This window comes from Pinus tabuliformis, chromosome 4_1 (genome assembly GCF_031772625.1).
Source record: "Pinus tabuliformis cultivar Carrire ecotype Pingquan chromosome 4_1, CPIR1, whole genome shotgun sequence".
Lineage (NCBI taxonomy): Eukaryota > Viridiplantae > Streptophyta > Pinopsida > Pinales > Pinaceae > Pinus > Pinus tabuliformis.
In genome coordinates this window covers 627,598,789-627,670,877 of record NC_142303.1, presented here as the reverse complement: position 1 = coordinate 627,670,877, position 72,089 = coordinate 627,598,789, and the positions used below count along the sequence as shown (strand labels likewise).

Sequence of the window (72,089 nt, the reverse complement as noted above, 5' to 3'; positions counted from 1 at the left end):
TTGGTTCCATGATTAATGAAAACCTCGTTTTTTTTTCCAAAATTCATCTCCATTTGGCGATAAACATATTTTGAAAATGATGATAAAAACATAGTCAAAAGCGCAACAACTCTTTTGTAGCAATTGTATTTTGGGAATATCTCCCAAACGGTAAATCCAAATGGACTGAATTTTTACAGAAATTTAATATCATCATAATGAAAGTCCAAAACATATTTTAGCCCAATTAGAGTCACAAATATCGATAAAATCCCAAAATTGTTGTAGATGACGATGGCTCATTTCTCGAAAACTATGCATCAGTTTGAGCTGAAATTGAGTGGATTTTTTCATTTAATTGCCATGAATCTCCTATAACAATTTCATGGAAAATGGGTGTGAGGTTAAGAGATATGACAAGAACATGGTGAGTAGGTAAAAGCGCAGCGCAAAAGAGTAACAACTTAGGGGAAGGGAATGAGAGGTAAGGTTGGTAGGAAAAGTTATAGGAAAAATATGGGGGATAGGTATGGGTGTTAAGAAAATACTAGAAGTGAAATTTATCAAAAATAGTGAGAAAAAGGGGGGAAAAGGGTCAAAACATAGACCTAGGGTAAAAGCACAACAAATTTCTAGGGTTTTTGGTAAAATAAGGGAATGAAAAGTTTGATGAGGGGAATGACAGAGAATGGTAAGTGAAGGACGATGAAGGAGATATAAGATTAAAACAAATGCCTTTGAATCCTTAATGAAGCTATGAACCATGGAAAATGGAAAGTGCAACAAAACCCCTAGTAGCAGAATTTTGACCCAATCTTTGAGGAACAAAGGTGCAAGTATGATTGGTAGGGTTTGACTGACCATGATTAATTAAAAGACTCATGAAATATGGAAATGACCTACCATGATGAAATGATATTCATTTTGGGAGTGGGAGTAGCAATGACACCTATACAATGACTCATAATTTTTGCTTTATAACTTGGCAAATTTTGCTAGTATAGACCAAAATTTGACTTTTGACCTTGATTGACTTGAAAGATAACAAATCTTGATTACTATGGAACATAGGACCCTAACAAAGACCATATCGGATGTTGATCAATATCACTAGGTTCTATGCACAACCGTCATGCTTTTATACATCGAGTACCCATATGGAAGAGTCCTTATTTCATCTAGTATTTAACCAAGACATACCATGCACATGATTCCAAATATATTTCGGCATCTAACTCTTCCTACCATATCTCTGAATACATGAATTATACTTTCTAAAGAAGAGCTCTTATCTAAATATGTGCATACCTCTTTCCTTCATTTTGGCTTCTAGTTAACTTCTTTCAAGAACTGCCTCTTCTTTGAAGAAAATTTCTATGATGAGGCTCCTTTCTCAAGATGATAAAATACTTCAATTACGCCTTCATGTTGCAACTAAACTAGCAAAATTATTTGATGCTTGCTTCCATAATATGCCAGACTGCATCCACAAACTTCTAGTGGAATATACTCTTTCCAAGATTCTTCCATATATTGAAGAACCTTCTCATTAAGGATCCTTGTGATCCTTTCTTGCTAGAAGACTATTTCTATAACATGCCATGCCTGCAAGAGGACATCTCTGAGGTAAAAAATATTTTTCAATGTATCATCAGTGAGCAATTCGGCTTGTTGCAAACAAGGCAACGTACTTGTCATTACTACAATATTCTTTTACGCCCAGTGTTAATGGTAGATATTTCTCAGTTGGAATTATGAGTTTTCAACATGGAGGACATAATGATGTTGTAGACATAATAGAGAGTTTTTGGAGATGGATAAACAAGGTACACCTTTTATTATATTGAATCAAAACCAAGACCACGTGGAAAGATGAATCACATCTTATATTTGGAGGAAGTCTAACATGTTGTGTGTAGATTATGTATATTTGCCATTGATGTTTTTGAGCTTTATGTTAGCTAGAGTTACAAGAGTGATGCCATGGTGATCAATGCCACACATGGAGTCTTTTTAATTCGGCCTTTCTTTTTCTAAAAATGTGTTTGGAGTGTCACCAAATTGGTGGAATTTTCAAATTCATGACATTGTAAATTATTTAGGAACTTTGTTTCTTTTGTTATAGAGGCTAAGGTTTGCAAGGATAATATAGGGTTTGTAGGGTCTTAGGGGAAAAGAAGCATCAATTTCGAGCTCTTTGATATACCAGAGAGTTTCTGATAATAATATTTGGTCAAATCTTCCATGGCACTAACTAAGGAGGACATATAGTACCCTCAGTTGTACTACTCAATTTCTTGGTATGCAATATTGATCTCCTCAGATGTTTTTCTTGATGTATTATAATAAGATGGTTGATAGGATTATGTTATGCGAGTTTCAAGTGTTCTTCAGGGTCTTCCACTATCCTTAAGGACATGTGGAAGACAACTCTATATACAAGTGTTGTTTGATGGAATACTACTTCAAGGCACACCAACAAAGGTTAAAAGGGTGTCCAACCAAGTGATGCCAACAAGATGGATGATATGATTATGTTATGTTGGTTTCAAGTGCTCCTAGGGGGCTTCCAATTTTCTTGAGGATATGTGGAATACAACTTCATATACAAGTGTTTTTCGATATGATACTATGCAAAGGGGTACTAATAGAGGTTAGAAAGGTGTCCAACCAAGTCATGTCACTTGTATTTTCTATGTGTATTTTTCCCCAACCACCGATTTACCTATTAAAAAACAACACCATGATATTTAGAGACATCAAAACACATCCTTGGTCTTTTTTTTTCTCTAAACTAAGAGTGCATGCTAGCAAAACAAAGTGTTATGATACCACTTGTGGTGTTCCTTGTTTGTTGAAATATAATAGTTAGAGCAAAATATACATAAATATAATTGCAAGAAGTAAGTAAACAAAACCAAAATTGGGAGATAAAAATAGTAAGCAAACCTTTATTAATATTCAAAATTGAGTGCAATGTTCAATTTCCTCCTAGAGGGGGAAACCCCAAACATAATTAGATCTCCAAATACAATAGCATTCACATGGAAATTGCTTACATAGCTTCTACTAATATATATACTTTCTAATTGACCAAAACCCTAACCACTTAGTGGAATTCTCTTAGTGAGGCCTCAACCACTAACTAGTGGACCTTCTTCAATGAGACCACTTACAATTATTGATTTGACACTCTATTACCTCATGGGAATTATTCAATAAATATTACCCTAATACATTAAGTGATAGTCTATTCTCCTAATTAGGGGAGTTAGCGTGGGACCCTAAACACATTCTAATGAACAAGTCAAAATTTCCCAATGCATAAACAATATATATTCTTTATCTATTCAACAACTATTGTACATATGCTTCATGCTATTTATTACTTTGGTTCATAATCAAAATACCAAGAAAACAATAGATAGCCAAACATAAGAACATCCACACACCACATTACACAATATAATAAGCTTTTCACTGGAGAGTGCTCATAGGTAGGAAACTCTAGGTCTTATTATGAGTTTGTCAATCCAATGATTGGAAATTAATAAGAACAATTTCATTGATCTTTAAATTGTTGTGGATATTCTATTGGAATAGTTTGTCACACTAGTTCTTACAATGTTTTGAAATATTTTATTATGTAGTTTATTATCTTAGATATTAGATTAAATATTACTAGTGTAGCACTCCAAATTATGGATATATTTGAAATAAAAATGGAAGAAATGAGAAAATAAACAAATCATCCACACAAATGAATAGAATATATTACTTGGGAAAACTAATACGAGAGAAAGCCTAGCTAGAAGGTGAGGCATATTCTCTAGTCTCTCTTTTTCAATTATGAAATATAAGTACAAAGAAAGGGGCACTCACTATGGAGTGGGCATGGACATTGGGGCATGAAAAGGTTACTACAAAAATATTCTACCTCCTATGTTATGCTCGATATCCCATTCTTTGATGCCATGCTCAACTATGGAATAATAATAATGCCAAAAGAATGGAGTCCCTTCCTTTCCTAGTAACCTAGTACAACACAACCTGTAGTCATTCAACATCAATGTTAGGGTTTTTGCATGCTTCAACCCTCAAATAGTGTCTATATTTTGGAACACCCCCACATGTGTGAGTAATGGGGGTTGACATGGCATCCACTCAGTTCCATGGTGGTCAATAAGGTAGGTCAACTTGCGAGAGGCGTAACTTTCACATACGAACTTCGTTTGGGGTGATTTTCACACAGTTGGAAAGATTCCAGTGTCTCGAGTAACATCAAAGGGATGGAGCTATGTAAGAAAAATGGGCTCCCAATTGAATCTACAAGACCCCAAATCACTAATGTGGAACCTGACTCTAAATTGGGCCCTATAAGCCAATTCCTCCATTTTTTCCACCTAGAAAGTATCAAGATATATAACAAAATATATCATGATCCATTTTGGATTATGAGTTCCATGGTACATAGGAAGAGTTTTCAATGTTTGACACTATCGACAATGGAGTTAGAAGGATTTTAAGCAACAACCCTCTTATTCTCCTTCTCCATAAATTACATTAATAATATCTATATCAACCAATTGCTTAATGTTTAACAACTCTACCTTATATCTTATTTGTCCAATAATAAGTGCTATAAATGTTAATGATGTTGTTCCTCATATAATTGGGGTTCCCAATCATTACTTGGATTATTCCTAAAACAATTTAATCCACTAGTTGTTAGATGTATGTCTTACACTAACATGCCAACTCAATTTCGTGCCTTACCCCTTCAATTAGACTCCAATAGTAAGCAAAGGATCATGTCTTGAGAGTCTTCAATGCCTAAAAAAATGCCTGACACAATACTCAAGAATTTGTTGTTATTCACTGAAGAAGGAGGGTAGTTATGTTTGTGTCCCCTCCTTTAACAAATATGTCCACTAACCATGTGACATGACCTATTATCACCACATTAAGAAAAGTTTGTCTAGGTGGTGAAAGGGCCAAGGGGCTCCTTACTCATGTTGCAAGGGGAAACACCCTATAATTATAGTAGTTTCCATAAATACCCCCCTTTTATCTAAATCCTTTGCACTTGCATTATAATATGCAAGAGTAGGTTCATACAAATCAATGTGCTATCATACCATGAGAAAGTTTATGAAGGCTCTTTATCATAAAATAATATTTCATTGCATTTCGTTCACAAAAAGAAAAACACTTTAACATGAACAACAATCCAGGAAGAATGAAACTCTGTGGCCTAAGGAAGATGTTTTCCTAACAAGATTGCATTCCATCTAATATCGGCAAGGGTAACTGGCAACACAAAGACTTTTCCCAAGCCCATGTAGATTTGGCCAAGGGACAAAACTAGAACACATGTTTTAGGGTTTTAACTCATCTACAATGGAAACACCATGAGTTCCAAACTCTCAAGTATATTAATATTCTATTTACAAGTATATCCCCATCATTAACGATCATACAAAAGGACTCTCTATGGCCTTACCATCGACTTTCATAGGGTTCACCAAAGGGAGACCTAGGTTTTTTCTTTGGACATAATAGTTTGTTCAAATAACCCTCAAGGATAAGGTTAAAATTAAGCCACATGCAATACATATTAGGTTCATGTTTCATGAACATTATAAAACTACCCCATTTTCAATCTCACCACCAATATTTAGGTGATTGAATTATTAACATAAAAATGAGATCAATTGAATCAATTTATGAACTTGTTCAAGATAATATTATTAGGGTTAGCTAACATGTATGTAAGCTTAAACCACTACTATGGAAGCCAAACACTTAGATGCTAATTTAGGTACACACTAACATTTATTTGAAAAGAAAAATAACCAATGATTGGTTTGTAAAATATTTTAGAGGAAATCAAATGATATTGGTTTATTCAAGATTAAGTGAAAGTCTTGGTGTGAATTGATTCCTTCAAAATTCTAGTGAAAGTCATAACATTGGATATAGTTTAGCTATTATCAAAATTCCAATAAGATTTTCACCAAAATTTCAATGAGGTTTTGAGTCTCTTAATTAAATAAAAAATTAACCTTAAACCATACTAAGTAAATGAAAAATATGTCATATACTAAGTAAATGAAAAGTATGTCGAGGATGAAATTTTTCAATTTGTATGAAATAATATTTATTTTGGATAAAAATTTAATAAAATGCATCATCTTCTTCCATATTTTTTAATTAAAACTTAATTAAATTCAGTTATACATTATTGGATGAATTTTGTCTTTGTAGGTTTTAATAGTGATTCATTATTTAGGCAACATGGTTTCAACTAACCCAACCTAAAAGGCCACATGAAAACCCAAGTGACCGAGGGCAAAGATAATTTCCTCAGCCAAAAACTTAAACCCTCATACTTAATTCAGTCATTCTAAAGTTCATCTCTGAACAAAATCTTGTCCTGGAAAAATGTCAACAAAGGTTCCTCCCAAAGCTTGGCATCATCAAGCGAAGACTTAGCATCATCATCTTCAATGATCTCTTGATTGTCATCTTAAGCTTCCTTACAGTGCTCTCAGAGTACCCCGCATGCCCCTGAACATGCCCTCCTTTTCCCTGCCCTCAGCCACGACTGTCTTCTCCTCATCTTGGCCACCTATTTCTTGTTGTTCTCTGGCTTCATCTATGATATCATCGTCGAGCTACCGGGCATCGGGAGCACACAAGATCCTGTCATAGGGAACATAAAAACGTGGTCTTTCTCTCCAGAAGAGTGAACAGGAAATATATTATCGTCGGGGTTTATGTTCTTGCTTGGTGATGTGGGGATAATTTTGCTGGACTTGGCCCTGGACAAACATAGAGCGAGGAATGTCAAGGTCTCTTTTGCGATGGTGAGGGTTTCTTCTTTTGCGATCATTTATATCATGAGTATGATATTCGTTCACATCAAAATTCTATTTTATTTGAGTTAATCGGGGTTTTGAATAGCAGATCTAGATGTTTTAGGTCCATTGTTGTTTTAGTAAAACATCTGTACTATTATTTTGATTTTATGTTCAAGACTATGAGACCTCTTCATCCCTCACCATGTTCTTATTCATTGGTTAACCTTCCTCTATTATGTAGGTTTTATTATGAGACTAGGGAATTATAATAATCGAGAAGTGTTGGGGAATGATAAGCTTAAATCGTTGATTAATTTATCATTTGATTCAACTTTCCTGTAGAGATCTGCCAACACCACCTTGACCTCGAGTGTCTGATTCTCCATTTTGTCGACTGTTTCTTGTCCCTTCCATATGTCATCACACTGTATGTTTTCACCCCCTATATGTTGTTGTTGTTGTTCTTCGCAATCTGCAGCACCGATCGTGCACTTATCTTCCTCCTCTGAATTTTTCATAACCTCTTCTTTCTTGGGTTCCATTTTTGATAATTCAGGAGTACCACTCTTTGGGTTAGCGTGGGAGTGAGAATCCCTTTCAGGGATATGCTCATGATTTTTCTACAATTATGGCATCGACTGTCTCTTGCAGCTGAAACACTATACAGTATACAACCTTCCTTGACTCCCGCACAAATGACTTCACACCCTACATAGAAAGAAGAGCATATATTATTTAGTTAAACATAATGGTAAATCTCATGTAATAATTAAGGTTTCATGCCCCATTATTAAAGGCAAAGGCAGTCAAAATAAATACCTGAATCGCATCGAGTCTGAGCAGCAGAGACATGATCTGGGAATTATAATGATCGAGATATTCTCTCAGTTTCTCTAATTGTGTTCAGAGTTTTCTTTTCTGGGCGAAGCCCCACCTACTAGATATATAAATGCGAATTTGAGTTTTATTAAATTCAACTAAACATTTATCCTCTAGATGAGTATGATTTTAAAATATTTACGAGATCTTGTCATCCCCAAAAGCCCATAAATTTCTCGCCAAGATGGCAGATAAAATTTGGAAGGTCCTTTTTAAAGTATCATGATATGGCCCTCGCCTACATGCTATAAAAATGGCATTGTAAATATGGATATTTCCTATAGCCCATGTCACTGCGTCCAATATCCAGAAAAAATACTACCCAAATAAAGCAAAACTAAGATGAAAAGGTTCCTTCATCCATCCTCAACGAACTGATAATTTATATGACAAAGAAGAGTAATATAGGATTGATAACTCTGGCAAAATGCCGACAAGCAGGTTGCATCAATATGATAACTAGGAAAGATAAACACAGATACTAAAAATATCATATATCTTTTCTAGGTCATGTTAGTTCCAGTCTTTGTAGCTTGTCACCAGGGATCAAAGTGGGCTCTTACTATGTCTGGTTTTCAGATATGTTTTGCACATGATCTTCAATGCAAAACACGTCATAAGTGTTTTCATCAGAAGCAACTCAGAAAAATATTTCCAACGGTATATCACATTCCCAAAACCGACTCCCGGATCATAAGATATGACTGAATGAATGATTGACTCAAAGATCTCCCAGCGCAACAGTTCATGTATTGAATGCTCCAGAGGAAGCTAGGAGATGTCAGTGGCTGGTTATGTGGCTAGATTGTGATAGAGAAGGAGAGAACATAACAGTTGAGGTCTATTGCTATGCTGCTAATCCTCATCTCAACATATGCCAAGCTCATTTTTCTGCTTTGATTGGATGAGATACCCATGAATCTGCCACTTCTTCACTCTGGAAGATGGTTTTGGCTATGTTTGCACACACTGTGGTCTTATTGGATGAAATATTGAAACAATATTTGAATCCCATTGGTAAAAGTCTCATAAAGCAGCAAAACATTCTAGGCATGCCCCTAACAAGGACTTGGAGACTATTTTAGGGATCAACAACACCGAATCAATTGATTACAAAATTGCAGAGTAGAGAACCCTTGTACTCAATATTGTATTGCATCCTTGTCAGGAAAAACACTTGAAATCAGACCAGATTGATGGTTTTAACTTCTTGCAAAATAACCTCATAGCTGAAGAGCTTGGTAGTTACAATTGCACAACACATCGATATAGGGGCTATTTTGATGCAAGGATTTGCAAATAGGGAAGCTATTTGTGGAACATTGACATCCTACAAAGATACATTCTACAGCTGATCAAACTCATCTCTGTGGGCAAACGGAGAAACTTCCTCAAATTTCATAAATGTATCAGATTTATTTATGGGTTGTGATCATGATTCTTTGTTATACCTTGGGAAACCTGATGACCCAACTTGTCACACAGATGTAGAGACTCTGTTCCTCATATTTTCTTGCTTGTTACCAACTGCTACTCATAAATGAATCCATTTTGATGCTGATAATTGTTCAGAGAACAAGATCATGGTTGATTGAAACCAAGATAGTGCAAAAGAGTATCAAGAAATTTTAGCAAGGCATGATATAAGAGGACTTGCTATCCAAATTACACTTCAAGTTTGATGATAATGTAATTGTAGTTGATAGGAGTCAATTCACTTACCATGCACATGGAGGGGATGATCACCGAACTATGAGTGACATTGTTTCATGCTGTCAAGTTTGCCAAGAGTCTGATATGGTGCTCAAGGAGAAGCCATATGGAAAGTTCATGGTTGGCTGTCAAAATTTTCTACATTGCAGAAATGTTGTGTGGTTGCCTGGATCAATATCTAAGGCAGTTGTAACCAATCAATTATGCAATACCTGTGGACCAGGTCTTGTTTTCAAAATCTAGTTAAAGTTTTGGCGAATGGAAATACCAGTTCAGTATAGCATGGACCATTTGAGCTGCATTGTTGGTTGTGATAGGATCCTCAGAGAGTTTATTGACATATGTGGGACAGGTTCTCACAATTCTTTCACTGGTTCAGCAAGAGGACAACGCCCCGCACAAGCTCCACAGAACAATTCAATTGAAACTACTAACATGAGCGCTGGAAAAACACCATGTTTTAACACTTCGTCTTCAAATGTATGGCTACCGAGTTACCCAGAAGGTTGTTGAGTTTGTTGATGTTGATCAGCAGTTGAAACTCATCCAGGAATTAGCTGGACATGTTATGCACTGTGTGCGAGATCAAAATGGGAACCATGTTATCTAGAAATGTGTTTACAATTTGGAGGTCCAGCTAAGGAATAGATTCTGATGAGTAAGATGCTAGGCTCAAGAGATGAAAGTGAACCTTTGCAGGTAATCTATGAAAGATCAGTGGAAAATTGTTTTTCAAATGCTAGATGTTGAGTGTAGTGAAATTAAATGACCTAACTTCAGGTTGGGTACTAAAATTGGATCTCTTTATAGCTCATGTTATGATATTTATTCAAATCGAATGGTTTTAAAGTTATCATGCTCAGCTTGATGTATGTGTTTATAAAATGGAAACTCCAGTGAAGATTAAGATAGAGAAGGAATCTGGATGTCTCATACAACAACAAATGATTCAAGTTTCAAAAATTTTGTTTGGGAAGACAAACTGGATAAGTTATGGCCTGGTTTTGAAGCAACCTTGCGTATTGGTTCCAAGGATTCTTGTTTTTCTGTCATGTTTTAGATGAGAGCTGAAGGCACAACTCAGCACCCCTGCATCCACATCACACACAAGTCAAAAAAATCAAATCCAAGCCAATCTGGCTATGGCACTGCGCTTTTAGTTGTGGCACTGCGCATCTGGAATGTGGCCCTACGTGCAGCGCTTACACCTGGGCAAAAAACATAAGCAACAGGTCGCACATGTGAAGGCCAGTTGTTTGATTAAATGTCTGAGTGAAAAGCGTGATTCTTAGAACGCAGTTATTGTTGTCATGTATGCATGGGTATGAGGAGGATTCCATTTATCTTTTTGTAGAATTGCAGCGAGAAGAAATGAAACTGATGGATATTATCTATGCGAATGTTTTACTGGATTCTCTAAATTAATGATTATTAAACAAGGTTTGTTGAACTGCGCTTGAAGGTTTGTTGAGTTTGTAAAATTTGTCTTCAGAGGTGATGCAAAATGCTTGTAGCATTTTAAATCTATGGAAATGGTCAGAAAATTGTAGCAAATTCGTGGTTATGGAAAGGATCTTGTTGCAGTGGACTTCTCTAGTGACCCTACACCTTTCTATTGCTTGTGATGGAGTCTTTGAGTCTTTGAGTCTTTGAGTTTATCTCTAGTCAAGCGGTGGTTGATGTTGCCAAATTCAATGATCCTTGCGACGCTTGTGCCAAAATTGTTAATGAATTATATCGGTTATGGCTGGAGTTTGACATTTGTATTGATGACATTACAGTTACTGTTGTCCAAATTAATAGCTCACAAAATTCTAGGCACACATGGCAGTCAAAGAACATCCAAAGAGCAACAAGATCAGCAGATTGACCAACCAACTCCAAGATTGGTGCAGGCAGGTGCAAGGTGGTAGTCAATCGAATTTTTGAAAGAGATGTGGCATTATTCGAATCTTTCTAGGAATTGGTGGCAGAGTTTGTAGGCTTGAAATCAATAGTTGTTAAAACATTCCAGATTTCCAGTGATGGTTCCAAACAAACTTTGGCAGGCATTTCAACTTGTGGCAGCGAATCTATTGTTATTTTTGATGAGATTTAATTAGATTATTTAGTTATAATTTAATTCATGTAATTTGACCGTAGCACATATTTGGTTTTCTTTTTAATTTTAATTATTTTGATTCCTATGTTTAGGAAATAATAATTAATATGTAATAGGGTATATATAGGATAATTTTTGAGATGTAAGGGTTTGATTTTGGTAGAAGAGAGAGGCTACTTGGGACTGTGTAAAGTTTTTCTTGAATATTATTTTAATAAATCAGTTTCTTCCCTTTAGACCCGGGATCCATCACAGTGTTTAATCTTCAGTATATTTTTCCTGTAGACTCACTTACATACTTTGTTTTTTCTACTATTTCTTGTTAGAGGATTATCTAAGAGATGTGTTAGGAATCCATCTACCAACGATGCTACTTTCATGATGATTTTATTGTTAAATGTAGTGGTTGTCTTTGCAGAATCCATCCTCTATTAGATGCTTTGCTGAGTAACCCTGTGTTTCTCTTTCGTCTAACGCTACTACTATAGATCCATCGCCTGTTTTATGCCTGCAAGGTAGCAGGCTTTCTCCCCTATTATTCTCACATTTACGATCTTTTATCTGGCTGAACATTGCACTTACGTTGCCCCAAGTTTTCCGGCAGAAACTGGCATCGACTCCATAGCCCAATGGTCCTTTCTCTTGTTGTTTTCGACCCAAAAATTCCCGCATTCCATAGCTAGCCTAAAATTCACTTATTGCAACCACATCTTGTTGGCAAAGAGAGAGCCCTCTCTGGTCTAGCAGGGCTAGATGCCAGATTGAAAGCTTAGTCTGTGGTTACCTCGGAATTGCCTCTTCTCAGCCTTGAGATTCATTCTGAGTGCTAACAGGTTAGAGCTAGTTCATTTGTTAAAACATGTCTTGCAATAAAAAAAGCTAGATAGAGACTAATTCTTTAGATCCATACAAGAATTGTTTATTCTGAACCCTGTAAGTTCTAACTCAACTAAGGAATCAAAGCATCATGGATTAACACTTGATAAGAGGAGCTAAAACATTTTTTCAAATGAAATGAACAAAATTCATATTCGTTTAGGCTTTTGACCACCAAAGAGATGCAATGTTGCTGAACTATTTTTCTTTCTTCTCCAGAGAAAGCCATGTCTTGATAATAAAGAAAAATCCATATAATACATCAACAAAGTAGGGTTTGGTTCATCCAAAAAAATTATAATCTTCTTTTTCACTGTGGATATATGACTTCCCCATCCAAAAAACTTCTCATCACAATCTCTAGGGTTTTGTACACGGAAGATGGTAGAACATCACAGCAATGTCTCCTCAGAGACTACAAACACAGATCCACATTTTCTTAATTAGTATAAAAAGGAGTAGAAATTTCCTAATTTACTCACTCAAGTCAGAAGTTAAGATAAATCATAAATACAAGGATGTAAAATTTCACATACTTTCTTCCAGTTCAGTTGTGACTTTCGTGATAGAACTCTGATTTGTTGCAGAGCCTACAACACACTTTTACCTAGTTGGCAACTAGCCCTAGTTTTTCTTGTATAGGTAGTGGTGATTCCCTTAGATCTACTGCCAACACTTTCCAAAAATAAGACAGCATGCCTCAAGAAAGGATTTCTAGAAACATTATGAGTGTTGAACATAAATGATGTGTCATCGTTTTCCTCCAATGCATGAAATTCTACTGAGGAGATTTGAGTTCATGCGGGAATTTTAGGCTATCAAAAACATGTACAGTGTATCCCTGGTGCAATCTATCATAACGAGATAGTCTGTTGAAGAATCATACTAGAATCAACCTTCACTGCCTCATAGAGATGTCCAAAGACCCGTGTTTGATTCATATTACGGAATATGGGTGCCATTTCATCTAAATGATGAAGTGATACCAAGGGTGTCAGTGGGTGAGCGGACAACCAACCTAACAAGTTTCTACGAAAATCGACCTATTGATTGCAGAAAAATATAACTCAAAATCCTTGACCATGTATTAAGTTTCTGATTGCAAGTGTTGAACATAAACTGCTCTGTCATAGTTTTCCTCCAATGCATGAAAGTTTTTGAGGAGATTTGAGTTCACGCGGGAATTGGAGGCTATCAAAAACATGTACACTGTAGCCCCATGACACATACAATGACCCCTGCCGCAATCTATCATAGCAGATAGTCTGTTGAAGAATCCTACTAGAATCAGCCTTCACTGCCTCAAAGTGATGTCCAAAAGCCTGTGTTTGATTCATATGAGGGAATATGGGTGCCATTGCATCTAAATGATGAAGTGATACCAAGGGTGTTAGTGGGTGAGCAGACAACCAGCCTAACAAGTTTCCACGAAAATCAACCTAATGATTGCAGACAAATATAAGTCAAAATCCTTGACCATGTATTAAGTTCTGATTGCATAAACTATCACATGGTTAATTTTTCTCACTTATAACTTCTCACTTATGTGCTCAGATGTGCCAGATGGGCTTTCCTCCTTCGGAAGGTTTCTTCATCTATGTCAACTCCAAACTCAAAGATAGATACTGTTATTTTGATTTTATGTTTTATTTTTTTCAACCTGAAGAAACTGAATATATTTTATTGATATGAAAAAGGTAGTTACATTCTATAGATAGGTGTAACTTAGGTGTTTAAGAGCTTGTTCAAGAAATGCATGATGCTTCTCCAACTGGCAGAGTTCGAATAAGGAGATGTTAGCCCTTGTTCTCTTCATGTCCTTAGCCAGATTATAATTGATACCCAATGGGAGCTCAGGACTAGAAGCTTTATTCTGCGTGATCATCTTTGGTGCAGGAGTGGGACTTGATGGGTTTGGCAAAAAGTGCATGTGATTTTGATTTCTTTAAAGGACCCATTTGCATAAGCTTGTACTGCTCCCTAGTTAGCACAACATCAAAATTCTCAAGGGATGGCATCTTATAAGCAGTTTTGAGTGCAATCTTGGTAGCGTGGAAGGTAGAAATGAAAACAAAGTAATCAGGTTCAAGTTTGGCAAGAATGGATAGAACCAATTGGTTGTCCTCCTTGTCAATCCCACATAGCTTAAACTGTAGCCTTAGATACTTTAACATGGTGAGAAAGTCCTATATAGTGTTAAAGATACTCGGGCTCAAGTTGATGAGCTCATTCTCTAGCTGGTGACCTCGGCTAATGATCGTATAAGTGCGTATGAGCCTTGACCTGTTCTTCATCGAACCAAGTGTGTGTGAGCCTTGTTCTTTGCCTTGATCGACCAACCAAAGTACGTATGAGCTTTCTTGTTCTTTTCCTTGATCGACCAACCAAATTATGTATGAGCTTTCCTGCCCATAATGAGAGGTCTTTTTTGTGTTTGCCTTGCTTCCATGCATGGGTCCTGCCTTCCTGCTTGTTATGATAGGCCATAGCCACCATATTATATGAATCATTACATTAATTTATGAATGTAATAATATGAAGATATTATATGAATCATTACATTCATTTATGAATGTATTAATATGAAGATATTATATGAATCATTACATTCATAGCCACGATATTATGTGAATCACTACATTCACAACCATAGCCATGATATTATATGAATCATTACATTCATTTATGAATGTAATAATATCAAGATCATTTGAATGATGGCAGATTCATTGGCCCCAGCCTTCAGAGCCAACCTCCCAGCTTATAAGAAATGAGTGACTGCATCCTTTACATAATTTTTTGCTACATAATTATTTGCTTGTTTCACTGTCATATGTTTCCCAAAATCAAAATAGTTTTTGAGCATGTCATCCCCAATCAACTGTGCAGCAAGTATAACAAGCTCCTCCTGAAACTCTGAACTCTCCTTGTCTTCATTTGTTACAGTAGGCCTCAATGACTATTGGATCCGGATCCGGAAGTGTTTCTGCACAAAGTGGTTGTTATTGTTAGCTCTTCTATGGTATATATTAGGGGAATCCAACAAATTTCTCCAAGAACCAAAGAAAGGAATCAATTTTGCCACCAACATTCTCAAATGAGGAAATGCTAAGGATGCAGAGACATTTTCTGATGCACAAAAATTATTGTCACAAGGGGAGAATAAGTGAAATCCAAATCATGATGGCCCCTAGAAGCCCTAGTTTCCAAATCACAGGCATCAAACATTTTCTGATGCACAAAAATTATTGTAACACGGGGAGAATAAGTGAAATCCAAAACATGATGGCCCCTAGAAGCCCTAGTTGCCAAATCACAGGCATCAGGTTCTACATGCACAAAGTCATTCAGACTAAACAATTAGCAGGTGATGGTCTCTGGAACCTGGTAAAATTGCCCATTATCTGCATGGTTAGAAGTTTCGAACTTCGAACACAATGCTTTCTTTGCCACTAAGACAAATTTTACATTATTCATGATGATCTTTGATGCGCAGATCAAATCATCACTATACATGTGCATATTATGCATGTTTCTGAGTGAATAAGTATGCAAAAAAATATTTCACAAACAAGTTTGTATTAAAGTTTGAGAAGCATGCAGAACTAAATGTACAACTTGCAGCCAATTACATCTACAATATGTAAACCATAAGAATAGTTGCAAAGAATTGAAAACGTATGTTATTGTGCATAGGCAAATGAGACAGGAATAAAAACAAATCTTAAATCCCAACTATAATCAAGTAGGATCAACGGAAAAGCATCCCTTCATGAAGAGTCTTTGGAAATACCCTTAACATATAGCTTGAGCATATGTCCAAACAGACCTTGTTTATAATGTGTTGTCTAGAAAGCAATTATAATCAAATAAGAACTATGAAAATTGTATTTTCACTGACACTTTCTTTGGAAAGACCTCTAACATATAGCTTGACTGTATGCCCAACCAGATGTTATCCAAAGTTGATTAACTAGGAAAGCATTGAAAAATTTAAAATATTACATGAGCCAATAAATGGAAGCATGCCATATAATAATTTCCATAAAAGAAAGGTTGTGAAAATCAATTTGACAACATGAAATGGAAGGAACATTTATTCAGGCATAAGAAATTTAATTGACACATCCTTGGCTTAGCAGTATTAACAGTACCAGTCAAGAAGCTATGAAGATTTACGTATGAGCTTTCCTGCCCATAATGAGAGGTCTTTTTTGTGTTTTCCTTGCTTCCATGCATGGGTTAGGTACCAGTCAATTGTGGAAGTAGGTGGGACAATGGATGAATGACAAACAATGGTTTTTTGAGATTATTCTTATAACATTCATTGTACATTATAATGTGTCTATTGTGAAGTATTGTTCTTTTGGATCCAGATGTCTTATTCACTATAGATCAATTTTGCTAAAAAAAAAACAAAAAACAAAACTCCCAACAGCTTCTAAAACTTTATTCCCTTATCTGATTGCCAACATGAAAATAGAGTGTCGACAGACAATCGTTGTGACTGAGCTACTTTGACCAAAAATAAACAAAAATGTTATTGTCCGACTTTATTCATTCTATCCTTTAGAATAATGTGTATTTTGTTCATCCAAAAGAGCCATGATGATAGCAAGGAAAAATCCCTCAAATTTTGTAGCAGTTTGAGTAGCTCAGTTCAGAGCCTTAGCCCTATCCCAAAAGGTAAAAACACTAACCTGAGATAGCTCTCTGTCTATTTTAACTGATTGATTAAACATTCTATCTCCAACAGTGTTTAGATTCCTCCTAATGTCTTTGTACTTCTTTCATGAAAAACCAATGAAATCCTTGCCTTCTTCTGTTAAACTCGGAAGATTCCAATAATTTGTTTTCTATTTGAAAAATATCATTCTTTGTTTTGTTATTAATGTCTAGGCCATTTTAGAGCACAAGTAAAGATTACCATACCTCTGTCATCTTTAGCCACTGCTACTCCACTAGTTACCTGGATTTCCTTTGGAGATCCATAATTCTTTATTCAATGCACATGTCCAGGAAAAACCCAGTATGTATTTTGTGAAGTTACAATCGTGATGTCAGATTTTGTAAGTTTAGGTAAATGGTTGGAGACCCATAATTTCAAAATTAGCTACAAATTCACTGTAATTTTGAAGTTTAAACTTCATATAATCATATCTACAGGTTATAATTTTTGAGGTCCTTCAAGTGTATCACTTCATCAATTGATGACATTTCTCAGCTGAACTAGGTTTATATGTAATTTTTTTTCTAAATTGTGTTCTAATTTAAAGCATGCACCAATAACATATTGATTGTGCATATCTTATTCAAATTCAATGATGATGACATTGGGAGTTTTTACTCATAGTGATGTCATCTAGATCAAATGGATATTTTGTTCGAGGCCTAGAGTTTCCACCTATTAATCCTTTCTTCCAAATCCATGTAATTACTATTATGTGAAATTTCATTTATTACTTTATTTTTTTTTGGCAAGTTTGAAGTCTAAAAACTATTTTTTTGGGTAGATCTTACCCAACATTTTGGTAATCCTAAAAAGTTAATCATATAATCAATAATTTCTCACTTGATTTCAACATAGAACATTCACAACTAATATACCGAGCCTACTGTTGTCAACTATTCATCTTGGAATCACCATCATATTCCGTGGTGATTTCCCTCTCTCTGCAACAATCATTTTTTTTTGTTTGAAATAAAGAATGCCATTCTCCTTTAGGATTGAGGTTTATTGGTTGGAGATTGTTTTTCTAACTAACTTATATAGGAAATTTTGGTGATTTTCACCATGTATTATGATTGTTGTCTAATATAATAATCAATTCATCTTGTGAATTGAGTCTATCTCAAGTGGTTAAGAAGAAATTGTTATTCACCTCAACCATTTTCAATCTTTGTGATGTGTTCACTCTTCGTGAGCCAGTGGTTGATTGAGACTCTTTATGATCTGTGAGGATTATCCCTTTCTTGTTCATTGGCTAGAGGATGGGTGGCTTGAAGGTGGGGTTGTAAGTTACATGTGAAAAAAAATAAACATCTCATTTTGCATAGCTTACTACTAGAACATGTCTTGTGCTAATCTTCGATGAGATGCAGTTTCAAAGTAATATGCTATTCTCTTGTTTTTTCATGTAGGTAGAATTTCTTTCTCCTAGGAAAAAAGATCCAATAATTTTATATTGATAATAAGATTACATCCATATATGCCAGTAGGCATTCCTAAAGGCCAAGTAGCCTAAAAAACTATTTGTCAAGAAGAGTCCAAATCTACAAAACCTTAAAATCATTTGTAGCCATGTGATTTGTCAAGTGACCACCCTCTCAAAAGGATACATCTATACTCCTATTATCTATACAGACCGTTTGTCCATAATCCAAAATTTAATCATTTACCTGCCCCTATTTATATAATTTACATCCCTGTTATAGTCAAAATGACCATATAGAACTACTGAAAACACTGATAAGATCATTTGTCATATTTGAGAAAAAAACATAGAGAGAGTAACAAGATTATTTAGTGCCAAGTGTCATGAAGAAATTCTGTTTGCTGGCCTTCCTTCAAATTTGTGACTTTCAATGAGGCTGGGTCCATTTCCAAGCTGACTTTGGACAATCTACCTGCTTCTTGATTCCTGTTCCTGGTAAGTTGTATGTTTTGAAGAAGAGGCTGCAAGTGGTAGCTCAAAAGTTTAGAGGCTCTTTTCAGCCAATTTATGACTAGATTTGAGTCCCCATACACATGAAGGTAGGAAATCATGTATTCTCGAGCTAAGCTGAAACAAAATTTTTAGAGACATTAAGTTTGCATAGTTGTTTGAGGCATGATTGATACAAGCTGAAAAGGATATGGGTCCCTAATACTCTTTTTGTCTTAGTCTGTAAATTTTTTTGCATAAATTCTATTTTGTTTTATGAATAGGTTTGCATGTGTAAAAGTATACAAGTAAAGAACAACCTTTTAAGTGGTGCACTTATGCATTTGGATTGATCCCAACAATGTTATAGTTGGAGATGAACTTTTTCATTAGTGGGATTTTAGTTCAGAACATTTTGCAGAAGGTGGAGGCAAGAGAGGTGGGAAATAGATGGTTCAGCAAGATGAGGATTTGCGCTCATCCATTAAGAATATTTGTGGTTATAATGAAACTTCATGCATTGATCAACTTGTTTTCTATTGTTCATTGTGCACCCTTTTGCATGGCCACTGCCTTCTTCATCAACAATACAACACCAACTCCATCACTTACTTGGATTGATTTTCTTTTGTGAGATTGAAACAGAACATAGACATAACTGACACAGACTGAATACTCAACATCCAGTGCTTTACAATGGCAGAAAATCTAGCATGTTGTAACTTTTTTGATAAAATCAACAACATAGAAAACATGCTTAGCATGCAATTGGGAAAGAAACTCTATACCAGCAGTGGTGCTTCCCCTCTTCTTAAATGCACATTTGAGTTTCCCTAAATCATAAAGAGAAGCATTAGGATGAAAGCCATCGTCCACATATATCATCATGGGCTTCTCATCTCCAGTTTTAGGATCAATAATCTTCAACACAAAAACAAGAAACACATTAAGTACCATTGTGACAACTCTCCAGTGACTCCAACTTTGGAAATTATAGAACATGGGTGTTTTGTACCTTTGCTTCAACTGGGATGATCTCATATTTGAACTTCCCTGCAACTATTGCTACTACTGTGCGCCTATGAGATTCAACCTAAAAAACAATTCTAGTAGTTAATATTCAACTCCCATTCCTTACCTTCGCTGATTAATTCATATGAACTGCACCAACATTGACTTCACTCAAATCAAAATCTTAAAATATCATCCATATACCACTGCTTGATCTTGGTCTTGACGTGAAACTCCATAGTGGTCAACTACATTTTCTGAGATGATACCCATGGGAAAAAGACAATCTTGTGCTTTTCTGAAAAAATCAACCTATTGCAAGTGGCAGCAAAAGCCATCAGTGCCTTTCACACAAATATTTAATGAAGTACTTATATATCTATCCTTGTGCAACTGTATATCTATATATCTATATATATATATATATATATATATATATGCATAAATATGAAGGCTATATTAAAGACATAGAAGAGTATGGACAAAAACATCAAATTGAAACTATTGACAAAATTAAAAGCCTTATGTTTACAACATCATTAAATTTTATTGATGCCTACCTTTGAATTGACAGAACCTTCCCACACCATAGGATTGATAGTCATTAACTCCACTCCTACACTGATGCCTGAAGAAAACAAATTGAAATCATAAACTTATCTAAACTCAAACCTGCTATGATAATCCAGTGGTAGCAAACATATATTGACATACCAATGTCATAAAACCTAGCTTTAATTGTAGCTGCAACATCTACAATTTCTTGTAGGTCTGAAGATCATTGTCTATTGATAGTGTTTACATGTATAGTCTCCGGAGAGATGACGTGGTAAGCAACATGAAATTGTCACAAAAAATCAGGCATCCAACAAGAAAATAATTCATTTGACACATGAAATGGTAGGATATACACTTGGGAATCCATCATAAAAAGCAGCCATCCTGAACTCATTGGCATGTTGAGAGCCAGGTGCAAGAACAATACCCACTACAATATCACCAACTTCAACTGGATTAAGTCCAGTCTTTTCAATCAATGTCTGTAGGAAGCTAGAGAACATTCAAAGACAAATTTGTGCACTCATGCTTCATGGACCATAATGGTTAGGGGGAGAATTTTCAAACTGCATAAAAAAATCATGAATCAATTTATCGGTGTAACCACTAATCCATACCTTAAAAACAGGAGCAAGAAAGTCATCGGTAAGAGTATCCTTAAATCCTCCACATTTAACCTTGCAAATAGGGGTATGATAAGCCTTGCAAAAGTGACAATCAGATAGAGAAAAACTAGGTGTTGATCAACTAATCAACAAGAATTAGGAAAACTCTGAACTCAATCAACCACATATGATAAAATGCAAAGCGTTGGAAGAGATTTCCTGAAAAACCATCAATTAAGCTGGAAAAAAATGGAAACTTATGCAACAATGACAACATCATCACCAAACTCAACAACTCTTTCATAGGAAGCACTGTCTCTAGCAGCATAAACTGAAGCCTAGTAAAAAAAAAATGATCGATACTTATATTCTCACTAGAAGATCCATGTGTTAAATATACTCAACACAATCTTGACTCTCTTCTAATGTAAAGAAGATAAAATACATTTTTAATAATATATTTATGGCAAAACCAAATTAACAATGGCCTAAAACAAGGGTACAACAAATCTAGTTAAGGGGATTCAATTGTTAGGATTCACCTTGACTCGGGAATGATAGTCTATAGCTAGTGGTTTTGGGCCCATGGTATTATGCTAGTTATATTTGGATGGAAATAAGCTTATAAATAGGCTTATTAGTCTCCATTGTAATGTGCCAAAGGTTGAGAAAGTGTGGGCTCCCTGCCCATTGTAAGGGGCCAAGGGTTTACCAACTTGGCCAAGCTTTCATGGAATTCCGTTAGTTGGGTTATCCCCATAGTTGGGGTTTTCCTAGGGTATTTATGGGATTGTTAGTGTGCGTGATTGATTCTATATTGTGTTGATGATTATGTTTATTTACCTTGACTTTTATACATGACACCAATTAAGTTGAATTTAACACAAGCATCCATTAACCCCCATACAATAGTACCTCAAGCATTCTGAATCCATCAACACATTCGAACATATAACATCGAATTTATCATTTCAACATAGTATCAACTACCATACCCATTGCACAGAAAGTTATGAACAATAGTTTTCACCCAAAAACTCCACAAAACACAACACTCACAGCCCCTGCCCAACCCCCACCCAGACTAAATTCAAAAAAGAAAACAAAAATAGGAAGGTTGATATGTAAGCATAGAGTAGATTTCACCATATTTTTTTTATTTCAAAGAATTCTTAGTGAGTATCCATTTGTATGGATTACTTTAACTTTATTTCTGGTGTTACAATTCCCTTTAGGCTTTGACACAAGACCAACATGTGGGTTGGGGCTGCCCATTCTTCAGGGCACATAGAGAGTCAAGTTTTTTCCTTTCACTCCCCTCCATTCTAGTAATTTTGTGGAATTATTTTGGGTAGTGCCAAACATGGTCCATTAGACCAAAATCATAGATAATCCTAAAAGTTAACTGTAACACTTAATAATTCCCAAAAAACTATAGCCTCAAATTGCACCCAATAACCAAAATAAAAAGGAAATGGAGCAGAAGGATCTAGGTCCATTTTGAAAAAAAAAACATCTTGTATGAAGTTAAGTTCTACTGTAATTTTTAAAACCTATGTGGGAAAACTCATTAAAGTTCAAAGAACAATAATCTTGTAATTAAATTTAAAAATAAAGAAACCTCTTCATATTTTGGTTGCGAATACAATGACTTGCAACCTTGGCTCTCATCCATCATCACTGAAGAGTCTGGCCCTGATGTTTGCTACATCCCCCCAACTCTCTTAGATAGTTGAACTGCCAATACCTTGGTCCACATTTAAATGGTTCCGTCTATTATTATTATTCAGGTTGTCATCTATGATGTTGTCCTCCAGGTCTGTGATTTTCCATCTGTGAATTTTGCATCATTATCCTATAGGAGCTTCAGTAGAATTTTCCATTTAAACTCAATGTTCTTAAAAACCTTAACTTCATGATGCCAATCCTCTTTGTTCAACTCCATTTGTTGTCAATCCCCTACATTCTCTGACTGTTTTCTCCACCTTTTATAACATTAAGTCACGTCACATGATACAGTCTCTTCCTAGTGGTTGTATCATGGAAGTGATGCCACCATGGCTTGGTGAGCTAACAAGTTTGAAGGAATTGTACATTTAACATGACTAGAGGTGCCAGTATTCCCATACATCCACATGTGTTGCACGTTCTCTTAATTTCTTCCAACAAGGAGGGGTCTGAATTCTCACTTAAATTTTCTTTAGTCCCAAATGATCTCCTTAGTTACCTATCTGGTTCCTCATTTTTTGAACCATCTTGTTACATAGGAAAACCTTATTACATGAATCTTCACAACAAGACACCTAATTTCCTACAAGATATCCTGAATACTCCTATATTTGATACCCGATTTATTTGAAACCTGATTACTGGAGAGTAGAGCCTCTTTCAATATTGAGCGTATCATTGCCTTATTTAGTACATAAGTTAGTCCCTAAATTGGAGCCTCAAATTCAGCCTTTGTTTTATATGCCAATGGAGAAAGAAAAAATGATACTATCTTTGTGATTCATTATTACCCCATCATTCCCAGATTTGCCTGCTTGGACCCTAGTTGCCCCATCAAGATTTAATATGAACCAACTCTCAAGTGGTACTTCTCTAGGCAAGGGGTTTAGTTTGGTGGAAAATTGTATCAAGTTGTGGATGTATGTCTATATGTGCTCTTGTTTTGACTATTTTGAATTTTCTTTTCTTTGTTGATAGACCTTGTTGTTTTTCTTTGTGTACCTTGTTTTTACTTTATTTATACTATGTCTAATTTTCACATGATTGGGAAGATTTGTGACACTACAAAAGATGATTGAATGGTAAGATAATATTCTTCACATTCTATGGATTATTACTTTTCTTTTGGTATGCCTATTATAGCATTTGGTGAGAATTTTTTGGTTGTCCCTTTGAAGAGGCAAAGTTCTGATCTGCATATGCTAAGTCTCTAAACTTATGGAATTGATAATCTGTGTACTTGAAGAGGAAAATAAAAGTGTAGCCATTATGTGTGTACTTATATCATTGTTTCATAGTTCCATGCATTACACAAAATCTACAAATAGCTAGTTGCTCTTCAGACAAGAAATCTCGTGATTTTGCCTTCTTGAGTAGTCCATCATGAACAACTTTGTAAAATAATACTACATTGTGTCACATGTTTATTTTTCAGTTTAACTCTTAGTTTCATTGTGAGTAGACATTCTTGGGCCCCTCGCCAAGTTTTCCAGTCACTGTCTTTGACAATATCTTCTCAAAATATATAAAAATTGTTTAGAAACTACATCAGAATCTAGATCATATTAGATTGGTTGCTTGTAGAATATTCATAATTATGCTTGTATTTGTATCAAACAGAGTGCTTTGTTCTTCATTCATTTTAGCTATTTGACAGATAGCTGAAGCAAAGTAAAATTTTGAATGTTGAATGGTTAACAAATTTCATTTGGATATATTTGTGTGCATCAACAATTTGATTGCAAATTTACTGATAAAATTGTGATTATTGAAGCACTGAATTTTTGAGATATGCAGATCCCTTGTAATTCTAACACTTGTTTCAAGGAATAGTTGCTGCATGATTTTGATAACTGTTCAACTATATTAACTTGGACTGGATTGTGTCCTGCATGAGTTACACTGCTCTTCTTCCATATGCTATCCACTTATGACATTTCCTTTGCAATATTTGGTGCATTTGCTAGTTATAAGTCATTTATAAGTTATAAATATCTTCAGAGTTTCACTTCTAATTAAGTATTCAAATGAGCATATTGATTCTCTTATACATAACTATTTTTCCATCCACCCACTTTTCATAACATCCGTAACCATTAGGTAGGGACCTACAGCTTCGATGTTGGTTTGCTTGTTTAGTAAAATATTGCCGAGACTTTAATTTATTGGAAGTTGTAGAATTTACAATTTATGAAGTTTCAAGGTCTAATTTTTAAAAGTCTAATTCTTTAAAGGGTGCTAGCTCAATGGAAGAGCACCTACTTTAAAAGTAGGAGGTTGGTGGTTCGATTCCATTTTGCCCTAACATCCATATGGAATGGTGACGATCAATTTTTGGTGACGGAGGCTCTTTGACCATCACCAATGAGCTTTGGTGACATTTTTCGACTATCACCAAAATATGAAATGGTGACGGTCAACGAACGCCACCATATATAAGCATCAATAGTGACGACCCTCAAAGGTCCATAACCATAAATCGTTGTTGTTGATATGAAATGGTGATGGTCACTGTCCGTCATTATAGTCATTATTTGTGACAGACCTTGAATGTCACCATAACACCTATACTTCTGGTAATGTGGCTTTTGGTGACGGTCAACGAACATCACCATATATATGCACCAATAGTGATGACCATTAAAGATCCATCACAATAAATCGTTCTTGTTCATAGGAAATGGTGATGGTCATTATCCATCATTATAATCAATATTCATGACGGACCTTGAATGTCACCATAACACCTATATTTTTGGTGACGCCACCTTTGGTGACGTTCAGTTTTTGGTGACCAAGACTATGGTTCGTCACCATTTCTCATATAAAATGGTGACATTCACTATCCATCATTATAAATCATTATTGGTGACAGACTCTGAATGTCACTACAACACCTATACTTTTGGTGACGCCACCTTTGGTGACATTCAATTTTTGGTGACGGAGGCTATGGTCTGTCACTATTGCTCATATGAAATGGTGATGGTTGCTATCCATCATTATAAATCATTATTGGTGACGGACTTTGAATGTCACCACAACACCTATACTTTTGGTGAAGCCACCTTTGGTCGCGTTCAATTTTTGGTGACGAAGACTCTTTTGACCATCACCAATGATCTTATGGTCACCTTTTTCGCCCCTCACCAATGTCCTTTTTTCTTGTAGTGTATGGTAAAAGACGGATGATACTAAGTTATTTTTGTGTAAAAAAATAAGAAGAGTGAAATGATTGGTAGGTTCCTATGTGTTCTTGGAAAACCCAGAATTAAAATATTGAATCCCGCTATTAACTAGTTTATAGATTCTTTTAAATGTGTAACCTAACTGGCATAAAAATAGTAAATCTTGAATTTAGACATACAACACAATGGCAGTTACTTCGGCAAAAATCATAGTAACATTGGAAGTAGGTTAGTTCTTACCAAGGAACCAGAAATTTCCCCATAAGAACAGTCCTTATTCCACCTGAATTTCTAAATACCCAAAATAGAAGGGATGGACTTCGACAGGTCATATTCCATTTCCCTTTGGGGGCATGGAGTATCATCGTATATAATAATCTTAAACACTTTGGTATTACTGCATATGATACAAATGAAGTAATCTTGAATGCATAAAACAAGTAATAAATCATTAGAGTGAAAATTAACGGTAAGTTTTGGCACAAAGTGCTTGATATAAATTTCATATACACATCGGAGAGTAACAAGTGTTCAATCTACAAACTCATTTAACATACTCAATATATCAATAAAAATAAACAAAGTGTATTTAATCATGCATATTGTAGTGAATAACCTACAAAAAATAGAATAATTAAAGAAAGAAAAGCACATTGTTAAATAACCAAGACACGATGGTAATGGCCTCTAAAAAAAATTACATACTGAAACCCAAACTAGAATTTTTCGTAAAAGGTTTATAGTAGACCAAGAAGGAGGTTCCTTCACTCCAACTAGATAAATCTTGGAGAGAAATAACGTAAAAATTAACTACAAAAATAGTTCTTGAGTCACTTGTTAAAGAAAATATTTACATAGCCCGTCGAAGGGAAAACATAATGGTTCATTACCTTAAAAGGTTACTCTAGACAATCAGATTTAACAAAATAATATTTGAGCCCTGGTCTTAACCCAAACCATTTGAATGTTCTAAGAAAAAAGGGGTAGAAACCAAAAACCTGATACAAGGAAAGTCCCTGAGAATGTCAGTTTCCATGTACCTTAAAAACCAGACTGCCGTAAAAGAAAAAGTTGAAGCTGGAACAAAGCCTCTCACCTATAGGATAAAACATGAGAGTTAATGGATTAGTTTTTGTTTTATAGTCAAGTGAAACTATAAGCAGTCGCACCAAGAATTAAGTGTATATAATTCAATAAACAAAAAACCCTCCAAAGGAAGTCAAACCTTAACAAGGATGAAGGATTTTTACCTGATAAAATGGGTTGAAGGAGTAACAAAATATAGGAGGAATTCTTGTTACCAAAGTAAGGGTTAGAAAAAAAAAAAAAACCTACTTGCAAGGGTTTGTACGCAGCGAAAAAAAAAAAATAGCGAGACTGTGGAAGGGCATTAAGGAAAATCAAAGAAAAATTAAGTTATCTGGAGGGGTGAAAATTCGTCGCATTCTTGTGCAAGAATGCCCAAGCAATGAAGTGCTCCATGCTACCTAGGCACTGCGACAACTAGAATCAATCTGTTGTAAGGATTCTAAAAGTAGTATATGATAAACATGTGAAGGAAACCATAAAATTATTACTCACTGAGGTGAAAACCAACAGGAATTGAGCCAAAACCCTAGGCATATTGAATTGCAGAGTTGCTCCAGCGGAAAGAAAAAATGACAGTGTCTGTGGGAGACTAGAGGTAGGAATGGTTACCATCAACAGTCTAATCAAAACCTCCACCATACGATTGAAACTCTAGAGCTTTGACGATGGAGATGAGATAAATTTATCCCATCGCAATCAATCATAATTATGATAGGTGATGAGACTACCAGTCTCTAGAGGATTCTCTAGAGTGGGGGTTACAAGCCTAACCCTTGAATTTATGTAATAATTTAAATAGGTGCAGGAAACTTAGAACTCATTTTAATAATAAAGTATACACCTAAAGTTATAGATCAATGCAAACAAATTACAACCATATGTTTACACATGGTATTAGAGAGCACATTAAATAATAACAATTTTTATACCTTGGATCCCATGCTCTTGTATGCCTCCTCGATATATATATATATATATATATATATATATATATATATATATATATATATATATATATATATATATATATATATATATATATATATATATATATATAGTAGTAATTTGTGAAACTGTTAGTAAATTGTTTTATTACCATATTGATGGTGGATGGGTGTTACAAGTGGTATCAGAGCACCCAAGTTGCAATATCGTGGCCTATTTGGGAAATTGATTAAAAAATACATATATGTTGTGATCAGAGAGGAACCACAATGACGAGAGGAGTTAAAAGTACACTGCTAATAAGGTTATCTACCGAATCTGGTTCCATACCTACTTCAGGGGCTAATCCATAGATATGAGTTCAATTGGAAGGAGGCCAAAAAATCACCATTTCCATGCTGTTGGAAACTGTTCAGTAGTTAAGGACCAAAACGGATAATCTGCGGGCAAACAATGAAAGGCTAATGCGAGACTAAGAACGAATATTGAAAAGAAATTCTGATTGCCAAAACCATAAGAATTATATGCCCAAGCTTGGTAATGAAGATAAGGATGAAGAAAAAGGGTAGAGAGGTGAAAATATGTCAGTAGGGAGTCAAACTACAAGACCAGAAGGGAACAAAGGTGAAAATGAAGAGGAATCCAATAATGCCTTAGCTCCTAGGAAAAGAAAGAAATAGAAAATTGAACTAAAAGGGGAGTTCAAGAAGATTAAACCCTTGCTTTTGATAGGGAAGTGGAAGAAGTTGTCGAGGTTTGGTTGATTAATATGAACAAATATTTTTAAATCTATGAATATGATGATAACCTAAAGGTGAGATTAGCCATCTACTAGCTTCAAGGGAAGGATACATTGTGGTTGGAAGAGGTCAAGGCTACTCATGCAATGGATGTGTAGGGGGTGAATTGGTGATATTTTCATAAACACTTTAAAGAAATGTACTTGACTAAGCGATTTTATGACGATAAGGTGAAGGAATTCCATGAACTCCAATTGGGACAAATTTTTATGGACACTTTTTTGACCAAGTTCACATACCGTTGAGGTATGTCCCTTATATACGAGAGGAGCAGGCCAAGGTATAACGTTTTATGAGAAGCCTACCAACATTCATGAAAGAATGTTTGGAGTTTGATAATCCTAAAACCATGGACGAGGGCATTAGGAAGGCATCAATCCGTTATCAACAGATGAAACAGAAAGGGGAAGGAAGCAAGAGTTGGGTTAGTAAAAAAGGACAAAAAAAATTCCAGAACATTAAAAATATGAAAAGTGGAAATGCAAAAAAATTACATAAGAACCAACACAATAAAATTCCTGGAAGGAATCAATAGAAATTTAGATCAAAAAATGAATCTAAACAAGTGGAGGTCTCTAGTAAAACAGAGGTCACCCAATTACAAAGACCTCCATTAGAGTGTTGTGGCTGTGGGGAGCCTCATTATTAGAAAAATTTTCCTTATCACACCATAATAGAGCAAACTTCCAACATTCAAGAGGCTTCTATAGTTGGTGAGGTGGCTAGAAGCATACCCAAGATTAATGTTTCCTTAGACGATCATCAAGCTAAATACCAACCTACTATGATCGAATTCGAAGGTAAGATGCATAACCATGTTGTGTCAATTTTGATAGACCTAGGAGCTAGTTTAAGTTATGTCAGTCCTAAAATCATGGAAATGTGTCACCTACAAAATTGTAAATTTAAAAACCCCTTGTTGGTGCAGCTAGCCACCGGGGAAAAAAGAAGGGTGACAACCAAAGTAATGACTGCCCTATTGAAATAGTAGGCCAACTAATCAATGTAAATTTGAATGTGTTACCTTTAGGGTCTTATGATGTCATAATTGGGATGGACTGGTTGGAAGGACATTGGTCCTTAGTGAACTACAAAGATAAAACTATCAGTTACCTCACTAAGGAGGGTGTCAAACAGGAAATTGAAGGGGTAAGAAGACCTATAAAATTGTGTCCAATTACCTCCTCCCATTTAGGTAAATGCATTATGAAAGGATATCAGATATATGCAGTTCAAGTGGGTTTTACTAACTCTAAAGATAAGTCAGCCTCCTTAGAAATTTTGACATCTATTCAGGACTTCACTGATGTGTTTTCGTAAGAAATTCCAAGGATACCCACAAGTGAGATATCGATTTCACCGTAGAACTAATTCTGAGGGCTGCAACTGTGTTAGAAAATCCTTATTGAATGAGTTTTCCTAAATTAATTGAGCTAAAGATGTAACTACAAGAATTACTTGAAAAAGAATCTATTCGTCCAAGTGTGTCCCCATGGGGAGCACCTTTATTGTTTGTCAGGATGAAATATGGTACTATGAGACTATGTATTGACTATAGACATCTTAATAAGATGACTATTAAGAACAAATATCCTTTGCCAAGAATTGATGATTTATTCAATCAAGTTAAAGGTGATACAATGTTTTCCAAGATAGATTTACAATCCGGGTATCATTAGATAAGGTTTAGGGAGGAGGGAATTCCAAAAACAACCTTCAGAGCCCATTATGGTCATTGTGAGTTTGTGGTTCTTCCCTTTGGCCTTACCAATTCCTTGAAAACATTCATGAGTCTTATGAATAGTGTGTTTCATCCCTATCTTGATAAATTTGTCCTGATTTTTATTGATGACATCCTTATATACTCAAAGAATTTGGAGGAACATAAGAAGCATTTGCAAATAGTTTTGCAAACATTACAGGAACACCAATTGTATGCTAAATACAGTAAGTATGATATTTATAAGGAGAAAATACAATATTTAGGACATATAATTTTTATAGAAGGGATAGTTGTTGATGTAGAGAAGATTAAAACTATTATGGAGTGACCTGTACCTACTAATGTTGTTGACATCTGATATTTCACGGGTTTAGCATCTAAAAGGGAAAAAAAATAATGTATCGGATGCATTAAGTAGAAAATCACATCCCATATACGAAATTTAATTTTTCATATATGATTAAAGAGGTCGCAAATAAGGATCCAAAATATCTATTTTTATGGTAGAAAACAATACAAGTAAACAGTTCTGAACAACAAACTGATTATGGAATAATCAAAGACAATTTATTGACCTTTAAGGGAATAATATATGTTCGCAATCAGATAAATGTTAGATAGTTAATATTGAATGAATTTCACAAGAGACCTTATGCTGCCCATCCTAGATATCAAAAGTTGTTCTCTGTTATAAAGAAAAAATATTTATGGCCCAAAATGAGAAGATATATCACTAAGTATTTGGCCAAATGTCTCGAGTGTTAGCAAGTCAAGGTTGAATATCAACATCTAGGTGGGTTGCTCCACTCGCTACCCATTATAGAATGGAAATGGGAAGTAGTTACTCTAGATTTTATAATAGACTTGCCCAAAACTAGGAAACAAAATGATTCAATCATGATGGTAGTAGATAAGTTGAGTAAAGTAGCTCATTTCATCCATGTTCAATCTACACTACAAATCGCAGATATGTTTCTGCGGGACATCTTCAGACTACACAGGATGCCAAAGGTTATGATCTCTAACAAAGTGTTGGCATTATGAGACAAGTGTTGTCCTTGATGGCAACTCACACAGATGGTAGATCATAGTGCAGCAGATCAGTAGCAAAGAATTGATGATCATACTACAAAGAATGAACAAAGAAGAGTATATACGCAGGTTCACTATATACCAAGTAGGGTATACACGCAGGTTCACTATATACCAAGTCACATATACGCAGGTTCAATATATACAAAGTAGGGTATACACACAGGTTCACTATATACCAAGTCGCGTATACGCAGGTTCACTATATACCAAGTAGAGTATACACGCAGTTTCATGCACAGAAAAGCGCGTACATGTCGGAAAGCTTATTTTTGGGTCCGTGGTATTTAGACCTATGGTTTTGGCCCGTGGTATTGCACCCATAAGTGTTGATCCCAAGTATTGGGTCGATGGTACTGCTTTATTATGGTTTTGGTTTGTGGTATTAAGCAAGGGCTAAGACTATAAAAGGAGAGGAAGATCATTTGGCAAATGCATCCGAAAAGTCTTGAATATCTGATGAAGGATGAGATCCAGTATGCAGGTTATGGGTTGATGATGCATTGCTTGATTTGAGCTAAGGAGGGATCTCACCGGTTGATGGAGAACTAGATCTAAGGAGAGATTGGGATCAAATGGTTTGAAATGAACTATCTTTATATGGTTGATTATGCTTATTCTAGATCTGCATACTGACGCATTTAATATAAATGTTATGAGTACGACTGATGTCTGGTACAGCCGCAAAGTTATAAGAAAATATTTTTAGATCTGTACGTGGGTTGGCCTTGGAAAAAGCGCGTATGTACGCGGGTTTGATTCATCATAGTAGTGTATACCTTTTGAGCTATGATATTTGAAGTTACAGGTGGTTCTGGTTGTTGAAGGGTTCTGATGACAGTTTAAAGGTGTCAATATTCTGCATATCTTGTTTGTTTGATTGTGTCTAGCTTCAGTATTGATGGATGAGAACTAATATTGGATCAGGATCATAATAACTCATATTTATGAGATCTGATGGACTAGATTTGGGTGCTAACACATATATTATCCTTGTATATGTAATGATCTGGTTATGTCTGAAGTCAGGAAGTGCAGCGAAGTTATGAAGAAGTAATTAATGACATATACGCTGGCTCACCTTGGTGAAGTTGCGTATACACGCTGGTTCGGCACTTCCAAGTAGCGTATGCACTCTGATGCATGATTTTGATGGTACAGTTGGTTTTGATTGTTATTGCAGAGTTCTGCTCTGTGTTCTAGTGATGGTGTTGATTGACAGGGTTTCAGTGTTTCAGTGATTCAGAGATTGATGATGCTAGTAGTGATTGTTTTGAGCTTCAATGATAGTTATGGGTCCAGTATGAAAATTTGATGAAACATGGCCTTCAAATTATAGTGTTGTGCTTCAGGAGTATCCAGTCTGAAAATGTATGAAACGTGGTACCTGGAGGAGAGAAGATTGTAGGCCGGTGCCTACATACTAGTATCTTAGCTAGTACAAGAGCAAAGGGGGTTGGAGCTCCCTTCCAGGAGAGTTTGGAGAACGAGAGAAGGTTGTAGCCTTCTGCAGGTTGTAGCCTGCGTGCTAGTAAAGGACTGCACCAGTACATTGTAAAAGAAGTTTCTTAATAAAGGAAGATAGAAACGAATTGCAGCAGGTGGTTTTCACCCACATTGGGTTTCCACCTTATATCATGGTGTTCATGTGTGTTGCTTATGTGTGTTGATCTATCTGTTTTACTGCTACTGTTGATTGTTAATATGGCTAATAATGTTCTGATGCATCCATTGAAGATCACATAACTGAATCATGAGTTTAATGGTTATACGCTAGTTGCAATAGACACAGTCGCGTATATACGCGGGTATACTTAACTGAAGTAGCGTATATGATTCTGAAGTATGAAAATGAAAAAGTTTTATTGATCTGATAATACTGATTCACCCCCCCCCCTCCCCCTCTCAGTATTATTTCCAACAATTGGTATCAGAGCAGGTCCTTTGGTAAAGGCTTGATCACTTAAAGGAGATCCGTGGAACAATGGGAAAGAAGCTTAATAAGAAAGCACATAAGCGGAAGAAGACATCTCATAAGAACTATGACAGTGGGAGAATCGATTGGGGATTAGGTATAAGAATCTCTTCAGATTCAGAATCAGATTCAGAATCATTTCAGAATGAAGATGAACTATCAGGTATGAATTTGCTATCCTCTGATGTTCCAGCTATCTATCCATTTGGAAAAGATGAAAGTGATAGCGAAACAACTGAATTTGCTCTTATGGGTGAACAAGAAAGATATCAAATAGAGGCAGAAGTTAAAAGTCTGACAAACAAAATTAGAACTCAAGAAGAACTTTTGAACATAAAGGATGGTGCCTTCAAAGAAGCTGCTACTAGACTAAAGACTCAACTAGAGTTATTCAAGGACAAATATCAAAAGTTGCAGGATGAAGTAACATCTCTAAGAAATGAAGTCATTGAAAAGAACACAACAATCAAGGAGCTTAGAGATCGATCCAGTTATTATGGAAGTTTGAAGCTACAACCCTCTCGCTCAAGGAAGAACTTAAAGAAACAAAGAAGCAGAATAAAGATCTACTCCAAGCTATTGAAAAACAGGAAAACGAAGTTATCAACTTAAAATCTCAGCTGGAATGTGCCTTCAGAATTCGTCAAATGCAGCACGATGTGAATGAAGAACAAGAAAAGGAGATTCTCAAACTAAGGCAACAAATGGAAGAGGAAAGAAATGCTGAAGAAAACATGAAGAAACAATGTTTGGAAAAGGAAGAACAACTTCAAGTTGAGGTAAATATCTTGAGAGGTAAATTAGAAGAAAAGGATAAACTATTACGATTTCAAGATAGTACTAAAGCCTTGGATGATATTCTTAGTAGTCAAAGGTCTCCTGCTATCAAGACTGGTCTTGGTTTTCATGAATCTGTTGAAGGTGAATCTAGTTCACAAGGTGAGGCAAGGAACTCTAAAGAGAAATCCAAAATGATCAACAAGGAGATGAGAGGTCAACCTCATCAACAATCAAGGAAAGAGATTCTTCAAAGAAAATATCTTACTCCTAACTATGGTCGACCATTTACTCAGATGAATAATATTGAATGTTATGAATTTCATAATCTTGGACATGTTGCAGCTAGATGTAGAATGGTTCAAGATCATCACATAAAAACATCATCACATTCCAGGTACTTTAATGTATATTGCTTTGCTTGCAATATGTTTGGTCACAAAGCTGCTGATTGCTACAGGAGGAATATGAAACATGTAAGATGTTATGCATGTAACAAGCTTGGACATATAGCAAAGGAATGTAGGAACAAAGGACGAACATCACACCAAAAGGAGAAAACATCATCACACTTGAAGATATGGAAGAAGAAGGAAGTATAGTAAAAAAGATGTGGCACAACACAATGTACTCAGATACAGCATAGCACAGACATAACAGACTCAGAGGGAGCTGAAAGTATAAAACTTCAGTATCCTGAATCTCATACGCAAGTTCCATAAAGGGAAGTCGCATATATACACGAGTTAGACACTACAACGTCACGTAAATGTCAGTATGAGGAAAAGCAGTGGGGATAGGCTCAGAAAAAGGATTTGATATGATTCAGTCCATTATTTGCTCTATTGGTTAATAGTTACAGTCTGCTAAGGATGTGTGGAAATGTTTTGATACTTGTAAGATATCTAGAAGTGTTTTGATCCTAACTTGATGATGATGATGTCTTAATGCTTATTGCTAATATATGCATGATCAGATCTAACAGATGGCACAGGTTGAGGGGGAGCATATGCCTTTAATAATTCATTGTTGGCATTATGGTTAATAGTCCTTGGTGATGATGCTTATATGGCTAAATGATATATCTTGCTATGATGTGGTTATGAGTTGTCCATGATAAAATTTCATATGATTCTTGGGGTACATAGTTGATGTTCAGATCAGATTTATGGTTGACTCTTTGATGATGTATGGTGCTTACATGGTGATCTTCATAAGGATAAGGAGAAGTACAAAGCTTGAATACACATCTTCCTCACTTGATGATGAGTCACTCATATGCTGCTGTCGTCATAAGCATGATGCAGGCACTCTTGTGGATAAGGATTGTTGCTGTTGATGATATCAAGAAGTTTTGTCAAATGAGCTTGAGCTCAAGATACATAGTGCTGATACATGGATGACTACTCAAAGTTGCTTTGTTGGAGACATGATGATGAGTTCTTATCTATATGATGATAGGTTGATACTTACATATGTTGATTGATGCAGATGTTCCCAAGTAATGATACTTGGATCATGTAGATCTTGACGTTGATGTAATGGCTATGGTGGTTTCACATATAATGTGAATGATTTCATGATGAAAAGGAGGAGTTGACATCTATGTTCAGACATACCTTGTTATAGGACATTTACAGGTTGCTGATATGGAAATGGTTGTACGCGAGTTTCATAAGGACTATCTATGTATATATGCTTGTTTATGTGGATACAGTCGCATATATGATAATTTGAAGGAAATCAGTGGGTCAAACTCAGAATGAGAAGATTCTGATATGGGTCTGACAGAGACCATCTGGCACAGGTTCAGGGGGAGCAGATAAACTTCCAATGATGCATTGTTGGCATTATCTTAGAAGCTTTTGGTTCTAGTTCACAGTTGTTGTTGGTTTCAGGTGGAACAAAGGCAAAAGGAGAATAGAAGGATCTCTTGGTTGCTGATCTGAATGGTGATTGACAGATGCTGCCGATATCAGTTATTGGTGACTTTCATAAGTCTTGCTCTAGATATTTCGTCTCTATGTCATGTATCTCTTTTATGATGTCAAGTTCATGTAACGGCCTATATTTGTTTCCCCACTATGCCTGGGATGAAGATGTAATGTTCTTGCTTTATCATGTGTAAACTTTTGATGTATCCCCACTTGGTTGGGTGGATGAGTCAATTCTAGTATATCCCCACTTGGTTGGGAAATGGATGTATGTATTGAGTCTTTTGGTGATAGGAAGGTCTTTTATGATGTATAAGTCATGGTTCTTCTTGAAGAACATCTTTTGCAGATCTTGCCTATAGTCACTAGGAGCATGAACAACACAATTCAGCAAGAGCAGAGATTTAGCATGTACTCAGAGGGTGCATGGACAGATTGGTATGCCTTGGCATATATAAAGGGGGAGCATATTCAAAGATTTCAGCAGGTACTCAGGGGGAGTATGGACAACAGAATGTTTATCAAGGAAAGAGAATATTGTGGTTCGCCCTTTGCCCTTGATGTCAAAGGGGGAGAGTGATTTGGTGTTGTTGCCATCAAGTCCAAAGGGGGAGATTGTTGGCATTATGATGCATATGTTGTACTTCATGGCAACCCTCTCATAGAAGAACATCTCACTTACATATAACTAGATCAATCTACAGATGTGACTAAATGCATGGGATGCAGGACAACTCAAAGGAATAAGAAGATCAAGTTCTAAGTATGACAAGTTAGTTTTGCCATCAAGTCCAAAGGGGGAGATTGTTGGCATTATGAGACAAGTGTTGTCCTTGATGGCAACTCACACAGATGGTAGATCATAGTGCAGCAGATCAGTAGCAAAGAATTGATGATCAAAGAATTGATGATCAGACTACAAAGAATGAAGAAAGAAGAGTATATATGCAGGTTCACTATATACCAAGTAGGGTATACACGCAGGTTCACTATATACCAAGTCGCGTATACGCAGGTTCACGATATACAAAGTAGGGTATACACGCAGGTTCACTATATACCAAGTCGCGTATACGCAGGTTCACTATATACCAAGTAGAGTATACACGCAGTTTCATGCACGGAAAAGCGCGTACATGTCGGAAAGCTTATTTTTGGGTCCGTGGTATTTAGACCTATGGTTTTGGCCCGTGGTATTGCACCCATAAGTGTTGATCCCAAGTATTGGGTCGATGGTACTGTTTTATTATGGTTTTGGTCCGTGGTATTAAGCAAGGCCTAAGACTATAAAAGGAGAGGAAGATCATTTGGCTAATGCATCCAAAAAGTCTTGAATATCTGATGAAGGATGAGATCCAGTATGCAGGTTATGGGTTGATGATGCATTGCTTGATCTGAGCTAAGGAGGGATCTCACCGGTTGATGGAGAACTAGATCTAAGGAGAGATCGGGATCAAATGGTTTGAAATGAACTATCTTTATATGGTTGATTATGCTTATTCTAGATCTGCATACTGATGCATGTAATATAAATGTTATGAGTATGACTGATGTCTGGTACAGCTGCAAAGTTATAAGAAAATATTTTTAGATCTGTACGCGGGTTGGCCTTGGAAAAAGCACGTATGTACGCGGGTTTGATTCATCATAGTAGCGTATACCTTTTGAGCTATGATATTTGAAGTTACAGGTGGTTCTGGTTGTTGAAGGGTTCTGATGACAGTTTAAAGGTGTCAATATTCTGCATATCTTGTTTGGTTGATTGTGTTTAGCTTCAATATTGATGGATGAGAACTACTATTGGATCAGGATCATAATGACTCATATTTATGAGATCTGATGGACTAGATCTGGGTGCTAACACATATATTATCCTTGTATATGTAATGATCTGGTTATGTCTAAAGTCAGGAAGTGCAGCGAAGTTATGAAGAAGTAATTAATGACATATACGCTGGTTCACCTTGGTGAAGTTGCGTATACACGCTGGTTCGGCACTTCCAAGTAGCGTATGCACTCTGATGCATGATTTTGATGGTACAGTTGGTTTTGATTGTTATTGCAGAGTTCTGCTCTGTGTTCTGGTGATGGTGTTGATTAACAGGGTTTCAGTGTTTCAGTGATTCAGAGATTGATGATGCTAGTAGTGATTGTTTTGAGCTTCAAAGATAGTTATGGGTCCAGTATGAAAATTTGATGAAACATGGCCTTCAGATTATAGTGTATGCTTCAGGAGTATCCAGTTTGAAAATGTATGAAACGTGGTACCTGGAGGAGAGAAGATTGTAGGTCGGCGCCTATGTACTAGTATCTTAGCTAGTACAAGAACAAAGGGGGTTGGAGCTCCCTTCCAGGAGAGTCTGGAGAACGAGAGAAGGTTGTAGCCTTCTGCAGGTTGTAGCCTGCGTGCTAGTAAAGGACTGCACCAGTACATTGTAAAAGAAGTTTCTTAATAAAGGAAGATAGAAACGAATTGCAGTAGGTGGTTTTCACCCACATTGGGTTTCCACCTTATATCATGGTGTTCATGTGTGTTGCTTATGTGTGTTGATCTATCTGTTTTACTACTACTGTTGACTGTTAATATGGCTAATAATGTTCTGATGCATCCATTGAAGATCACATAACTGAATCATGAGTTTAATGGTTATACGCTAGTTGCAATAGACACAGTCGCGTATATACGCGGGTATACTTAACTGAAGTAGCGTATATGATTCTGAAGTATGAAAATGAAAAAGTTTTATTGATCTGATAATAATGATTCCCCCCCCCCCCCTCTCAGTATTATTTCCAACACAGAGATGTGAAATTCACATCAACATTATGGAAAAATCTCTTTACAGGGTTACGAACTTGGTTTCAATTTAGCACTTCTTATCACCCAGAGACTGATGGGTAGATAAAGTGAGTGAATCAAGTGCTAGAATATATGTTAAGAATGTATGTAATGCAACAACCAAGTAAATGGGAGGAATACCTGCACTTAGAGGAATTCACATATAATAAAAATTATCATGAATCGTTGAATATGAGCCCTTTCGAAGTCTTATACAGAAGGAGATGCATAACACCTATTAATTGGAATAATCCATAAGATAAGTTAATGCTAGGACCTGATATGTTAGCAGAGATGGAGCTCACCATGAAAAAGGTCCAACAAAATTTAAAATCCACCCAAGACATACAAAAATCATATGTTGATAAGAAAATGACTTATAGGGAAACCCATGAAAAACACCCTATAATGGAAAGGATGTCCAAAATTAGCCCCTCGATATTGTGGACCCTTCCAAATTCTAGAAAGAATTGGACCTGTTGCATACCGACTTGCATTACCTAGCTACATGTGAGTCCATAATGTGTTTCATGTCTCTTTATCGTAGAAATATGTATATGACTCTAAACATATTATTAATTGGCAAGAAGTGCATGTAAATAATTAATAAATAAATTTTCCTTTATATTTAATGATGTTTACCAAGTACCCATAAGATAATGATAATTTTTTATATGGATAAGGTAGAACTGAACAGAGAGTTCCTAGTAGAGCCTCTATGTATTCTCGATCGGAGAGAAACAATGCCATAGAAGTGAGTTATCACCCAAGTTAAAGTGCAGTGGAGACACCTCGGAAGATGTCACCTGGGAGGATGAAATATTGATGTGGGAATCATACCCTGACGTATTCCAAGGGAAAAAGTAAACACCAAGGATGATGTTTTGCTCAATGAGGGGGAGATGTGACACCCCTGGTCATGTAAATAATCATTTTTTTTTTTTTTATTGTACAAGAATTAGTAATTTGTATTTGGTAGAGGTTAGTAAAAGATATTGAACATAAAAGTTTAATTATTGCTTTTAATTATTTTAGAAAAAGTTATGCTGAGTCAGAGAAATGATGGGGAAATACTTCAAAAGAAAATATTAAGTTTCCAAGTAGTTAGACCGTTACTCACTTCCCCTAGTGAGATTAATAGAAAAAATCTCAGTTGGGAAAAGTCAAGAGTGGCTAGAGAGGTAAGTAAGAGGAAGGAAAAGAGAAATGCTGTGACTTGACACTTTCAAGGGAGTAAGTGTATTTCTAAAGGGTGTGCTTGAGCTGGCCACAACCAGTGGAACCCATGGAATAAAAAAAATTCTAGACTAGACTAGAGGCCTTGAGGTCCCAAAATAATTGCCATCTTAGAACTGCTATGGAAACTAAAGTGGCTCACAAGGAGATATAGACGTAATTTCCAATCTCATAGGTTGGGTGGATAAATAAGTCTTGAGCTAGTTCACTTCTCTGGCTGAGCTAACTAAGACAAATAAGTATCATTTCATTCAAACATGTCTGATATGTTTCCTTAGAGGTACCGTTTCTGGAAATATTTGGAAATAAAAGTTTATTGGTTAATTATTCTTTCAAATAATAGGAAAAATAGCCTTCTTTCTAGATTTATTTTGTGATTTTGTATGCAGGGAGTATATTGGAAAATTCTAGACTAGATAAAATACTGCTAAGGAAAGATAATGGGTAAAAATTTCCTTAGGCGATATAAAATATTTATTTCTCCCTGTGCTAAAACATATGTTGATATTCATTCTCTTGTGGTAAAGGAAGGATGATGCTAAGTTATTTTTGTGTAGAAAAAAAGAAAAAAAAATAGTGAAATGATTGGTAGGTTCCTGTGTGTTCTTGGAAAACTTGGAACAAGTGTTTCTTTTTCTTTCTCTTTGCTTTAACATGTGTCACTTTCACTTGTTTTAGCTTTTGCAAGTCTAATTTTCACTTTTTATTATTATCACAAGTGTCACTTTTAACTATTTATACTCCTGCATGTGTTTCAAATTAGCACATTACTGGAAGAAACTCTAGCACATCCTTCTACATTATATATAGACACTCCCCCATAACTTAGCACACTTTCTAGTTGTATTTGACACTTGTGTCATAATGTGTATTCTAAGTGTTGCAAGCTACATTTAAATTGTCACACATAGAAATATGTGTTGCTTTATTTCCGTTTTAAGGTATGCATGTGGATTTTGAGTATAATTCATTCTATTGGGTTTTGTTTGATGGTATACATGTGTGTGATTCTTTTTTGGAACTTGTTTACATCATATTTTCCCCTTGTTCTATTGATCTAACACTTAGCTAATTTTGGAGTCCTTCCCTATCCTTGCATCTTACACAAATCATGAGCATACTTGATCTTCCAAGCAAGTGATAAGTATGCTGCACTCTCCTAAGTCTCAATACTAAAATCCTCATTTCTCGGACCTGTGCACTCTACTCATCTTGAGGATAGTCTCCTCAACTAACACATTGAGCAACCTTGGAGCCTAGGTCATCTATCTAGTTGCATAACCCTGCCAATTGTGTGATCTATATTGACTTGGATTGTTCATTACATCATTACAGTGGTTAGTGGTGCCTCCTTGTGTCACTAACTTTCCCAAACGCACAATCTCAAAAGCATACTCCTAATCCACCATGTATTGCATAATTACAATTTGCAAACCTACTTCTTTGGCTTCCTATCTTGTGCAACTGCTCAATCCCTTCATTTGGTGGGCCTCATACTATGCATTGCACATTTATAATGAGAAATAGGTCACCTTTGTGTCACTGAATTTCCCAACTATGCAGTCCCATGAGCTTGTCCCTAAATCATCGCAAATTGCGTAGCTATAATGACTAGGATTACTCCTGCTACTAACTGGAACCCCTCATTGCGCAATCCTTCATCCTGGCTTTTTCTCTACTATACATTACTCATTTCCAGTGGATAATGAGGTCTTCCCCACTCCCTGTGATTCCCAACTACACAATCTCTGCCTCTTCCTTTTTGAGGACTCCCCATTGCACATCATTATTCAACAATATTATTATCTTACCTCCTGAATCCCCTAACTACACAGAAGACCTACCATACTCTCCCTTTACTATGCATTGTGCAATTATAATCAGCAGTAAGTCATCTTTGGACCATTGCAACAAAAAACTATACAATACCTTATCTCTCTCTCTCTCACTTGGGAAGCTTCAAGCCTCAAGCCTCTAGTCACTATTACTAGTACTTCATGCACATGCTTATCTCTTCCTCTTACCATTGTGCAGTATGAATTTCTAGTGCACATTATGTTGAAGAATCTAGGGCAATCAAAATTTAATGAGAATCTTCTCAGCATGATAACAATTTGTGTAGAATTTTTCAATTTTATCTTAGTTTGATCTTCTTCTTATTATTAGTGTGTATGTTTTCTTCATCAAACTGCTACCAAAACAGAGAGACAAGAACACAAGATATTTGTCTTTCTGACAGGGCCAAGACCTCTCCCTCTTGGAGAGGAAAACCTACACAAAATTCTTCTTATATAGATTCCAATTGACTAATACCAAGACCATGACCCTTGACCTACTAGGCCACTCCAAGACCAAGACACAAATCCTCTTCTCTATCACTACTGAGATCATCATCATCACTGCTGCTACTGATGTCATCACAGTTGCACTAATGCTGCACCCTTACTAATATCGTCCTTATTTCTCCTTCAATGAGATCAACATGATTACTGTAACACCATTATTGCACCTTCATTGAGGAATTTACCATGACAAAGAGATCATTGTTGCTGCACCATATCTGCTTCTTTACTTAGGTTATTGTTGCTACACCATAGCTTCTTCTTTACTTAGGTTATTGCTGCACTTTCACTTGAGATCTTCCCCATGTCAACAAGGTTTCTATACTGTGTGAGAGTTGCATCGAAATCATAATCTTGTCTTCATTATGACTAAGACCATGATTACTAATTTACCAAAATCATGACTGTATTTGGTATGTCGAGATTGCTTCACTGTGGGGTTACCGAGTTTCTTCTTATCCAACCATACGAAGAATGTAACTATCTATAAAGCATGCCAATATTGATCATAATACTCTCCATGCTCCTATAGGATCTGTCAGGTCATCCAATTATGCAGAGGTTGATCATGATATTCTTCATGCTCCCTCGAGAAGGAGACATAGTATCATCGAGACAGAGCATCGAGATCATGTTTGCATGGAGACTGTTATACCCATCGTAGACTCCTTTCTCTTCATCATAGCACTGTGATTGACCGAGATTGTGAGGAGGCTAGAATGTTATATCTATGGTTCCCATCCAAAACAAAGAGATACTTGTCTAAAGTTATGCACCTTATACCCATTTGAGGACGCAGACAAATCCGAGATTACCTCTTGTCTGAGATTGTGCCATCCAAAGTGCAGGGATATGTCTGAAATTACTTTGTCTACTCCTCATGGCCATCCGAAATCTCAAAAACAAAATGAGTTCTATGCTTTTCTTTTTTATATACCCTAGCCACATATTTATAGTGGTTTGTCCTCCCAAAAATAAGCCAACTTCACAAATGAATCGTTGTGTCTATATCCTTGAGCCGACATGATTTCCATTTAGATATTTAATTCAATTTTTGAGGCCGACATGATGTTCTACTTATTGTTTTACTTGCAGACTACTTTAGTGCTTGTAGCTGGAGGATTGTGCTTGGTCTTGGAGTGTTGCTCTAGGTTATAATACATTTTACATAGGCTCATGAAGAGATCCTTCATACATGACTTGACTCTTTGACATATTAATAAATCCTAAAGACATCAAGAAGAAGTCTTTTGACCTATGACACTTCTTTCTCATGAAACTTGTGTAGCAAGACATACAAAAGAAATTTATTCTCTTTTATTACATCATTTACATCAGTCATAATTACAAGTAATTATGAAGATCAAACCTAGTTACATTTTTCTTCAACACATTCTACCACTTATTACCTCCTATAACTATGTAATGTATCCAAGGAAGCCTCTCCCTCTTAATTCTTTCACAAATCCATTACAATAGACATATTCCATGATTAATAAAGGGTAGAATAGTTGGCTTTCAGACTTATGTTGGCTTGTCATGAGCGAACTTCATTTGCAGGTGTTACACCTTAACATGACAAGGTGATGTTTAGGGAAGTCACCAAGGAGAGGCTACAAAAGAGCACTTGTGAAGAAGGATCCAAAGAAGAACCATCATAAAGGACATGGAGGAATCTTAGATCAAGACAAAGAGGTGGAAATTCATGCTGATCTGGAAGATTCTGACACTCACCTAGACCCTTTTGAGGATGAAGATTAAGACATTCAAAACTATCATGAAGAATTCAAAGTGAGAGAAACAAGGAGAAAGTCTTGGCCTGTTCACATCACAATAAAGTTCCATCTCATCAATGCCAAGTCATGGCTTGTCCAACTATCATAAAAAAATCATATATGTCAATGCCACATCATTCGTGGAATGTAATTATTGTATTTTCAAAAATAAGAAAATGTAAAATTTTTGGAAGATCAATGGTACAACATGCGAGGTGAAGAGTCACCTCATTGTTTTATAAATACAACCTCATAGCTCAAGAGAAGGGGGCTTTGGACTTTGGACTTTTCACCTTAGCTTCTCTAGCTTGGCATAGGAGAGGAGATCTTTCTTTGGAGGACAAATATTGGGGCTAGTGTGGCTACATAGTTATTGTGTATCTTAGGACTTTCACTTAATATATGAAGCTCTTAGAGCCGACATACTCTCATGCATATGTCTTGAATGATTGTAAAACTATTCTTTCATTATTTGTGGTGTATGTTTATGTTAACACATACTAATGAAAATGAACTATTTCATTGGTTTTGATTTGAATCTTGTTGAATGTGTGTTGTTACTTGCTTTTACAATATTTTTTATCTTGTGAACTACTTTGTAGTTTAACTAACTATCTTTTCCATGCCCTTGTGTGTCTCTTTTAGGATAATACTATTACATTTCTTCTAGAGGTTCACTCTCTCTTTTCCAACCATGAAAATACCTCATATACATTGCAATTGTATGCCTCACAATGTCAACTTACTTGCTTGTTTCAAAGATTGTTTGCATAATGTTTTTGTTGATAATTGTAGCCAAGGAAAATTCTTAAGAATAGTGGCAAACAACATTGTTTTCCTATCGGGGCTCCTACTCCAAATGGTGTGAGGTCTATTTGGGACTTCATACTAGGGAGACCCCCTTGGTTTATGGATTTAAAACACTAACAACAATTTCATAGCAATGCTACCATTCCTAATTCCAAACCTTGTAGCATGGTTTTGGTCTGCCAATTTAAATTCTCCCTTAGCTTAGTGTCACCCAAATTTTCCTCCATTTTGAAAACTTGATATTCAACTATCATCACCTGAACTAGATTTTGCCACCCCTATTAAAACAAGTGCCAAACATAGTAAAATGACCCTCTAGAAGATAAGTCCTTAACCCATGGAGACTACCTAGTTCTAGCTTCTATTTTGGTAGAGCAGACTGACCCTCTAGAAGATAACTCCTTAACCCATAGAGACTGCCCAATTTTGACTTCTATTTTGGTAGACCATATTGACCCTCTAGAAGATAAGTACCTGACCCATAGAGAATACCCAGGTCTGACTTCTATATATATCAAAGTAGAGACATTGGGATCCAAAATTTGGACTCAGAATATCATTCTTTGATATTCAATCACCTTATCATTATATGCACAAAAATATGAATGTTTAAAACTGAAAAAAAAAAAAAAAAAAAAAAAAAAAAAAACAGCATTATTGAGATGGACATAGAACATAGAAGTGCTTCAGATCAGAAATGAACATGCAAGTTATGAAACAAAGAAATGGATGAGAGCAAAGTGCCAAAAATACTACAATTCCATGCCTATAATCATAAACATGCATTCAATGACAATAACACTCATTAACATCTGCAATTTTCTATGATTTTAACCAAGAATGAACATGCAAGTTGTTGTCCCTTAAGAAACCAATTCCTTGGCTGTGTAGAAATTGTGCTTAAGACATTAATTTTATTATTCATGTCACTTATTTATATGATGTATTCTCATATGAAGGGCCTGAAGGATCTAACTTTTAACCCTTAATATTTAGGTGATATGAAAGTCTCAGAATGCCATAGGATGCTGAATATAAATGTTGAGTGAAGAATGCTTTGAGAAGTTAGAGACAATATGTTGTTTTTCATAGAAACTATTATTTGTAACTTAGAAGAAATGTAGAAGTAGGAACTTTAAATATAGGAGCACTCTTTTAAGGAATTTTAACTTCATTCACATAGTAAACAAATACCTGCAGCTTCACTACCATACTTAAATAAAGGAAGACACATGATGACACATAACGGAGAAATTACAAAATCATACCCAACAATGTGTGGAAAACTCCTAATTCTTTCATTAATCACTAGTTTATCAAGAATACAATAGCATAGTCCCCAGGTTCATCAAAATTCGGCCCCTTTTTCTATAATTTTGCCTCTTTTTATACATCATGGGACAGTTGGTAACTACCAAAACTGTCAAACTGCTTAACTACCTTCTAACTATCTAAAGTAAAAGTCATTACAGAATATTACATTGGAGGGAAAAAGACACCACATTCTTCTCAAGAAAATAAGATAACCAGAAGTAACAGAAATTAGAGTATGATTGGTGATTGTTGCTCACTGTTTGAATCTGTGGCTTGGGTAGATGGTCCTGCTGATGCATCTTTGGTCTGCTCTATCATCCATTCCTTGCACCTTCTCCATAATGGTACATTTGACTTTGGTGCTTCCTCTAACTTGTCAAGTGCTATTCTGCAAGCTATAATCCTACCATAAGTAGGCTTGTCAGTGAATAGAGTCTTCACCATCCAGAGAAGCTTAAAATATTTGTTCAGGTAGTTCACAATGGTGGCTCCTTTTAATACTGTTGTCTTTTCATGAGTGTTATCAACTTTGCTTTTTGCCTCAACCAACAAAGTCTCATATGTTTTCCATGGCAACAAGTTTCCCTGTAGATCCCAGTAAGAAGGAAGTCCAACCCTAACCCTTTTATCAAACAAGATGTTAAACTTTGAAACTGCTTCCTTCATCTCATTTATCCTCTTCTAAGCAGTAATCCTGTAGATGTTTCTAACAATCATTTTATTAAAATCTATTGCACATGATGTTCTGTCTGGCATGTCATGTTCCTTCAACTCTGCAATAGATTTAGAGTTAATGAAATCTATCATCCTCTTTGCAAACTTTGATATATCTAGATCTTTTTGCTTATTTTTAATGACCACCTCTTCCATATCCCGAACTAGTGTTTTTTCTTCAGATATAATCATAAGAAACTCCCAAATGCCCCTGATAACCTCAATGACTTCATCCCATAGGATTTCTCTGGCTTGAATCAAGGACATATTGCCCTTCATTTTCTCCTATAGCCTTTTGATTCCATCTTCAGCCCTCAGGAGATCTTCCCTGTACTTCTTTGCAGTACCTTTCTCCCCTCTTGCTTCTTCTTCACTTAAGTTTAGTAGATTGCAAGCTGTTTCCAATTCCCTTTGGGCTTTCTTTACATCATGTTTAGCCATTTTAAGCTCTGTTCCCAACTATAATACCGGCCCTTCTAGATCATCTATGTTGGCTAGCATTACTATTGTACAAACATGAGTGTCCACCTGTCGTTGCAACTTGTCCAAAGATTCTTTAAGTAAAGAAAATTCTTTAGTATTCTGCAACACATCCTATAGGATATTTTCCTTTTCATTTTCTACTTCAGCTATCCCTGCAGCTATGGATGCTCACCTGCAAGTAGATTCAACTTCTTTTTCAAAGCCCCAATCTTTGACTTGGAAGATTAAAATAATTTCTGAACAGCAGGTTGGTCATCAGGATTGACACCTACTTTAATGATAATCTTCTTTAGCTCAACCACCTAAGCATTCAAAGCTCTAGAGTTGGCTTTCTCCAACTTTAACTGCTTAATCACCTTATTTAGCATTTTTTCTACCTTGACAGCTGCTGCATTTGTCTTATGTAGATCATTCATGATCAATTGCCTAGTTTGCATATGCAAATTGATCTTGTCAAGCATTGGAAGCTTGTGAGTGTCAACAATTAAGTTCACAATCTTGAAATTTCTAGTAGACCCCACTGATATTTCAGTAGGATGAGAAAAAGCAATTTTAAGTTGGCTCTTCTCTAAATCCATGGCAGATAGCAATCTAGTTTGTTCAGGAGTTACCTGAGACTCAACTTGAGCCTCCATATTTAACTTCATCTTCTGATTTCTCTCAACTATCTGAGCAAACATACTTTGAATTAAAGGAACCTAATCATGAACATGTTCTCTGGAAGATGGGAAGTTGGGGCACCTTCTGCCTCTCCTAACTGAATCACCAAACTGGGTTGTGCTGAAGACATTGCATCTTGGAGCTTGGTCCTTTTTGCTACTTCAGATTCTTCCTCATCCAGATCAATAACTTCCTCTCTAACCCTCTTGACCCCTTTTCTATAATGCTAGGGGTTTCAATGTCTGTCCCCTGAGTGTTTTGCAAACCTCCATTTGCCAATTTCTCTGTTTCAGGTCTACTTTCATGTACAAAGGCTGAATGGCCATTCTCCAGTATTCTCTTTGAAATAATTTGATGAGGGTCATAAACCCACTCAACCACCTATAAAAGACACATTTGATTCAACAATCTTTCAACCTCCTGGGCAGTCTGTCTAGTGTTTACAGTGAAGGGTCCCACTGCTTTAGGCAACTTGAAGAAGAAGCTTTTCTTCACGGGAACAAAATGAACTTGATCAACATTTAAGCTCTGCCTAATAAGTCTCACTAGCACAAATTTAGGTAACCTGTAAGGCTTGAAAGAGGCTCCATAAAGCCTAATCTATGCATGCTCTTCAAAGATGAACCAATCTCCACATCTCACATCCTTTCTCAATTGCAGATACTCTTGAGCTTTAGGAAGGAAGGTTGGGGGTAGGCTTCCATTCAAAATTTTATAAACTGCTAGAAGGAATAAAGAAGTAAACTCAAATAAACCACTATCTCTTGGATCACCCCTTATCAGGTATGTCCAGATTACCACTGACTATTTCTTTTTATTGATATCAACAACATTTATCCCCAAATTGGAAAAATGTTCAACATTCTAGTACAAAAATAAATAAGTAATGACTGAAGGAAATTTGAAGGAACCAATGAGAGGCAAAGTCATAAATTGAGTATTGATAGCATCTACCCAAAATGCTGGAATGTCTAGTACTATCTCAAGCTTCATCAGTAAGCAGAAAAATGCCAACACAACTTTATCTACCTACTTGGAGTCTTCTTTCCCTAGAATCTTGGCAATTACTTGCAACACAGGTCTTATGTCAACTGCAAATATTTCTAAAGAGAAGAGATTTCCATCTAGGGAGAATTGACCAGATTTAGGGGCCAAGAAAGAGGTGATATGAGAAAGCTCCTGAGGAGACATGTTATCATAATAAGAAATTATGGATTCTTCAGTAAAGGTGGTGTAAGTCCCAGACACAAGGTAATTCAAAGCTTGGTGTATTAACTATGAGGTTACTTGAAAAACACTCTCCCCTGACTGATTCATTACAAAACATTTCTTGGGATACATTGCTGAGGCTAGCCATTGAATAAATTTAGGAAATAAATGAGTTTTGGGGACAAAAGAAGCTAGAACACCTGACCTAACCATTTCCATGAATATAGGAGACTTCTTATGGTTAAAAATGACCTCTTGATAAAGTGAATGTTGTTTAATTGTACAGAGGGTATCGGAAATATCTCGTTCAACATCCATTAATGGTGTATGGATAACTAATGAGGAACTTACTTGTTTGGCTATGGTGATTGTAGGTGACAGTTGCTGATGACAGTTACAGAGACGGTTGCTAAATCAGACTACTGAACTGGATGCAAGGTTGCTTAGTACTAACCAAAAGACTAATGTGACGGGTTTTTCTTGTCCTTTATACATATAATATTCAAACAGGGGGGAAAACCTATAATTAATGTAACTAATCAATGGAGTGGCAGATGAGGTGACAGGGTACAGTGGATGAGGTGGACGATAATGAATGAGGGTGGGGGATGATGTGGAGGAGATGAGATGGAGTGAAGTGATGGGGGCGACCCACTACGGGGGTAGGGAGTGTATGGGATGTTCATCGGGCTTGAACCCCCGCAACAATCTTAGGTCGTAGATATCAGTCAATCACCTTGACGTCATGGTCAAATGCGGGGGTTGAGCTTGAGTTATAACTCGTGCTCATTGCTCCCCCGCAAAGCACTTTACCTGCTTCTTGAACCCATGCTTTCTTAAATCTTGTAATACCGTTCAAAATTTAATATGGGTTGGGGCCCCACCTTTCATCGGATTTGAATGCCATCAAAATAAATCACTGTTTTCGGACTTTCACATTCACTTTTGATTTTTGTTTTTTAGAACATAATATTTTTTTTTTCAATAATATTAAAAATAAAATTTAAACGACAATGGATGCTACAACATCTGGCTCCACCTAGGGATAGTTCTTTTGCCACAGAAGCACTAAGAACCACAGATCAATGCCTTCACCTCGGGCATGGAGTCATATATTGCTTAGTCAATTTTAATTCTTTAGAATTTGTACAATGAATTCACTATGGTATCTGTAATGACAGGATGCTTGTGCTTCAGAATTGGAAATAATGTTTGAGGTATTGCCCATTGACAGGCAGCTGTAAAGTTTCACCATCAAGATTCTCCAAGAAGAATGTATTATTTGCCCTTGCTTCTATAATCCTGAATGGGCCATACCAGAGAGGATCAAACTTCCCATGTTTTCCCTTATCTTCTCTTCTAGTATCCCACCTTAATACCAGGTCTCCAACTTTAAAATCAATTTCTTTGGTTTTTCTATCAAAAATACCCTTCATCTTTGATTGATACATAATCAAATTATCTCTTACCTTATCTATGCTCTCACTCAACTCCACTACCTTATGCATCCTTCTTGTTAGAGCATTGAGCTCTTCTTTTGCCTCCTGAATCATTGCAATCACATGCTTCACAAGCTGACTAGGGAACAAAGCTTGAGTTCCATACACTAACTCAAAACGTGATTTTCCTGTAGAACTTTTTTGTAGTCACTCAGAAAACCCAAAGAGAAAACTTTAATTTCAAATCCTAGTCTTTTTTATTCTCTGCAATAGTTTTCTTAAGAATTTTCATCAATATTTTGTTAGTGGATTTAGCCAATCCATTTCCCTATGGATGATAAGTTGTTGAATGAGATAAAATGACATTATACTTCTGAGAAAAGGCAACAAACTTAATTGAACTGAAGACTTGAGCATTGTCAGTTATGATTTTGATAAGGCATCCAAATCTGCTGAAAATGTTTTCCTCTAAAAACTTCATTACCACCTGCTCATTTTCCTTTTTAGTAGGTATAGCTTCTACCCACTTAGTGAAATAATCAGTAGCTATGAGAACCCACTTGTGTTGGCCACTCAAAGGTGGTTTAATTTCCCCAACGAAGTCTAGTCCCCATTGTTTGAATGGTTCTTCTATGAAGACTGGGATCAATGGCAAAGGAGCTAACCTCTTCTTCTCAACAAAAAGCTGACACTTCTGACAGCTTCTGACAAACTTATATATATCACCAAATAGGGTGGGCCAATAAAATTATGCCTAGAGGATTTTGTGTACAGTATCTTTCTAACTATAATTTCCACGAAAGAACTTCTCATGATAATCTTTAATGGTCTCTGTAGATTCATCTTTTGTTAAACATAACAATAAAATTCCCACAGGATCCTTCCAATACAATCTTCCCTCTACAATCACATATGGTTGTGCCTTGATTTTTAATGCTCTATATCTTGTTCTATCCAATGACTGAGGAGAAGAGAGAAAACATAAATAATGAACTATGTGCTTGTACCATTTTGAACACAAAAATTTATATCATATCTTCATACTTGGGTTTCATTTTTCTTCACCTTCTTCAATTATTTCCTCATTTAGAGGTGTTAGCAAGTTGATTCCCAATGCTTGGAAATTTGACTCTGTCAACATCCTTGCCAATCCCTGCCCTTTCACCAGTTTTGTGGGCTTTATGTCCAGGTCATACTCTTGGATCTTAGCTATCCATTTTCCTCTTTTTCCTTCCACATCACTCTGGACTAAGACATCCTTTACTATAGCATTTGGCACATAAGCAATGATCTGTGACTGCAACACATAAGTCCTGAAGGCCTTTAGGGCTTTTACCAAAGCATATACCTGTTTTTCAAGGATATTGTATTTGAGTTCAACATCTTTGAGAATCTTTCTAAAGAAAGCAACTAGCTGCTCTTTTCCTTCATCATTTTTCTGTAACAAAACAATAGCTATTGAATTAAGTGATGCAAATGAAAAAAATTGAAAGGGCTTTTGATAATCAGGGCTAATTAAAACTGGAGCTGCTTGTAATGCTTCTTTGATCCTGGAGAATGACTCTCTGGCTTCCTTGGTCCAATGTACTTCATTTTCCTTCTTCAACATATTGGTAATCTCTTTTACAATTTCAGCATAATTGGACACAAACCTCCTTAAAAAATTTATTTTTCCCAGAAATTTTTGAATGTCTTTCTTACTCCTGGGCAGGGGTATTTTCTGCACAACTTGCACCCTTGCTGGATCTATCTTTACTCCATCTCTAGAAACAATGTGCCCCAATAGTTTTCCTTCTTCTAGAGCAAAAATAGACTTCTTAGGATTCAAAGAAAGCCCAAATTTTCTACATTTCTCAAAAGTCTTTTTAAGATGGTCCAGATGCTCCTCATCTGACTTAGAGAAAACAATGATATCATCCAAGTATATCACTACAAACTTATCACCCACAAATGCAATGTCCATAGCCCTCTGAAATGTTTCACCTGCATTCATCAACCCAAAAGGCATTCGAGCATACATGAAGGTTCCCCAAGGAGTTGTGAATGCAATCTTTTTTTTATCTTCTTTATCAACAGCCACCTGGTTATACCCAGAGAACCCATCCAGCATTGACATTCTGAATGATCTAGTTACCTTCTGCAACACATGATCCATTTTAGGTAATGGATAGTTATCTTTTAAGGAAGCCCTATTTAGATTTCTAAAATCCACACATAACCTTATTTCTCCATTTTTCTTCCTTACAAGTACTAAATTGGCCACCTAGTCAGAGTATCGGAGTGGAACTATTATCTTGGCATCAAGAAGCTTTTTGACTTCTTTCTCAATCAATGGTAAAAGCAAAGGATTGATCTGCCTGAGTTTCTGCTTAAATGGTTTAATCCCTTCTTTCAAGGGAATCTTGTGCTGAATAATGCTTACATCATATGTCTTAAGATCCTCATAGGGCCAAGTGAAAACATTAGTGTACTCTCTGAAAAGCTCCATATATCTTTCCTTATAATTAAGTGGAACTCCCTTAAACAATTTGACTAAATTGGGCTCCTTTCGGGTTCCAATATTATGATCTTGAATCTGCTCATCCTATGGAATTTTCTCTGAACTAACAACTACATCATTGGAGTTAAAAAGTCTTTCAAGAGGGACAAATCCTCTTGGCAGAATATTATCTTTCAATTGAATAATTTTTTGATTAACTATGGAATTTTTAAAACCACTTACTTCTGCACCTTCTGTTGTTTCATCTTCATCTTTATCAATCTCGGTGCCTTGAAAATCTTCAATCATAGTCAAGAATTCCTTAATCTGCTAATCATCCTAAAAAACTTGCCAATGTTTTATGTTATCTGGAATAGAAGGCATGTGCCTCATTTCAACCTCATTTCTCAGCCTTGGATTTATAGGAGGCCTAAAGGTACTGGTAGCCATAGCCAAGGAGTCTACTAATCTGTTCCCATCTCTTGGAATGAACTGTATGTTGAAAGCCTTAAAGAAATTCTCAACTAGATACCACACTTCATTTCTATATGCCCTGAGCCGAGGGTGTTTTGTTTGATAATGGTTCTTAATTTGCTTTATAATCATCTCCGAATCTCCAAAAACGAAAATTGAATGGACTACCATTTGTTTTGCTATTTGAGGAGCAATGATCAAGGATTCATATTCTGCCACATTATTAGTTGCTTCGAACTCCAATTTAAAAGAAAATGGGATCATATTACCTCCAGGTGTCTTTAAAATGAAACCATCACCTGTTCCTTCTTTAGAATAGGCTCCATCAAAGAAACACTTCCACACCCCTTCTGTTTGTAGCTCTATATTTACACAGGCTGAAGTAAGCTGCCTCTGATTATCTTCAGCCAACTCTACATTCTCATGTAGCACGAAACAAGAAAATTCATATTTTTCTTGGTTGTACATAGGTGAATTACTTGCTCCGTTCTTTGTGATTGTTTTAACAAATCTTGTTTCTCTGTACAAACTTCTCTCTTCTCCACCAAAAATTGGTATGATAGCATAAGTAAAATCCAATTTTAGAACTCCCCCCAATTTAGCCCCCCATGACCTAGATAGCAACATTCCAAACCTAGCAGGGATATCTACTACCACTACATCCATTACCAAGCTTCTAGCTGGGATCTAAGCAAATGACACCACCATATCTTTAATGACCCGAGACACATGACTTTATTTGAATCAAAAGAATACAGGTCTCTATAAGTTTTAGTAACTTGTAGGTTTAATCATTTCATTATTGATAGTGGCATAAGGTTGTGTGAAGCTCCTAAATCAAACATACAATTATGCAAGAGGAAATCATGAATCAATAAAGAAATGTAGAAAGGAGGTGTTGAAGAATCTACCTCCTCCACATGTGGACCAAAAACCACTATTGGTTTATCTTCTTGTAGATTCACAGTGTCATTTATATTCACATTCTGAGACATGTTGATAAACTCAACAATCTCTCTTTGATAAACTAGTGTTTTGACCAACTCTATGAGGGGCACCTGAATTCTGATTTTTTCTAACTCTTTAGTGAGACTAAATACATGGACCTATTTGGTATTATTTTTAGTTTCATCTTCATTTCTCTTCATCACTGAAATCTCTTGTGGAATGGAAACAATTTTTTCTAAAGGAATTTTATCAATTTTATCTTAAGAAGACTCACCTTGAAGTATCTGAGTTTTGCTATTTGTATTCTACTACTGCTTTCCTTTATTTAATTGTTTTGAAAGTTGTGGTTCTTGTGGAGTCACCTTTTGTAGGGGAGAAGGAACTTGCTGCTCACCTTCATTTTCTTAAATTATAGACCTTTTCCTTGATCTCAAGTCATATTTCTTATGTAATTCTGCCTGCATAAAATCAGTAAATTGCTTCCAATATTCATCAATTTCATTCTCATCATAAATGGCATCTGTTTCATATTCTTCTCCCTCAACACCTAGTTCATCTTCATCTCCTACATACAACGTGGAAATATAATCATCATGATCTTTGGAATGCTCTGGTACTTCATCAAGATCTGCCTCTAATTAAAGTGGTGCTTGAACCTGATCTTGGTCTTTTCTCTCTTTTTGCAAAATTTGCAAAGGTTGTCTTCTACATTGAGGGTTAAAGTTTCTGTTTTGTTGTCCCTGTCTTTGAGAATTCTTACTCTCCAATTCCAATTTAATCAATTTACTAGATAAATTTTTAATCACATTATTCATATCCTCTAATGTTTGATTTTGAGAGGATTCCACTTTAGCCTTTGCCTTATCTTGGGTAGGCTGTGCCTCTGGTGCTTTACCTGCAACCACCATATTTGCTTCTATTTATAAAGCATTAGTTTGGATCTGATCAAGGGTTGTGGATCTTCTCTCCCTCAATGTGAACCCAAAATCTGATTCAAATGACCCTGCAAAAGTTATTTTTGCACTAGTAGGAGGGTGCTTGATCTCCACTGGAAGACTGTTGTAAAGTTTATTGAACCTTCTAATGAACTCAACAACACTTTCATCAAATTTCTTTTTAATAGCATTAAACTCTGTAAGTGAATAGCCATGGTCTCGTTTCTCTCCCCATCTCTGGGTGAACTGACGCTCCATCTCTTCCCATGTAGGAATGGAGTTATTACGAAGCCCTTTAAACCAATTTCTTGCTTTACCATCCAAGGATTGAACAATAAGTCTTAAAACAACATCCAGGTGTTCAATATTGATATTTTCTGCAAAATTACAAAACAGTGCTATATGCCTTTCTATTTTTTGTTCATCCTCCCCTGAGAAACGAGGAAGAATTTTTAAGTATTCTGGAGGCATTGGATTCAACTATTGTGGCAACTGAATAGGTGCATACCTATTCAACAAGAATGCAGGTGCTACCATGTTTGCTCCTAAACTCACTGAACCTTGCGTGCCAGTAGATGTAAAACCTATTTGAGGAGTAAATGGAGTATGAAAAGGTGGCAATGTAGTTATAGGTTCAAGCTGAACAACTATAGCAAATATATTTTTGAATACTGAGAAAGAAACAGATTCTAAAGACTGTCCTTGACAGTTGGGTTCTTGAAAAAGGTAGGTCTTGGTCAATAAAAGGTGAATGTTTGGATGAAAGATGTGTTGAATTGCTGCCAGGTGCAGACAGTGTGGGACTTGGTGTAAATGCAGTTTTTGGCCTTCCAACCTTCTTGGAAACTAGTCTCTCAGGGTCTGAAAGGGCTTGACCTTTTTGTTGTGAGGTATCTGACCTCGTATGAGGCCTCTTTGAAGCCAGAGTTATTGTTTTCTGTTCAATACAACCAAATATTCCCTCCTCACTGAACAACCAGAGGAAAATATTGAAAACCCAGGGAAAAATGTTCTTGATTTCATCCCTGGCAACAACGCCAATTAATGTTGTCCCTTAAGAAACCAATTTCTTGGCTGTGTAGAAATTGTGCTTAAGACATTAATTTTATTATTCATATCACTTATTTGTATGATATATCCTCATGTGAAGGGCCTGAAGGACCTAACTTTTAACCCTTAATATTTAAGTGATATGAAAGTCTCAGAATGCCATAGGATGAGGAATATAAATGCTGAGTGAAGAATGCTTTGAGAAGTTAGAGACAATATGTTGTTTTTCCCAGAAACTATTATCTATAACCTAGAAGAAATGTAGAAGTAGGAACTTTAAATATAGGATCACTCTTTTAAGGAATTTTAACTTCATTCACATAAGTAAACAAAGACCTGCAGCTTCATTACCATACTTAAAGAAAGGAAGACACATGATGACACATAACGGAGAAATTACAAAATCATACTCAACAATGTGCGGAAAACTCCTGATTCTTTCATTAATCATCATTTTATGAAGAATACAATAGCACAGTCTCCAAGTTCTTCAAAATTCGACCCCTTTTTCTATAATTTTTCCTCTTTTTATACATCATGGGACAGTTGGTAACTACCAAAACTGTCAAACTGCTTAACTACCTTCTAACTGTCTAAAGTAAAAGTCATTACAGAATATTACATTGGAGGGAAAAAGACACCACATTCTTCTCAAGAAAATAAGATAACCAGAAGTAACAGAAATTAGAGTATGATTGGTGATTGCTGCTCGCTGTTTGAATTTGTGGCTTGGGTAGATGGTCCTGTTGATGCATCTTTGGTCTGCTCTATCATCCATTCCTTGCACCTTCTCCATAATGGTACATTTGACTTTGGTGCTTCCTCTAACTTGTCAAGTGCTATTCTGCAAGCTGTAATCCTACCATAAGTAGGCTTGTTAGTGAATAGAGTCTTCACCATCTAGAGAAGCTTAAAATCTTTGTTCAGGTAGTTCACAATGGTGGCTCCTTTTAATACTGTTGTCTTTTCATGAGTGTTATCAACTTTGCTTTTTGCCTCAACTAGCAAAGTCTCATATGTTTTCCATGGCAGCAAGTTTCCCTGTAGATCCCAACAAGAAGGAAGTCCAGCCCTAACCCTTTTATCAAACAAGATGTTAAACTTTGAAACTGCTTCCTTCATCTCATTTATCCTCTTCTCAGCAATAATCCTGTAGATGTTTCTCACAATCATTTTATTAAAATATATTTCACATGATGTTCTATCTCGCATGTCATGTTCCTTCAACTCTGCAGTAGATTTAGAGTTAATGAAATCTATCATCCTCTTTGCAAACTTTGATCTATCTAGATATTTTTGCTTATTTTTAATGACCACCTCTTCCATATCGAACTAGTGTTTTTTCTTCAGATATAATCACAAGAAACTTCCAAATGCCCCTGATAACCTCAATGACTTCATCCCATAGGATTTCTTTGGTTTGAATCAAGGATATATTGCCCTTCATTTTCTCCTTTAGCCTTTTGATTTCATCTTCAGCCCTCAGGAGATCTTCCCTATACTTCTTTGCATTATCTTTCTCCCTTCTTGCTTCTTCTTCACTTAAATTCAGTAGCTTGCAAGCTGTTTCCAATTCCCTTTGGGCTTTCTTTACATCATGTTCAGCCATTTTAAGCTCTGTTCCCAACTGTAAAACCTGTGCTGCTGGATCATCTGTGTTGGATGGCATTACTATTGTACAAACATGAGTGTCCACCTGTCATTGCAACATATACAAATATTCTTTAAGTAAAGAAAATTCTTCAATCTTCTGTAACAAATCCTGTAGGAGATCTTCCTTTTCATTTTCTATTTCAACTATCCCTGAAGCTATGGGATGCTCACCTGCAGGTATATTCAACTTCTTTTTCAAAGCCCCAATCTCTGACTTGTCAAATTGTGATAATTTCTGAACAGCAGGTTGGTCATTAGGATTGAAACCTACTTTAACGATAATCTTGTTTAGCTCATCCACCTGAGCATTCAAAGCTCTGGAGTTGGCTTTCTCCAACTTTAACTGTTGAATCACCTTATTTAGCATTTTTTCTGCCTTGATAGCTACTGCATTTGTATTATGTAGATCATTCACGATCAATTGCCCAGTTTGCATATGCAAATTGATCTTGTTAAGCATTGGAAGCTTGTGAGTGTCAATAGTTAAGTTCACAATCTTGAAATTGCTAGTAGACCCCACTAATATTTCAGTAGGATGAGAAAAAGCAATTTTAAGTTGGCTCTTCTCTAAATCCATGGCAGATAGAAATCTAGTTTGTTTAGGAGTTACCTAAGACTCAGCTTGAGCCTCCATATTTAACTTCATCTTCTGATTTCTCTCAGTTATTTGAGCAAACATACTTTGAATTAAAGGAACCTGATCATGAACAGGTTCTCTGGAAGATGGGGAAGCTGGGGCACCTTCTGTCTCTCCTAACTGAATCACCAAACTGGGTTGTGCTGAAGACATTGCATCCTGAAGCTTGGTCCTTTTTGTTGCTTCAGATTCTTCCTCATCTAGATCAATAACTTCCTCTCTAACCCTCTTGAACCCTTTTTCTATAATGCTAGGGGTTTCAATCTCTGTCCCTGAGTGTTTTGCAAACCTCCATTTGCCAATTTCTCCATTTCAGGTCTACTTTCATGTACAAAGGCTGAATAGCCATTCTCCAGTCTTCTCTTTGAAATAATTTGATGAGGGTCATAAGCCCACTCAACCACCTGTAAAAGACACATGTCATTCAACAATCTTTCAACCTCCTGGGCAGCCTATCTAGTGTTTACAATGAAGGGTCCCACTACTTTAGGCAACTTGAAAAAGAAGCCTTTCTTCACAGGAACAAAATGAATTTGATCAACATTTAAGCTCTACCTAATAAGCCTCATTGGCACAAATTTAGGTAACCTGTAAGGCTTGACAGAGGCTCCATAAAGCCTAATCTCTGCATGCTCTTCAAATATGAACCAATCTCCACATCTCACATCCTTACTCAATTGAAGACACTCTTGAGCTTTAGGAAGGAAGGTTGGGGGTAGGCTTCCATTCAAAATTTTCTAAACCGCTGGAAGGAATAAAGAAGTAAACTCAAATAAACCACTATCTCCTGGATCACCCCTTATCAGGTCTGTCCAGAATACCACTGACTGTTTCTTTTTATTGATATCAACAACATTTAGCCCCAAATCAAAAAAATGTTAAGCATTCTAGCACAAAAATAAATAAGTAATGACTGAAGGAAATTTGAAGGAACCAGTGGGAGGCACAGTCATAAATTAAGTATTGATAACATCTACCCAAAACACTGGAATGTCTAGTACTATCTCAGGCTTCATCATTAAGGAGAAAAATCCTAGGACAACTTTATCTACCTGCTTGGAGTATTCTTTCCCTAGAATCTTGGCAATTACTTGCAACACAGGTCTTATGTCAACTGCAAATATTTCTAAAGAGAAGAGATTGCCATCTAGGGAGAATTTACCAGATTTAGGGGCCAAGAAATAGGTGTTACAAGAAAGCTCCTGAGGGGACATGTTATCATAATAAGAAATCAGGGATTCTTTAGTAAAGGTGGTGTAAGTCCCAGACACAGGGTAATTCAAAGGTTGGTGTACTAACTGTGAGGTTACTTGAAAAACACTCTCCCCTGATTGATTCATTACAAAACATTTCTTGGGATACATTGTTAAGGCTAGCCATTGAATAAATTAAGGAAATAAATGAGTTATGGGGACAAAAGCAGCTAGAACACCTGACCTAACCATTGTTATGAATATAGGAAACTTCTTATGGTTCAGAATGACCTCTTGATACAGTGAATGATGTTTAATTGTACAGAGGGTATTAGAAATATCTCGTTCAACATCCATTAATGGGGTATGGATAACTGATGAGGAACTTACTTGTTTGGCCATGGTGACTATAGGTGACAGTTGCTAATGATAGTTGTCGGGACGGTTGCTGACTCAAACTACTGAACTGGATGCAAGGTTGCTTAGTACTAAACAAAATACTAATGCAACAGGTTTTTGCATGTCCTTTATACATATAATAATCAAACGGGCAAGAAAATCCTGTAATTAATGTAACTAATTAATGGAGTGACAAATGAGGTGACGGGGTATGGTGGATGAGGTGGACGGTAATGAATGAGGGTGGCGAATGACGTGGATGAGATGATATGGAGTGAAGAGATGGGGGCGGCCCACTGTGGGTGTAGGGAGTGTACGGGATGTTCATCGGGCTTGAACCCCTGCAACAATCTCAAGCCGTAGATCTTGGTCAAATACCTCGACGTCATGGTCAACTGCGGGGGTTGAGCCTGAGTTATAACTTGTGCTCGTTGCTCCCCCACAGAGCACTTTACCCGCTTCTCGAACCCATGCTTGCTTAAATCTTGTAATACCACTCGAACTTTAATATGGGGCGGGGCCCCACCTTTCAGCGGATTTGAATGCTATCAAAATAAATCACTGTTTTTGGACTTTCACATTCACTTTTTTTTTTTAGAACATAATATATATATATTTTTTTTAATAATATTAAAAATAAAATTTAAATGACAATGGAGGTTACAACACAAGTTATGCAACAAAGAAATAGCTGAGAGAAAAGAGCCAACAATACTACACTATCCTGTCTATAATCATAAACACATAATAAGTGAAAATAGTACTCATTAACATTTTATTTAGACATAAAAACTAATAATTGTGTGGTTAAGTAACATGGATGATAACTCAAAGAATTGTATTGGTTTTGAAATGACCTCCACATTTGTTGGGTCTGAAAGGAGCATTAACACAGAATGTACACTTGTCTTATATGGACAACGAAAAGCGTGTATAAATATCAAGAAAAAATGAAATTTAAATAATTTTCCATTAAATGAACAAATTCACATAACTCAAGAGTAATTATCATCTGGATATGGGCGCTTAACCAAAATTTCAGACCAAGGAATTTGATAAGGTAGGTAGAAATCCAGCTGAGATAATATTAACATTACTTTTTAAAATTAAGTTTTATTTCGAAAATGCAAATAAAATAGCATAGTAGACAAAAACAATGATCAATAAAACATTTAAAAATGAAAGAAAAAAATACAAAGTATCTAGATAGTCAAATCAAAAGTCTTCAAATTGTATCTTTTTAAAAATATTCAAATACTTTTATGAAGTAAAACAAATATTCTCCTTCTCAAAAAGTATATCCAAGGGGATAGAACCTTGGTCTATAATTTAATAACCAAAGCACATATACCAACTTGCTTATGTCCAAATCCGTTGAATGAAATATCAAACCTAATCTAGTTTTTGAGTTCAATATTTATAGCATGCTACAACTAAACAACTATAGCAATCATGCTATAGAGAGATTTTAACATGCAAGGTGAAATCAATATTAATAGAAATTTTGGGTGTCAAAAAATAAACAAATAAACTTAAACTGTAGTGATCCTGGAACCTATAAGAATTTGAATTGAAGTCTCATCTCTCAATCAAGTTAACTGTACTAACAAGGATAAACCACTTATAACCATTCATTATCAATACATGCAAAATATGTGGTGCGATGTGATTTTGTTCTGATTTGTTGGGCTGCAACTATTTCAAATGGACGCCACAAAAGCTTTTAGGGACATCAACCAAGTAAGAGCTTTCCAGATTCAAGATGAAGAACATAAATAAGTAGTTTTTTCCTCATATACAAAGGCTTTATTCAAATTTAAATTCCTCATCTAACACCAATTCTTAGTGAACCCAAAATTCCTAGAAAATATGTTATGGGTGCAATGGAAGATTATAACAACACTTAGTCAATTCAAGTACTTGTCATCAACTAGATACATAGTTCTATCATTATTCTATGATTAATCTAAAGCTATTGTTAATGTTAACTTACCTTCTATGAGTTAAATTATTAATCAAAATAGATTATAAATCAGCATAATGTGTTAAAACATATGATACATAGTATACAAAATATATACAAGAATAAACGCTAGAAAACAATGTAACTAGCAATAACAATTAATGTATATAAATATATTGAATGTCTAAATGTAAACACATTATTGATTCTAAAATGCAAATGCAATTATAAACCTAAATACTAATATTTCTTGATGATATAATAACAAAGGATAAAAAACTATGAAAATGTAAGCTTTCACCCTCTTTTCAAAACGAAGGCAAATCAAACCAGACTTCTTTTGAATAATTAAACATAAATAAGTACCATTAAATGAAATACTTAAATAATTAACTAACTAATGCTACTTAATCTATCATTTTCCAGCTGAGGTGTAATGATAAATGGTAATTGTAACAATCTCTTTAAACATAACATATTTAAATCATTATTTTATGAATCAAACCAATAAACCAATAACCAAAATAATGATACAAATAAGAAATTTTTACAATATAAACATTAATTCAATTTGCATGCGGATTGTGGCATCTCTTTAGAATCTAAATTTATGCAATAAAATCATAGTAATTTATATCTAATAAATGTTTAGATCAATTATCAATCTTAGGACACAAGTAATTGGAGAGCGATAATGATCGAATAAAAACAAATACAAATTGAACTAATGTAAATAAGAAAAGAAATGCAATGAATATTGTTGCCTATTTATGGAATCAAATCATACAAGTAGTAGACTATTGTATTCTAAATCCTGAGAAATCAAGTTACACATAACTTAGGGGGATCACCTACAAAGGAAAGGCTTCATCAACCCCTCTTGGTTCCCTTTATGTCAGCACAATGAGGAAAGCATGGAACACTTGCTAAAAATATGTGAAATGAGAGAGGAATTGTGGGATAGAGTGAGACAAAAATTTGGTTATCTAGATCATTCACGTAACACTCTATGGGAGACTCTAGAGTCATGGAGGGGAGCCCTATTTAAAATTCCAATGGTTAATCATGTGTGGATATTGATGTTGCGATTCCTCCTTTAGACTCTTTGGAAAGAGAGGGACATAATTATATTCAAGAACCAATGCACCTCAACCCATATGGTTTGGAAAATCTCCATTGAAAAGGTTCAGGAAAAAATCTTAGCAAGGAAATGGAACAATGATGATTGGAAGGCAGAAAAAGAGGAAGCCCTAAACCTAAATAAGTTGTATCTCTCTCAGGGGATGATGGGTACACTTTTGAATCTCAATGTTTGGGCCTTGCTTTACTCACCATCAGGCTTCTCCTTCCCACTTGCATTCTTTGTGAAATTGAACTTTAATGGGTCCTTCAAAGAGAACCTTAGACCAACAAGATTTGGGTGAATCCTTCAAGATGATAAGGGAAATAAAATGGGATCATATGAAAGCTATTTTTGTCTCACTACAAACAATATAGCATAATTTACAAAGTTGGAGAAAGATCTTCTACTAGCTAAGAGGTCGGGGATTGCCAATACTCAAATCTCAAGTGATTCACAACTGGTAATAAAGGCACTCCAAAAATTGATTAATTGTGCCCATGTCTCTAAAATAGAAGGATGGAAATTTATTTTAAAGTTTAGAAACCTTGGCAAATAATACTATTCCTTCATATGAAAATTGTAAAATGTATGGCAATATTTTTGTAAAAGTACTCAAATTTCTAATGATTTTATATAATATCTACAAAATTTTGGCAATTTTTAAGGTAACATCATTTTATCCTATAAAATTTAGGCAAATAATTTTATAAAAAATGCAAATTAGTAAATATTCTTTTTGAAAATACATAGAAAATTAGTTGATTTGTGAATATTTAACCTCTAAAATTTTCCATACTCTAAAATAGTTAAAAATTAGCTTCTAAAAATTCAGACAGAGAGAATTCAAGATATACTTTTTTCATTCCCCTATGTGATAACATTGCATACTAAAGCCCAGGGAATCAAACAATGGATTGGTCGGAAAACTAGGGAAATGAGGGGTCCCATCCAGATTTTTCCTCTCCCTGGCCTCCCCCTTTAAATCGAAGAGAGATGGACTAGCTAATGGGCATAATGGAGAATGATGGGATTTCACTGATGGGAGTGAAACCAAGTGTGAGTGGAGGAAAACGAGGGGCAATTAATCCCCTAGAAGGGCAGGGAATCAAACAATAGATTGGTTGGCAAACTAGGAAAATGAGGAGTCCCATCCAGATTTTTCCTCTCCCTGGCCTCACCCTTTGAATCAAAAAGAGATGGACTAGCTAATGGACATAATGGAGAATGATAGGATTTCACTGATGAAGGTGAAACCAAGTGTGAATGGTGGAGGATAACGAGGGGCATTTAATGCCCTAGAAGGGCAGGGAATCAAACAACAGATTGGTTGGCAAACTAGGGAAATGAGGAGTCCCATCCAGATTTTTCCTCTCCCTGGCCTCACCCTTTGAATCAAAGAGAGATGGACTAGCTAATGGACATAATGGAGAATGATAGGATTTCACTGATGGGGTGAAACCAAGTGTGAATGGAGGACAACGAGGGGCATTTAATCCCCTGCCCACGCAAACGTTGTGAACATTGATATTTTGTCTCCGAAAAAGCACCTTGAGACAGGCGACATAAGATGTTTCCAGATTTCGAAGGTATTACAAAATCGAAGCGATAGCCTGGTGAGAAGTCTGCTATGTATGGTGATGAGAGCTTGGGAGGTTGGTGGAACTGTTGCTTTGAATGTGCAGGGTGGCTTTCGATAGAGGCCATCCTTGACCCTTAGAGTCGTGACGAGCATAAGTGGCATTGTATTTGGCCTGGAAGCTACGAATCTGGGCATAGAGGGGAACCAGAGCTGGAAAAATTAGGACCCAGGCTCATGGTCATCTGCCCCGCCTTGGAGCCCAGACTTTGAAGCTCGACGGGGGAGGAAATGCCCGAGAGAAACATTCAAGGAACCTCTGCCAAAACTATTAGCATCTCTAAAATTTCAGGTAATTTTCCTCTTTTTAACTGTCATATTGGTCTTCAAATGTAGTTTCAAAACATCTATTGGCATACCGGTTAAGCTAGCAACATGGTTCTTGGATGTTATGTTTATCTTTGTTCTAGAAAATGTGAAGAGAGGGATAAACTCTTTTCAGGATGTGAGGGAAAAAACTGTGGCTAACCTGTGGGGAATTTACGACTCTATCACATTAATCTCACTTTATTCCCCCACCTGTTTATGAATTGTTGTGTGCCATCTGGGAAAAGTTTTATTTTCACAAAGTGCTGGGTGACTTGGTGTGACACACATTGGCATATTCTTCTCTATCATGTCCATTTCAACTTCAATTTTGTGGGGACCCACCGTTTCTCCAAATTGGTGGTGGGAGGTTGTGGTCTCAGAGTTGTACAATCACTTGGGAAGGATTTGCCTCAATTCGGCCCTCTCACTTTATCCCCTAGTGTTTTCATTCTTGTGGTCTTGGGTTCATCCACCCAGGGTGGGTAATTGGTATAAAGGGCACTAGGAGGGTTAGACATAAGTTGGGCACATAGAAAGTGCCACCTCAAACACCATGCAACATCAAACAGGAAACACACCCGAGGTGGAGCTCGAGGACACACAAGAGAGAATAAGACAGAGCTGAGAAATTTAGGTGAAGAGCTTGACCATCAAGTTGTACATTCTCTGGTTAGAGTATGGCTTCCTTCAGTATTTAACACATTGGAAAACCATTTTCACCAAATTACTTAGCTGTTGGAACATATTTTGGGAGACTGCCATGACCACCGCAACAAGATCATTGAATTCACAAATGATATTCAACATAACCAATGGCATATGATGGATCATTCGGTTGCCTTGGGTAGAGGTCAGAAAAAGATCACTAAGAGGCTGCCCTGCTTGGAAGGGAAGATGGATCACTTTGCGGGACATGTGCATGAAGCTTTTCATGAGCATCTGCCACCATGGAACAACTTAGATGATCTAGGTGAGGGAAACCTGTAGTTCAAGGATGGAAATTGGTTTTCTGTATGTCCTTGGAACTTTTTGTTTGTATTGGCTAATATGTATGTGGTTTGGTAGTTTTTGTTTGCTAATGACTATATTTTTCTAATATTATTTTTTAACCAATAAATCTAATAAGAATAAGATAAAAAAGTGAATTAATTTTTAATGATGAAAATATTTTGAGACATTTCATGGCATTTTGAGGAGATAATAATATTTTTGTTCACTTTCATCCAAAGTAAGTTGTCTATAAAACCAAACACGGTGAGAGATGTCTTTTTATAATCTAAACTGTTCAAGTTAAATTTAATTCACTTTAACAAATACACTATTAAATAATGACATTTTTGAATTTAATATCACATATCAATAATTTATTTTTCGTTTTAACACAAATGATATAACAATGAATTTTTTATTATAAAGATAAAAATTATCTATATCACATTTTTATGATTAAAAGAATATTATTTTTTCATTAAAATTTTAATGAAACAAAATTCTAGGACACTGTTTTCATGTACCAAAATTTGGAAAGCAATCACATTTTTAAGAAAGAGTGAAATTATTACTTAAAGAAAATTTATAATAGTTATTAAAGGCTAAGAGGTACATTGTATAGCCTGGTATAAGGGAGATATGAGAGAGATATATTTTTTTTTGTGCTAGATGTTAAGTTATATATATTTTTTTCAAAATAAAAATAAAATATTAAAAAAATATAAAAACAAATAAGTATCATATTTGATTAAATATATATTTTTTCTAAAATAAAGATAAATATTTTTTAAATAAATAATGTATACTATAAATATAAGGAAGATATGTAATTCTTTCTCATTGATATATGTCTTTTTTAATTTAAAAATAAAATATTCTCTAAATTAAAAAACAATGTATATTATTAAAAAAATAAACAAAAATGAGTATCCTTTTGATTTATTTTAATTAAATCATTATAAAACATCTATAATGGAGATTTTTCTATGCAAACAATGTATAATATTAAAAAACAAAAAACAAAAATGAGTATCCATATTTTATTTATTTTACTTAAATCATTATAAAACATTTATAATCTCACTTCTACTATGCTAACTTAATATGTTGTCGATATTACAACATAATATGAAGACGATGTGATAGTAATATTTCATGCTCACTTTCAACTATAAATAAAATATTTGTATGTCCATATTAAGTAACATAATTTTATAGCAATTATAGAAAAGTAAAGTAACCAAAAGTTAAAATAATAATAATAATAATAATATTATTATTATTTAAATAAACTATTTGAATATCTATGTTTAATTAATATATTTTAATTATGAATATTTATATATAGAGAAATAATTATTCTAAAATTGATTATAATAAAATATCTCAATGCTTAAAAAAAAGTTAAGTGGAACTTAAAAAAAATCAAGTAATTCTTACTAAGAGAGATACCTAATTCATTCACTTTTTAGTATAAAATTGATATGTTGCATTTCAAAAAATATTATTTAGGCTCACTGACTTATAACAACATTGATCCAATCTATTGCTATTTTACTACTACCCTTTGCACCACCATTAGAAAATTTTCTAATTAAGACTTCATATAAGAAGAATAATAGAACTTCCAATCCTTGGTATGACAAAGACAATAAAATTTGCACGAAAGCAATTAGAGATGTCCCTAATGAAAGCATTAAGCTCCAGAATATAAGTATATACAAAGCTCTTATTAAGAGGAAGAAGAGGTCATACATTAATAAGAGACAAGAGCATCTTCTCCACCTTTCTAAAGTTGTGCCCAAAACGTTTTGGTGGAATGTGCTTGTTTGTAAAACTAAAGATAATCATTCCATCCCCCTAGAAAATTGGGATAACTATCTCAAGAAGTTGTATGACTCTCCGAACACCATGGAAACCATCTTAAACACTCCTATTAAAGATGATATCTTTTTCTCTGGAAGATGTTGAGTTTGGGATTAATAAGATTTCTAATGGGAATGCCAAATATATTGCAGGTTACCAAGCTGAGATCTTTAAAATGGGAAAATTTATCCTCATTCCTCATCTCCACAAGTTTCATAATTTGGCTGTAAAGCATGGCTTCCCTAAGCTTTGGGCACAAAGCCTTATTGTGCCTATCTTCAAAAATGGGGATAAAAGTGTTCCCTCTAACTACAAGACCATTATGATTAGCCACATCCTAGCTAAGATTTATAGGCTCATTTTGGAAAAAAAACTCAGCCTTTGTCTTGAGAACGAGGGTAAAAAAGCTAAAGGTAAAGTTGGTTTGAGGAGAAATCACTCAACCATTGACCACCTTGTCACCCTTAGGATCATCGCAGGGGAATGTCACAATAGTAAAACCGATATATTTTGTTGTTTTGTGGACTTTAGAAAAGCTTTCGACATTGTCCCCCCAAGATAAGATCTTGGAGAGGCTTGAAGAGATCATGCTTCCTCCTGAACTGAGGATTGTTGTGATCCGCCTCTACAAGATTGTCATTCCCAAGCTTAAGACCAATGAAGGTGTTGAAATATGGCAAGAAGAATATTCCAATTTAATTTGTCCTTGAATTAAATTGTGAATTAAAATCGAATTTAGTCTTAACAACTACTTGGAAATAATTGATTAATTCATTTTGAATTAATTAGTTGGATAAATTCAAGTTAGAAGTATTTATAAAGTCATGCAAGAGTTATCCATTAAATTAAGGAGATAAGATTGAGTTATATTTGAGTTGTAATTAGTTAACTCGTTTTACTGAGTTAAGTTCAGTGAAATTAGTTCCAAACTATTTGAGAAACTAATAGAGAGTTAACAGTCAGTTGATGCATGCATGCATCCAACTAGTGCTACTCCAGTTAACTGAAGATTCCCTCATCAGAAACCCATGCATGTCTATTTTGAGAAAGACCCAATTGAGATTAAAGTCAAGGACAATGTACTATCAGTTGCATGTGTTTCCTTATAAAGAAAACTCATGCATGTAGTCAAGGCATCATTCCTTGAGGATTGTGCAGTTTTGACAATGTCTGAGATCAGTGTTCCACTTGGTTGAAGGTGTATCATCCCAGAGGAACAACGCAAGGAAATAGGAGCTTGGAGGGCAAAGAGGAAGGCTTGAGAGAAGCCAATATTGCTTGTGAGCATCTGTGAGGATTGTACTGAGAGCTGGCTAGCTGTGACAGCTAAGGCTTTGTATATTTCATATGTATTTCCACCTTGTATCATAATACAGATAGTGGGGTTTTTAGCTAATGCTTTCCCCAAAGTATTTTCATGTGTATTTTGCATTGATTCTTCTTATTCTGGTTATATTGTTCAGCTCGATCTTTAAGCTTCCACAAATTGATAGTAGAAGTAGGTTATAGTATTCTTCTTTGATTTATATTGCATTATCGGGTTAACCTACACATAGTTTCTACATGGTATCAAAGCTGGATTTGTAGAAATTTTCTACATGGTATTAGAGCTGGATTTGTAGAAATTTTCTACATGGTATCAGAGATGGATTTGTAGAAATTTTCTACATGATATTCTAGCTGTGAACAGTATAATGAGAAGATAATTTGAAGTTTGAGGTTCTGGGTTGCAGATGCAAATCGAATTCATATCATACTTCAAGGTTGGCCAATGGCATTCTATGGCTTGAGACTCAAGTATGCCTTGGAATGTAGCTTGAATTACATAGCATAGAAAGATAGAATGGATTTTGTATTAGAAGGCAATGGCTTGAAGGAATTCATTGATCAAGAATTCCCAAAGTCAGCTTCAACTAATGCACAAGCGGTAGAGTGGAAGAAGTGTGTGGCAAAGGCGAGACGGATAATCCTTGAGGGAGTTTGAGGCCGTATTGTCTCGAGTCTCCATGGGAAGGATACTCCATTTTCAATGTGGAAGACATTGAAGGACCTCTACCAGAACAGTAGCGACCAGAGGAAATTGGCGATCAAGGATAAGCTTCGAAGAATCAAGATGGAGAAGGGAGATACTATTTCCACATATCTGAACAAGCTCACCACCTGTAGAGATGAGCTTGGCAGTGTGGGAATAACTACTGCTGATGAAGATATGGTGAGCTTCGCACTCCTTGGCCTTCCAAAGAGTTGGAATAGCTACCAGGACTCTGTGAATGGAAGGGAGAAACTATTGGATTGGGAATGACTATGGTCGGATCTCATGCAGGAGGAGATCAGGAGGAACACACAAGATGGTTCTTCATCCAAGAATGATGATGAAGAAAATATGGCCTTAGCAAGTAAGACAAGGAAAGGGAAGGGGAAGGCTTCTCATTCCAAATCAAATTCTTCTCATGGAGGGAAGAAGGGTGACAAGTCTAAAGTGAGATGCTCTAATTGTCATGAGATGGGAGATTGTCTGACTAATTTCCCATCGAAGAAGTCCAAGAAGGGATCCTCAGAAGGATCAGAAGGTGAGGCATTAGCCTCTCAGTTCGAAATGGACTTTACGCTCATCACATGCATGGTGTTATCGATGATGGGTTGTGTTTGGTATCTTGACAGTGGAGCCTCATTCCACATGACCGGTGATAAAAGTTTATTCAGTGCCTTGGAGGAGAAAGACCTCAAGATGCGCATAGAGATGGGTGACGATGGAAGGTATAGTGTTTCAGGAGTGGGCATGGTTGTTTTTCAGAGGGATCATGGAGCTCCTATCACCTTGACAAATGTGAAGTATGTGCCTGGATTGAATAAGAACTTGGTATCAGTCGTGATGTTGGAGGACAAAGGCTACGATGTTGTCTTCAGTGAAGGAAAGACATTCCTAAGACACATAGCCATGGGTTAGAACAAGAGGATAGGGATTTGGGTGAAGAATCTCTATAAACTAGAGGTAGATAATTGTGCAGTATTGAGTACGAAAGTAGAATTGGTGCAAAATCCAAGACATTGGTAAGTTGTGGCACAGGCGGTTGGGCCATTTACATCATGGGGCTTTGAAGATAATGCAACACATATCTATAGGACTTCCCAA

At 35.8% G+C, this 72,089-nt stretch overlaps 1 pseudogene; it reads right to left on the bottom strand.

The window, feature by feature from the left end:
* Nucleotides 1-19,598: 19,598 nt before the first annotated feature.
* On the bottom strand, nt 19,599-59,417 carry LOC149177592 (3-ketoacyl-CoA thiolase 2, peroxisomal-like; annotated as a pseudogene).
* Between the last annotated feature and the right edge of the window lie 12,672 nt (nt 59,418-72,089).